Source organism: Centropristis striata, chromosome 8 (assembly GCF_030273125.1).
Source record: "Centropristis striata isolate RG_2023a ecotype Rhode Island chromosome 8, C.striata_1.0, whole genome shotgun sequence".
Classification (NCBI taxonomy): Eukaryota; Metazoa; Chordata; class Actinopteri; order Perciformes; family Serranidae; genus Centropristis; species Centropristis striata.
The window spans coordinates 5822850-5894938 of NC_081524.1; the positions used below are offsets into that span (position 1 = coordinate 5822850).

Consider the following 72089-nt stretch of genomic DNA (forward strand, 5'->3'; position numbering starts at 1 on the left):
CTATATATACACACACACACCAGATCACTCACCACAAGTGTGTTTCCCAATCAGTCATCAACAGGTGAGACACTCTTGACACAATTATTCCTACCAGGTGTGTCAGCTGTGAATAAATGATTCAGAGATAAACAACAACAATAAAACAATATAGAAAGCTTAACTTTCCGTGCAGAAGGATTGCAATAAATCCTAACCATCCCATCATTCTCATAGGTGACACTGATGAGGTGTACTGCCTGCAGTGGGTTGCCATGGGAACGGTAACATTGTAAGACTGACTCATGCTGTTGTGTGATTGTCTAGACACTTCGTGCATGACGTGACCTCGACTTGCTGCAACACTCACCGCTGCTGGTTCAAGCTTGAGTTGTTTTTTTTGTCTGATTATGTCTGTCTTGATGTTTGGCAAATGAAAAGCAGGAGGATTCATTCATTCTAAGTTGAATTTATTCTCAATTCATGGTCATGGGGACAGGGTTACATTTGGTTAGAATAGAGAATCAACACTGTAAAAACATGTCTGTAGATTTTATAGTGAAAAACTGCTAAACCATGACAGTAAAAGACCGTAAAATGATAAATGGGTTAACCCTCAGGAGTCCATCTATTTATTGAAAATACACGTTTTATTTACAGTAATAACTTTATTTATATATGATATGTAAGCCAGTTAAAGTTCAATCATAGGAGCTTTCACAGTGTGACATTTATGTTTCTAGACCATTTTTAAAATGTCAATTTTCTTTCTACAATGAAAACTACTATCATTTTTAATTTACATGCAAATAGACTGTTTTGTAGTTTTGTTATTTATTATTTTTTCTGCTGTTTTTGTGTGTATTAAATAAATAAATAAAATGGTACATTTCCATAGATACCTGTGTCTTTTGTTTGTATTCTGGGTTCCTGGCAGCTTTATACTTTGTTAATTAAAATAAAATGAAAAATCTGAGTGATAGAGAAAAAGGAGCCATGCATGTGATGTAAAGACAGACTGAAAGATGCTAAACAGAGACAGAAATTAATGCATAGGAAGTTGACAAATTTGAACCAAAATCTCCTGGACTTCAGAGGTTAAATAGACTCTTAATGAAAATCACAAATGGATCATTAAGTTGTTCTGTCCAAACAGCTTCAATACAACTTAAAGGGCAGTCGGAGTTGCAAATGAGAAAAAGTTTTGAGCTAACCTCTCAGTTTTTACTTACTTCTTCTGCCTTATAAGTGTCCCTTGGCAGTATACAGTATGCATGTATACAGTATGAATAATCACAGCTCCATATAGACTTCCACCTGGGGAGGAAGACCTGTTACCTTTCCTCCCAGCTAACACTGTAATGCATACTGTGTCACAAGTTGCTGCTTGAAATTTTCACTGTGAAAGTGACAAACCTCACCTCCTGCTGCCAAACTGCACAAACTGGATATTATCTATTTGCGGTGAATCTTGTTAAGCTGCACAGATACACATGGGGCCAGCAATTAAATGCCTCGTGTGTATTAAGCAAACTATTTTCTGACAGCTGCTTGAAAAACATTTTATTTGCCGGTTTTTATTGCTTCGCAAAGCAAGTGTTCTATTAAGCTATAAGCATAATAATATATACACTGCAAAAACATGCTTAAAGCTTATATCAGGCAATAGTATCTTAATTATATGGTTTTGAGTATAATTTACCTACTGACCATAGCTTTATGTGCTTATTTAATTATTAGTATTGTTATTATGTGCTTATGTTATTATGTTATTGTTTAAAGACTTCTTTTCAGGATTGAAATTGTGAGCTTTTTCATGCTTTTCAAGCTATCCAACTGTTGAATATGGTGGGTTTTTACCTAAAATATTGGTTTCAATTGAGGGTTTTAGTTGCATGTAGTTTGAATGCTAATTCAAAAGCATTTTCTACCAACAAAACATGCTCGTTTCAAGTATTTCTGGCTTATTTTAATGTTACTACAGTCGGGCTATTCAAGCCACAGTTGCTCAAAATAAGTATATTTGGATTTATTTCATTATATCATTGGTTTCCCAGTGCCTAGATATTTTATTTATTTAAAGAATTCTTACAAAGAAAAATGTATTACTGCACTAGCAGATTATTTTACTTGTTTCGAGCATGTATTTGCTTAATTCTAGTAATTTATTTCTTATATTTTGTCAGTTGGTTTTTGCAGTGTACCTCTTGTTACTCAAACACTCTATTCTACTCTAATGATAATAAACATGTTTACATTTAAGAATTTTAGTAGTTATTTATGAGAGGAGATAGAAATGGTTGCTGATAGATGATTGCTAACAATAATTCAATTACCTTTACACTAATGTTTGTTTAAACCTCTGAAGTCCAGGAGATTTTGGTTCAAATTTGTCAACTTCCCATTAATTTCTGTCTCTGTTTAGCAGATTTCTATGGAAATGTACCATTTTTTTAATTTACCATTTATAAACACAAAAACCGCAGAAAAATAAATAAATAAAACTACAAAACAATCTATTTGCATGTAAATTAAAAATAGTAATAGTTTTCATTGTAGGAAGAAAATTCACAATTTAAAAATGGTCTAGAAACATAAATGAAAGCTCCTATGTTTGCACTTTCAACTGGCATTCTCAGCTTGTCTACATATCATATATAAATAAAGTTATTACTGTAAATAAAACATGTATTTTCAATAAATAGATGGACTCCAGAGGGTTAACTGTACCGATAAATATCTGATCCCATCTCCTTGGATTCTGAGGATTGACTTCCCTCTGAAACTGTGATAAGTGATTCTGATTTAATGCAGAAAAGTGCTCCAACAGGGCAGAGCAGACATCTGGGATCAATATGAACTGTGGGGTCTGTGCTAATCATCCCTCGCTGCAGGTTTTATGGACCCAACTTTCTATAAACCTTTAGGATCTAAGCCTGTATTAACATGACTCTATCAGCCTCACTCTTCTCCTGATAGTAAAAATAATAATAAAATAAAAGTATCACTGAATCATCACTCATATCCTGCATGACTGAAATATGTCACTTACAAAGGCCTGGTTATTAACCCTTTGATGCACAACATGGGTCTAAAGTGACCCGACAGAGTTTTTATGTTCTATATATTTGTAATAAATTAATTTCATCATTCAGTATTCCAGGTTTTCCTCAATTAGTTTGTTTTTTTTGTTAGTTTGTTTTGGTCATCATACATCCTAATTTTATGTTTTCCTTTATTCATGTTTTTTTTTAATAAAATCCCTTTTTGTAACACTACTCTTCTAATGCACAACATGGTCAAAAATGACCCATATCCATTTTTTTTTAGCTTAGTAGCTTGTTAAGCTAACTACTTAGCTAACTTCTTGGCTAAGTATTTAGCAGAATAGCTTGCTAAGCTAACTCCTAAGCTAACTTTTCGGCTAAGTAGCTTGCTAAGCTAACTACTTAGCTAACTTCTTGGCTAATTACACAAAAAGCTTTTTTCTTCATAAAGTATGAGAGGCAAAATGGAAATAATGATCTGTTGTTACCAAAAACAAGATATTTAAAGAATACTTGGAATGTTAATTGATATTAAAAGATAGAGCACAGAAACACACAGCAAGCATTAAATAACATGGCAGGAGGGGCGACTGCCCCCCCTCATGCCTCCATGGTTAAAAAAGCGCGCTAAAGTGCCTCTAGAGTGGTGAAAACGAGAGGAAGTGCCTTATTGGCTGCCCTTTACACATGAAAAAACTTGATTGCCCTCTAGGGTGCCCCTTTATACAATAAATGATGATGATGTGCCCTCTACAGTATCACCAAACTGTGAATAATGTTATGTGAGATGTTTGCTCTCATTTAGCTCTCAAAGTGCACAAAATAGATGCATTTTACTTATAAATGTACACATTTTCTCCCGGGGGGGCATGCCCCGGACCCCCCTAGATGGCTTGGTTCGATACTTTTAATGTCTTTTTACTATTGCTTTTAATTTGCGTGGTGGTGGGGCTCCATGTTGTGCAGAATGTGCCCTTTTTAATTTTTCACCCCTGCCCTTCTAACAGTCTGAGTCCACCACTGTGTGAACTAGACTCAGCTCTCTTTGGGGTGAAATTGTAAATGACATGACTGGCTGGCAGCCTTTACATGTTATATCAACTCTAGATGTCTGACGGGTCGGGCTAGGTCTGCCTGTGTTAGTCTTGTCATGTTAAGAGCCTAAATACAAGTCACACTGCTTGTTTTTGCATTGAGGGTTGACATTTTCGTGAAATGTTACTTGAAGCCATCCTTTCTCAGATGTGTTCCTGTTTTTTAACTTGATTCTGGTGACTCAGGAAACATTAACTCTGTGGAGTCTTTTTATGTCTTTTTTTTGTCATTTTGTGTCTTTTTTGTGTCTTTTTTAGTCATTTTGTGTCTGTTGTTGTGTCTTTTTTATTTTTTTTGGTCTTTTTTGGGTTAGGGTTATGTTGTGTCTTTTTTTAGTTATTTTGTGTCTTTTTTGGTCATTTTGTGTCTGATGTGTCTTTTTAAAGTTATTTTGTGTCTTTTTTAGTCATTTTGTGTCTTTTTTTGGGTCATTTTGTGTCTGTTGTGTCTTTTTTAGTTATTTTGTGTCTTTTTTGTCATTTTGTCTTTTTGGTCATTTTGCGTCTGTTGTGTCTTTTTAAAGTTATTTTGTGTCTTTTTTTGTCATTTTGTGTCTTTTTTGGTCATTTTGTGTCTTCTGTGTCTTTTATGGTCATTTTGTGTTGCTGAATATCATAAAGACCTCAGGACAGGATGCTTTAAAACTCATAGCTGTTAAAGTTGAACCTGTTTGTAGAGTGCATGTACCACATGATACAGTTAACATCTCTGCAGCTCTTCCTCTGACCCCTCCGCTGGCCGCCACCTCCCCGCCCGGCTCCTTCTTACAATAAATCCAGAGGGGGCCGTGTGTGGAGCTGACCCCCCCAGTGAAAGTGCCATGGAGCAACTCCAGATGTGAACATCCTCCCTCCCTCTCTTTCTTTCTTTCTCCCACACTTTTTTTCTTCTCCCACTTCCACCACCAGTCAGCCCCCCTCCCTCCCCCCCTCCCTCCCCCATGCAGCTACGAGTTTTCCATTTCCTTTTTTGGTGAAAAAATCTGAAACGCAGGCAGGGAGGAGGACATTTCACCAATGTCGACAGGAGAGTGTATCTGGCGGTCTGTGTATGTGTGCTTCATCAAGGCGATGAAACAGTCGACTCAGCATAAACAACGGTGCACATTCAGACACACACACACACACACACAAACACGGATACACAGATCTACTAACTCACTCTCCCTTTTTCTCTGTCTCTCTACAGATATCTAAAACATACAGCCACACACACACACACACACACACACATATATATATATATATGTATATATATATATATATATACACACACACATACACACACACTCTTGTACTTCTATCTTTGTGAGGACCCTCATTGCAACAGTGAATTCCCTTGCAAGATTATAATAGTTTTGGATTTTTCATTAGTTTTAGTTTTAATTTTGTTGTGATTTTTTGTTTTCAAATTCAGTTAGTTTTAATTAGTTTTAGTGTTTAGTGTGTTTGCTAGTTTTAGTTTAGTTTTTATTAGTTTTAGTTTTTTGTAATGGGGTATTTGTTGAAAGAGGTCACACTAAATTTTGCCTTTATTTCCTTTGTCTTATCATCTTCATGAAGTATGAAAAAAGTTGACAAAGATGAAAACGAAGGCCATTTTCATTATAATTTTAGTTACTTTTGTAACCACGCAATACAGTTTCAGTTAATTATCATTATCGTGTAACCTTTAACCCTTAAAACAAAGTCTGAAATCTCAAAAAGGCCTTTAAATGTCCCCACTTTGCAAAAATGTCCTCACTCTGTTGGCTAAAAATGTGTTCCGGTCCTCACTATGTAGGAAGGACAAGAACACACACACACACACACACACACACACACACACACACACACACACACACACACACACACACACACAGACACACAGACACACAGACACACACACACTTTTTACTCTCTTTTATTACACACACATGGTTTCTCTCTCTAACACTTTCTCATACACTTTTATGCCCTTCCCCCGGTGCACTCGCTCTCACATCTTTCCTAGAAAGACTTTTCAAACATCAGAAGGGTTTTCTCCGGCCGAGACAGTAAACACAAGTCCACAGAAAGCTATGACCTCATAAACTAGTAATGGATGTTCCACCACAAACACACACAGAATATAAAAACTGCCCATCAAACATCAGTCAGTGTAAATTTATTTAATAAGACTTCACAAATAAAACTAACCATGTAGCATTTAGCCGGATCAATTATCTTTTTTTTGTTTTTTACAGTAAGTTCATACTGTTATCTCCTCAATGCCATATTTTCCATCTTATAAAGCATATTTGCCAACTCTGACTCACCAGCATCAAAGCTGAAATAGTGAAATATAGGTGTTGTTTTTTTAAAAACAAATTTTCACATACATGTATCAAACTAACAATGTAAAACAAAAACAGCGTTAACAGCAACAAAATAATTATCGACGCAAATCAAACATGCATACTCCTGCAATACACATTGCATTTCATTTCATTTCAGCTTCTTTTGGGTTATAAATGCTGGCTCTTTGAGCGACGGTGATACAAATAAAAAGAAAGATTCATTACAACAAATGAAAAAAAAGACAGAAATAAGATGAAACTTGTAAAAAATAAGTGTCATTGCAAAGTTCAACAAAAGCAGATACATGACAAAAAAGTGGTCTGTGTGCCATGTTTTTTTTTAAGTTGTGTTTTTATGTGCACATAACATGGTAGCAGGAGAATATCATATAAAAAGTGCAAATGACTTTATTGATCATAACTACCAGAAATTGATTACCTCACTGAAAGCATAACCAGCAAAGTTTTTATACATTTTCTTCTTGTTTTTTTTAAACTTTCTGACAATTAAAATGCTTAAAACTGCAGTTATAAGAGCATTAAAACAGTACCTCCACCATACGCTGAAATACAGACTGTAAAGTTTACATACTAGACTTTATCAGTGTTTTGTGTCTTCTCTCCAGAGCCTGACCTCTATACCTGAAGTGACAACTTTTACAACCTGGTCTCACAGGAATCCGTGAAATAGCCACGGATTCACTTAACTCAAAATCCGTGGAATAGCCATGGATTCGCTCAAATTTCCGTGAAACTGACACGGATTTCTCTATTCCAACATACAAAGTGATTATGTACATTCACTGAGTGAATATTTAGAAAATAAAACATATATTTCTCACTAGAAATGTAATCAAAATCCATTTTTATGCAGAAACTAAGTCAAAATATTGATTTTTTCACTAAAAATGAGAGAACTGTCCGGCATGTTTTTTATTCTGACCGCCGGGACCTTGAAAGTCACGTGACTTGGAACAAACCAATAGGATTAAATATCCATGGAATAGCCACGGGATATGACTGTCATTAACTTGCATTGTAGCGAAATCCGTGTCAGTTTCACGGAAATTTGAGTGATTCCGTGGCTATTCCACAGATTTTGAGTGAGGCGAATCCGTGGCTATTTCACGGATTCCTGTGAGACCAGGTTCAACTTTTTATATATATATAGATATAAAATATGATGGATTTTCTTTGCAAAGTGACTCGCATTTTGCGTTTCTTTGGTTCAATAGTACATAACATTTAAAGTAATGTTATTCTTAAGGCACTCAATAAACTTTGTTTCACAAAATCATTAACTTTTTGGTTGAAGAGGAACTCTTTGTGGTTGTTCATGGAAACATTGCAGCACTAGCTCCTGCATGAAAATGGGGCTCGGATAGGAACCACGATGGTCTGATCTCTTTATATAAAAACAACCTGAGAGGCAGCATTTGTTAGCCTGCGTTACCTTCCTCGGTAAGGACTCGGGGTTCTTGAAATGCTGTGACGGAGGGTGAAAGGTAAGTCAAAGGAAGAGTGAGAGTGTGGTAAAAGGGGCCGCTCTATAGGTTGCTGTTGCAGTCGCGGCACAGGATCCTGTCGCCGTCGGGGAAAAAGCCGGCGCCCACCAGTGAGGCAGAGCACTGGGAGCAGGTGAAGCATGGCTGGTGCCACTGGCGGTCCTCGAATGAGATGTACTTCCCTCCTCCAAAACCTAGGAGCAGAAGAGCAACGAGACAGAGATTAAACGGTGTGTTGAGCTTTGAATTCAGACTGAAATTGCAAAAAATATGTGCATCAAAACATAGCCTGGCTAACGCTAGACTAATCACAAATGAGATCTAGTGTGGAAACCAGCAATTCATTTCTCCGTAGAGGAGGTGTGGTTTACGATCCTCCAGAGCCGTTTATTGGGCGCTACAAATGTCTATCATAAGCGTCTGTACATAGCCCTAGCCAATCGTATCAGTTATACCAGATGACGTATGTAGAGTGACAGAAATTGATGTTTACATAGCCAGACTAGCCCATCGCTACTTTGAGACTAAAATGCTCAATTCTGCTTCTGCAACGTTTTTCTGCAGCATGTTCTGACTCTGGCTGCTCCGTAGTTTCAGCTCACAGTCTACCGGCAGTGTTGGTGTGTGTGTGTGTGTGTGTGTGTGTGTGTGTGTGTGTGTGAGAGAGAGAGAATGTTGCTGCTGCTTTGCTTCTCCAGTCCTCGCTTTCTGCAAGATTATTTATTTTTACGCCTTATTCCCCCTCATGTCATTCAGCCACACACATCCACTGATTTTATGGTCAATAGACGAGCTGCTGGGGGTCTCTGGGCGGCTCCGCTGTCCCCCGGCTCGTAGCCAGATCACCGTGGTTACAGCAGTGAGCGGTAGCGGGGCTAGTTGGTAGATTAGGTTTTGGCCAAATCCTGTCGGAAGCAAGGCTAAAACATCCTTTTTGGTGGTGAAACAGGAGTGTAAAGTCAAACTTTGTTCTTCTTTTAAAATAAACTTTCGTTCTAAACTATTTAAAACGCCGTCTACAGCTAAAGAGAGTTTCGCGTCTGCTTGTAGCCATGTTGGATCCGTTAGAAAACTACAAAACTACAAGCTTCCGTCTGCCGAGTAGTACGCGTCATCGTCTTGCCGTCCCTCCCGGTTCTGTGATTGGATCCCTAAAACAGGGCTAAGAAACGGCTGTAGATACCAGACCGTCATTTTGTGTCTTTTTTGTAATTTTGTGTCTTTTTTTGGTCATTTTGTGTCTTTTTTTGGTCATTTTGTTTCTTTTTTTAGTCATTTTGTGTCTTTTTTTGTTATTGTAAACGTCATTACCTAACTCCGTTATTTTTTATTTATTTATTCCAAACACTGTTGAGAGGCGTAGCTCCCCATTTTTGATGTCCACTGAAGTTACCAAATATGGTTCTTTGCCCGATAATAGTATTTTTTTAGCCTTTAACTCCAACCCAATAATAAAAAGTAGCAACTAAGGCAGAACAAATCAATGTTATCAGGCAGAGGATAGTGCTGTAATCTTGCCTGTGATTGGTTTGCTGCAGGCTTCACACTTCTTGGCGTAGAGGCTGCCGAAGCACTTGAGGCAGTACGGGTTCTCGTCTCGGGAGGTGAAGTGTTGACCCGCCAGCTGCGTCTTACAGCTGGTGCACACAAAACACTCCTTGTGCCACGGCTCGTCCCGATAGGTCACACCACCTTTAGCCAGGGTCTGAAAATGAGAGGGGTCAAAGGTCACAATGGAGATCATTCAAATCCACTTATTAGAATGCATCACCAGGATAAATCTCTCTCGTGTTTCACATGTTTGAATGATTTCTGGTGGTACTCGGGTGAGATTCATCATCATGTGCAGAACGTGTTCTCAATTGTTTCCCCCTTTTTATTTGAACCTGTGTATCTCTGTAACATAATACTAGACAGCTTTAGTCATGGAGGCAAGAAACTGCTTTATATACTCAAAATGACCACAAAAAGACACAAATTGACCAAAAAAGACACAAAATGACTAAACAAAGACACAAAATGACCAAAAAAGACACAAATTGACCACAAAATGATCAAAAAATGACAAAAAAAAAGACAAAAAAAGACCCAAAATGACCAGAAAAAGACCCAAAATGACCAAAAACACACAAATTGACCACAAAATTATCAAAAAAAGACACAAAATGACCAGAAAAGACACAAAATGACCAAAAAAAGACATTAAATGACCATCAAATTGACCTAAAAATGATCAAAAAGGGTCTGTGGTAATTCTTTCGATCGTTATATTGACCTTTTTACAGCGCGTGCAGCGCGGGGCGAACTTGTCCTCGTAGCAGGACACGCAGTAGTGTTCGTCCTTGTCGGGGATGAAGGACTTGGAGCCGATCGGCTGTTCGCAGCTGTGACAGATGAAGCAGCCCTCGTGCCACGTGGAGCCGGCATACTCCAGCTTCCTCGTACCTGGCGGAGCAGACACAGAAGGAATGAATGAATGCTCTATTTCGGTTACAAAAAAACAAAAACAAATAAAATAAAATCATGTTTTTACAAAAGAATCCATCAGACAGCAACAGAAAAAGGAATAGGCTGAAGCCCCACTAAAGGCTTATTTTTGCCTCTCCTGTACCATCAACATGTATACATTATATACATTACATTAACTGAATAATTCACATTGTTACAAAACAATGATAGCTTAAACTGAAAAATCAAATTCAATCAAATTCATTATAACCCTTGATAATTATAGACTTTAACCCTTTATCAGGCAAAGAACTATATTTGGTAACTTCAGGTAATATTTCGAGAAAAAAGTTGCAAATTTACTAGATTAAAGTGGCAAATCTGCGCGAAAAAAGTTGCAGATCCACAAGAAAAAAGTGGAAAAAAAAACAACCTTTCTCTCCGAAATTCAATTGTTTTTTTTTTTTTTACACATTCTGGCAGTATGTAATACCCTCCAATATTCTCTAGGGTGGAAATTTTCAATTAGTGCACTATTAAGGGTTAAAGTGGTGAATCTGGGAGAAAAAAGTATTTTTTTCCCACTTTTTTCTCGTAAATCTGCGACTTTCTTTGCGCAGATTTGCCACTTTAAATCTCTTAAATCTGCGACTTTTTTTCCTTGTAGATTTGCCACTTTAATCTAGTAAATTTGCAACTCTTTTCTCGAAATATTACCTGAAGTTACCAAATATAGTTCTTTGCCTGATAAAGGGTTAAAGTCTTCTTGAAAACTAACATAGAATTACACTTTATCTTTATTTCATCATTTAGTCCATTAATCCATAATTTTACACCCAAAACAGACACACATCTGTACTTGAGATTAGTTCAAACATTAGCATTAACACCCTTAAGTTAAAGAAAGAAAAAGAGTAAGTAGGATGGAAAGAATGGCAGAAAGCAGAGCAGACTTTTTTTCTGCAGACTTTTACCATCCTTCATAGGATTGTTAAGCCATTTTGGTGTCTTTTGGTGGTAATTTTATTGAACTATGACATGATACACTTCAGTTGCCTGAAGGCATATAAAACTAATTTTGTTTCACTAAGATTTATTTTATTTTCAATCATAACACCACAGGTCCCACACTTCTTCCCCGCTGCTGGAAACATGGCTGCAGGCCTCACAGAGAGGGATAATGCCATTTTTTCCCCTGCGTGTCCCCAACCAATCCATCTTCTGTTCCCTGGCTGTTGAGTTTTTTATTATGCTGCTTGGTTTATCCTATAGTGACGCAGCGGTTTGTGTGGGAACGACATTTTGCATTAACGTTTCCCTGCTGCAGGCTGTGTGCTGCGCTGTTCTCTAGTCAAAAACTGAAAATCCCCTGCAAAAACATTCCAGGTTATAAGCTTACGGGAATTACAGTGGCTCAAGGAGCACAATATGAGCAGTTAGGTTTCAGTATTTGATAAATGGAATAAAAATTATTTCACAAGCATTCCAAAGACTCAAATTGACCACAAAATGACAAAAAATGACCACAAAAAGACACAAATTGACCAAAAAAGACACAAAATGACCAAAAAAAAGACACAAAACTGTCCTGTTCTTTGTTCTGTATAAAATGTTAAAAATTCCTCAATAAAAAGTGAATAAAAAAAAAAGCCAGAATCAAATTGACCACAGAATGATCAAAAAAAGACACAAAATGGCCCAAAAAAAGAAACAAAATGACAAAAAAAGACACAAAACTGTTCCTGTTCTTTGTTCTGTATAAAATGTTTAAAAAAATCCTCAATAAAAAGTGAATAATAATAATAATAATAAAAAAGTCAGCTTCAAGTCAGAGACTCCTTGGAAAGTAATAACTTGCTACTTTGGGATTTGTCAGAAAAGACACAAATTTACCCAAAAAAGAATCAAATTGACCACAAAATGATCAAAAAAAGACACAAGATGACCAAAAAATTACATAAAATTAAGCAAAAAAGGACAAAAATTGACCACTGAATGATAAAAAATGACCACAAAGACACAAAATGACAAAAAAGACACAAAATGGCACAAAAAATAAACAAAATGACAAAAAAGACACACAATGACTAAAAAAAGGAAACAAAATGATCAAAAAAGACACAAAATGACCAGAAAAGACACAAAATGACCAAAAAACCCCACAAAATGACCAAAAAAATACATTAAATGACCATCAAATTGACCACAAAATAATCATAAAGTTTTTTTTTTATTTAATTGGGAATTAAAAATTATTTCACAAGCATTCCAAAAAGAAAAGCTTTAAAAGCAATTTGAAATGATAAAATTGGTGTAATATACTGTAGGATGCCTAAAAGGGGGAAAAATGGGTGAATTGTATTCTTACTGATTATGTATTATGTCCTGACAACCCAATAAAGATATATATGAAAAAAAAAGAAAAAACTCGAATGAAGAAGAAATCCGTTGTCATGGCAACATAGTGGAAGAGGAAGCACTGCAGAAAACTTTCTAAGCAAATGATCTTAAGAGAAATCATTTACATGGCGTTTGTGTTAAGCTTCTCTCTCCTCCTGAACCACTTCAGCCGAGCGTCCTGATATTAAACAAAGACAAGTGTGTGTGTCTGTGTTTGAGGGTGAGCATATTTTTATATGATAGCTGTTAATTCTATAGTCGGAGGAGAGGGAACACTATCTAGATTTGTAGTCACAATCTTAAATGACACGGTGAAGAGTTTGTAGCAAGGTTATAACAGTTTTGGATTTTTCATTAGTTTGAGTTTTAATTTAATTTTTGTTTTCAAATTCAGTTAGTTTTAATTCATTTTTGGAGTGAGTTTGCTAGTTTTAGTTTAGTTTTTATTTTTAAAAAAAGCTTAGCTTTAGTTTAGTTTGTATTAGTTTTAGTTTTTTGTAATTGGCTATGTGTTGGTTGCAAGATTCAAAGAGGTTATAATAAGTTTTGCCTTTATTTCCTTTGGTTTATCCACTGAATTCGTATTTCTTTGTAGAATTTATATAGATGATTGAAATAATAATTACAGGGCCAAAAAATCTCTTTTTTTCAGTGTAGTTTTCGCCAACTATAAAAACCTTGGTTTGCAGTAGGACTAAATCCCAGGAGCGTTCCTTGTTAATATGTCTTTAATCTGATCACTTTCTAGTTAGTTTTAATTTGTTTTTAGAGTGAGTTTGCTAGTTTTAGTTTAGTTTTTACTTTTTGAAAATGCTTAGCTTTTAGTTTAGTTTTGATTAGTTTTAGTTTTTTTGTAATTGGCTATGTGTTGGGTGCAAGATTCAAGATCTTTAAAAATAAAAGCTATATCGTGAGAATAAGGACATGTGTAACATCCCTCCTGCAGTATACACAGGTAACCTCACCTTGTGGTAACCTCACCTAGCGGTAACCTCACCTAGAGGTAACCTCACCTAGAGGTAACCTCACCTAGCGGTAACCTCACCTAGCGGTAACCTCACCTAGAGGTAACCTCACCTAGAGGTAACCTCACCTAGCGGTAACCTCACCTAGAGGTAACCTCACCTAGCGGTAACCTCACCTAGAGGTAACCTCACCTAGAGGTAACCTCACCTATCGGTAACCTCACCTAGAGGTAACCTCACCTAGAGGTAACCTCACCTAGCGGTAACCTCACCTAGCGGTAACCTCACCTAGAGGTAACCTCACCTAGCGGTAACCTCACCTAGCGGTAACCTCTCCTAGAGGTAACCTCACCTAGAGGTAACCTCACCTGGCAGTAATCTCTCCTAGAGGTAACCTCACCTAGCGGTAACCTCACCTAGAGGTAACCTCACCTAGCGGTAACCTCACCTAGCAGTAACCTCTCCTAGAGGTAACCTCACCTAGAGGTAACCTCACCTAGCGATAACCTCACCTAGAGGTAACCTCACCTAGAGGTAACCTCACCTGGCAGTAACCGTTCCTAGAGGTAACCTCACCTAGCGGTAACCTCACCTAGTGGTAACCTCACCTAGCGGTAACCTCACCTAGCGGTAACCTCACCTAGAGGTAACCTCACCTAGCGGTAACCTCACCTAGCAGTAACCTCTCCTAGAGGTAACCTCACCTAGAGGTAACCTCACCTGGCAGTAACCTCTCCTAGAGGTAACCTCACCTAGCGGTAACCTCACCTAGAGGTAACCTCACCTAGCGGTAACCTCTCCTAGAGGTAACCTCACCTAGCAGTAACCTCACCTAGAGGTAACCTCACCTAGCGGTAACCTCACCTAGCGGTAACCTCACCTAACAACAGAAACACAGAGCTAATGGAAAAATGGCAAAGCGTCAGGGAGACGAAAATGCTTTTATTTGTTTTTAGAGTGTGTTTGCTAGTTTTAGTTTATTTTTTATTTTTCAAAAATGCTTAGCTTTAGTTTAGTTTAGATTAGTTTCAGTTTTTTTTGTAATTGGCTATGTGTTGGGTGCAAGATTCAAGATCACTTTCTAGGAGTATTTTTCCTTCTCAAGGTGACTGACTGAGCATAACTTACACTAAAACTTGCCATGCAAATGTGTGATCTTCATAAGAAAACACCAGATTAGCTGCAGTGGAAATAAAAGGGAATGTCAAACTCTTCCTGGAAACATTTGCAGCTTTATGAGGGCTGTGTCGGCTGCAGGAATAACTTGCTTATCTCCTGTTATCATCAGTCTGCTGGCAGCCCACCAGCCCTGGGGATCTGGCTTACACACAACAAGTCAAGCAGACTGGCAATTACTGCGTTACATTCAGCACTGGCTGCTGCTCAATCGCCTCCGTCTCTTTCTTTTTTCTAAAAAGCCCTATTTCCTTTGTATATCTGCTTGATCTGTTGCTTTATACTTTTGTATTTGTCCCTGCTTCCTGGAGTCTGCCATGTCATCATTTTCCAAAGTCATTTGCCTTTCTATCTTGAAATTTGAATTTGTATACTACATGGAAAATAACATGCGGGACAACGAGACTAATGCTTAGTGGCTGAGTGAAGTGCCATAACGCTGTCAAATGCATTACACACAAGGTATTTTACATGTCGCTCCCACTTTCATTTCAATCTCAGTTGATATGACGAATTTTGGACAAGTAATGAAGCAGACAACAACTAAAACATCTCTCTGTTCGTGCAGTTATATATGTTTTTTATATTTTATTGTTACTTTTAATCTAAGTCCTTGCTATCAGTTTAAAGGTCCATTCTGACCTCCTGAGTGTGTAACAGTCAGCTTCAAGCCAGAGACTCCTTGGAAAGTAATAACTTGATACTTTGGGATTTGTCAGAAAAGACACAAAATTACCCAAAAAAGAATCAAATTGACCACAAAATAACACAAAACGATCAAAAAAAGACACAAAATGACCAAAAAATGACATAAAATTAAGCAAAAAAGGACTCATATTGACCACAAAATGACCACAAAAAGACACAAATTGACCAAAAAAGACACAAAATGACCCAAAAAGACACAAAGTGTCCAAAAAAGACACAAATTGACCACAAAATGATCAAAAAAAGACACAAAATGACTAAAAAAGGAAACAAAATGACCAAATAGACACAAATTAACCACAAAATGATCAAAAAAAGACACAAAATGACCAAAAAATTACATATAATTAAGCAAAAAAGGACTCGAATTGACCACAAAAAGACAAAAAATGACCACAAAAAGACACAAATTGACCAAAAAAGACACAAATTGACCAAAAAAGACACAAAATGACCCAAAAAGACACAAAGTGACCAAAAAAGACACAAATTGACCACAAAATGATCAAAAAAAGACACAAAATGACCCAAAAAGACACAAAGTGACCAAAAAAGACACAAATTGACCACAAAATGATCAAAAAAAGACACAAAATGTTACTAAACATTTACTAAATGAGGTCATTAATAGGGGCCTACTTTAAATTGAGCAAATATGCTAAGCAGAGCTAGTTCATGTTACAGAAAAAGCACTAAATCGTTTTAAAAGCAGTCACAAACAGAAAGAGAATAAAATCTCAACATCAGGATTCCTCGATGCACAAATGTCTTTCACCTTTACCTGGCATGACGACTTTGTCGCAGGCGACGCATTTGGAGGAGAACTCGTTACAGTAGCAGTCGTTGCAGAGCAGCGCCTCGTCCTGGCTGGTGAACGGCTCGTCGGCCAGCGAGCGGTCGCAGCGGAAACAGCGGAAGCAGTGCTCGTGGTAGTGTCGGTCCTCGTAGAAGAGCTCCTGGCAGCAGAGCAACAGGGAGGAAACGCAGGTCAGTTCAAGAGCTTCATTATAATGAGGTCATCACAATTTATGCTCACATTAGACAGTTTTAAAGGGCGTCTTGGAGGGTCATTTTTGGACATCCTGTAATATGGTGTTTTTCCACTATTTTTGGACAAAAATTATACTACTATACGTATCAACTGACCATAATTGACCAATTTTAACCTTTATTAGGGGTTTTAAAATTTGACCATCTTCGACAAAAGCGATGCTACAATATGACCTTTTTTTTTTTTTTTGGAGGGTCATTTTTGGACATCCTGCAATATGGTGTTTTTTCACTATTTTTGGACAAACTATACTACTATACGAATCAGCAGCCTATAATTGACCATTTTGAGCACATTTAGGCATTATAAAATTTGACCATTTTTGACAAAAAAACGACACAGATTTCGCTACAATACAAGTTATAGTTTGTTCCAAGTCACGTGACTTTCAAGGTCCCAGCGGTCAGAACAAAAAACATGGCAGACAGTTCTCTCATTTTTAGTGAAAAAAATCAATATTTTGACTTAGTTTCTGCATAAAAACGGATTTTGATCACATTTCTAAATCTGTATCAGTTTCACAGAAATTTGAGTGATTCCGTGGCTATACCACGGATTTTGAGTTAAGCGAATCCGTGGCTATTTCACGGATTCCTGTGAGACCATGTTGAGTTAGTCCAGATATAAAAGTCTCATTGGAAATACTCAATAATGTCGTAGTTGGAATAACTTAAAAAGATTAATGCAAATTGTTTTTTTTTAAGTTGAGCCAGTGTCATTTTTTTAGAGTGTAGTCAGCAACAAGTACACGGCTCCTCTGTGTGTACGTGACTGTGTACTGTACTTGTGAGCTTCTATTAAAAAAAAAAAAGTCTCACAATGATGTTGACTTGATTGGCTGAAGGGCACTGAGCCAAGAAAATGCTAGCTTTATTTATCACCCACTGCCCATGAGGGTGTTGATAACTCGTTGGCCTACTTAACAAAGCAAACTGCTCAGCCTGCAGCATGCCCCGCTCTGTAGCAGCAGCTAAGTAGCGTACGACTTAAATGATCCACTTCATGTTAGTGTTTTCCATTAAGGGAAGATTACATTTAACTTGATTGTGGGGAGGAGGAGGGAGACGTTCCCTCATGCTGCATTTTTACAATCTTAGACAAAATTAGCCTGTTGGCTTATGTGGACTTAGTGGAAATTGCCTGTATAATTGCATGCTAAATTAGCCTTTACTATGTCTTGCCACACAAAATATATAGAACACGCCTCATTTAGCATGAATTATGAGTGATTAACATGATATAACTTCTGTTTGGGATATCCAAGGCCATGTCAAAACATGGTAAAAAATGGCTTAAACCCTAATTAGGGCAAATGTTTGATGTGCTTTATCTTTGTTTAAACTGTTGATATGAGGCTCACAGGGTGGAAACATAAGACCATATGTACGGCTCATTCTAGTGCATTTATTCCAAAAAATCAAATGTTACCAGAAATGTTTAAGTACTGGGATTAAAGTTTTTTCTTTTCTTTTAAAGGGGCTTAAATGTTAAAAAAATACATTATATTTCTCATACTGTCTGTCTATAAAATCCTGTACTCACCATCTGTCTGAAACGCTGTTTTAGTGCCTGTCTCTTTAAGCCCCGCTTTCAAAAAAGCCTAGTCTGCTCTGATTGGTCAGTATATCTGGGTCTTCTGCATTTGCGTTCTTGGAGTCTCTGCACCATCATTGCAGCAGGGATTTACTGTAGCAGCACTTTTAGACCTATATTGTGACATCACAACCTTACAGAAATCCTGGTGGCTCATTTAAAAGCAGTTTCTTAATAAACTGTGTGTATTTCTCCAGTGTTGTAGTACTTGAAATCGGTCTCAAGACCACTTTTTGAAGGTCTTGTAAAATCGAAATCGACTGCATTTTTACTCGGTCTTGGACAAAGCGGACTCTGGATTTTATTTCAAGACCGGTCAAGACCACAACTGTGCATTTTTGGATTTTCTTGTTAATATCGTTACTGTGATTTTGCATAAATCGTATTGCTTCAAGTACAACCAATAACATGACTTGTATATCATTTTGAATTGTTTTGAAACCAGGAACGGCTGTCACCCCTCCCGGAATAAAATTTGGTTACCTGAACCACAAATATTTTTTGTGCATAACTACAAAACTAACGGAGATGGCAACAAAACATAACTAAATGTCCCATCATCCACGGGGCCAACCAAAGCGCTCTCATCAGCTTCTTCCTTCATGTTCACTGTGGTTTGCTGTTGTCTGAACTCATCAACGCTAGTTGGTGCTCCAGTATAATCGGTCCTCCTGAAACTCATCCAGTGAGAAACGTTCCGCGGTGCAAAAACAAGTGCGATTAAAATGCGTCTAGTCACGGCCCTATTTTTTATTACAATTTAATGACCTGAAATCAAATCTAAAAAGTTTTGTTGTAAATTAAATTCTGTACACATGTACTCCACTTGTTACTGTTGTGCAGCAGATAAACGATTGCATGTCCGATCATGTCAAAATGAATGCCTCACCCTTGCGTCATGCCCGATCAACTCTTTGCACTCATCGCATGTGTTTGAGAAGAGGCTGTCGTAACAGGGGATGCAGTACGGACTGTCGTCAGACTGGATGTACTTGCGGCCATACAAGGACTCCTTGCAGTTGTCACAGTCAAAACTGTCAGCCATTGTAAGTTTCTGCAATCCTGAAACACAGAAAGGAGACACTCAGGTCAGCAACATTAAAAAAAAACCCCATACAAATGCCAACAAATCCAAGAGAGGTGAGGACAAAGTGACAACAGCTGAAAAAAAAGGAGGGAAAAGGGATTCAGTCACCTATTCCGGCTCAGTAAAGGCTTTCACTGCCAGTATTTACGCTGTAAATACTTTGGCTTGTACCAACGATGGAGTTGAGCTCAAACAAAACACGCTGTGCAAGTGGGAGCAAGTGGAAAAAGAGAGAGAGAGAGAGAGAGAGAGAGAGAGAGAGAGAGAGAGCGACACAAAATGCCTATTAACTTTTATTGCTGTGTGATGAAAGTGTGGTGGATGCAGAGGGAGGGGACAAGAGAGCGAGCTGTCACTTTGCTTTCTCTCCGTAACTACCAAACTCCTTTTCCTGTCGCTGTCAACCGCGCAAAATCTGCAACATAAAGATTAATCCTTAGAAGTCGAAGCATTCACATGACTTAACCCTTTGGAGTTTGGGGCTGTTTTGTCGGTTTTTGACTCCTTTTCATTCTGCCTGTACAAACCACTTAAAAATCTTTACCATGACGTGTTGGTAGCATTATTTTCAGCACAACCTCACCTATATGACCTGATTATTTTTTCATTTTGACTTACTGGATCAACATTTTGAACACAAAAAACCCACACAAAAACACAAAAAATGTGAAAAACAAAACCAAAAACACAAACAAAATTACAAAAAAACACATACAAACACACTCAAAACAGACCAAAAACACAATAAAAATACAAAAAACACACAAAAATGACAAAAAACACATTAAAAACAAAGAAATTACAAAAAACACATGTAAAACACAACACATGAAAAACAAACCAAAAACACACACAAAATTACAAAAAACACAAAGAAATTACAAAAAAACACACATGTAAAACACATAAAATTACAAAAAACACATACAAACACACTCAAAACAGACCAAAAACACAATAAAAATACAAAAAACACACAAAAATTACAAAAAACACACATAAAAAAAATAAAGAAATTACAAAAAAAAAACCCTAACCCTAACCCTAACCCAAAAGATTGCATTACTTAATGCTAAATGCACAAAGCTAAATTAGAAAAATCTCTGCAAAAAAAAGTAAAATGTTAATACACTTTGAGGTGTTTTTTTTTACTATTGCCCAAAAATGCATTTGGTTGATGCATTAAATTGAACATGGAAACTTCTTGAAAGTTGGACTCCAGAGGGTTAAAGCACTGAGCAACCTCTCTCATGACTAAGTGGGAATACAGCAGTGTATCCTTGCATGTGAAGCCCACACATCATACACACCTGTAAATATTTATGAGGAAAGAATATATTTGCATGTACAGCGTGGACCACCAACAGATACAGAAACCCCATGAAGTTATTGTGCATGTGTCAAAAGTGCAGACACTTAAAGCTGTTTGAACATGACTCCCTAAAAAGTGGCTTCCTGTCAGCAGAAAGACACAACTGCAGTATAGAGATGCAGGGTGAATACTGTCAGAGTACATGGTTTTTACTGTGCAATAGGCCCCTTGATCATGACTGAGCACACAACAAAGTGACAGAATAATATTGTGAGAGCATTATGGCAACAATATCAGGTTGCCAAAGCATTACAGCATGGCTGGAGAAAAGCCCAGTGATAAGTGATACAGCCCTCTGGCAGGGCGCTCTGCTGGCGATTCATTCCCACCACCCAGTAATAATAATCACCTCTGATATAATAATCAATCAAACTGCAAACTGGCCCTGTGCTGCCTGTCTTACACCCACACACACAAAAATGTCCACCTAAGTGCATAAAGGCTTATACATAAAGCACGCAAACACACACACACACACACACACACACACACACACACACTTACATTCTTGTGCTTCTATCTTTGTGAGGACCCTCATTGGAATAGTGAATATACTAGCAAGGTTATAAGTGTTTTGGATTTTTCATTAGTTTTAGTTTTGATTTTGTTGTGATTTTTTGTTTTCAAATCCAGTTAGTTTTAATTAGTTTTTTTAGAGTGCTAGTTTTAGTTTAGTATTTATTTTTTGAAATGCTTCAGTTTTAGTTTAGTTTTTATTAGTTTTAGTTTTTTGTAATGGGGTATTTGTTGGGTGGGAGATTAAAAGAGGTCACAGTAAATTTTGCCTTTATTTCCTTTGTCTTATCCATCTTCATTATGTATGAAAAAAGTTGACAAAGATGAAAACAAAGGACATTTTCACTATATCTTTATACTTCTATCTTTGTGAGGGCCCTCATTGGAATAGTGAATTCCTAGCCCCTTACCCTAACCCTTAACTTAACCTTCACCATCACAACTAAATGCCCGACCCTAACCCTAATAACATAAACCTAATTGTAACCTTTAACCCTAAAACAAAGTCTAAACTCTCAAAAAAGCCTTTAAAGAAGTGAGGACCGGCCGAAATGTCCTCACTTCTCAAAAATGTCCTCACTCTGTTGGTTATTAATGTGTTCCGGTCCTCACTATGTAGGAAATACAAGAACACACACACACACACACACACACACACACACACACACACACACAGAGACTACACAGTGTGACACAGAAAAGGGAACAAAGACTAAAAGCCAAATCACACAGGATCCATCATCAAAGAAAACATTAGTCCCAGACTCTCATGTTTCATCTGTCTCAGCCGTTTGCGAGACAAAAGCTCTTAATGAGTCGGGGTGAGAAAGTCAAGATCCAACAGACTTCACCTGCTCTCAGTCTTCATATTCAGCTCAGTGACAGGCTTTCTGCTAACACTGCATCATTTCCTCAAAGTGGTGAGACACTCTCACCACCTTTCCACGACTTTAACCCTTCATCGGGCAAAGAACTATATTTGGTATCTTCAGGTAATATTTTGAGTTGCAAGTTGCAAATTTACCAGATTAAAGTGGCAGACCTACAAGAAAAAAAGTCGCAGATTTAAGAGGTTTAAAGTGGTAAATCTGGGCGAAAAAAGTCGCAGATTCACGAGAAAAAAGTGGGAAAAAAGCAACTTTTTTCTTGCAGATTCACCACTTTAACCCTCTGGAGTCCATCTATTTATTGAAAATACACTGAGCATGTTTTATTTACAGTAATAACTTTATTTATACATGATATGTAGACAAGCTGAGAAAGCCAGTTGAAAGTGCATCATATGAGCTTTAACACAGTGTGCCATTTATGTTTCTAGACCATTTTTAAAATGTGAATTTTCTTTCTACAATGAAACCTATTACTATTTTTAATTTACATGCAAATAAACTGTTTTGTAGTTTTGTTATTTATTATTATTTCTGCTGTTTTTGTGTGTATAAATGGTCAAAAAAATATCCATAGAAACCTGTGTCTTTTGCTTTGGCGGCTTTATATTTTGTTAATTAAAATAAAATGAAAAATCTGACTGAAAGCCAAGTTTGTGTGGGGTAAAAGGAGCCATGCATGTGATGTAAGGACAGACTGAAAGATGCTAAACAGAGACAGAAATGAATGCAGAGGAAGTTGACAAATTTGAACCAAAATCTCCTGAACTTCAGCGGTTTAAGTAGGAACATCTGACATTGGAACATAATATGACAGAAAATAAAAAAAAAGCCATAATAGGTCCCATTTAAGACGGAAATTAGAAAGTGAAAATGCTCGACAGCCCTGCAGCCATGTGTGTACACTGGCTCGCATCATTAGACTGCCAGATCTCTTTATCCGATGACCGAATGGATACATCTTTAGTATCTGCTGTCTCATATTATAGCATCCATCTGGAGGTTATGGCAAACTTTCAGAATAAACAGCTGTGGTTGTACTGCCTGCACTGCAAAAAAGCCAACTTGTATTTCTTGGCCTAAAACAGTGATTTAATTTGGTAAAACTTGGAAATATAAATTACTGACATTTAGGGCAATAATGTAAGTTAGCACAACAAAGGAAGCCAGTTGTCTGCTCAAAAACAAGTTTGTGAGTTGTTGTTACTTATATCTTTAAGTTGAGGTTCAAAACAAGGGACAATAGTTCTGCTAACTCTTATTTCTTTGTTGTGAAATTCGGTCATTAGCGAAAGCTAGCGGCTAACTGATGCTAGCGGCTAACTGATGCTAGCGGCTAACTGATGCTGGCCGTGCTGCTTGTTACAGCTACAAGAGTAGCCATTAGCGTATCAATGCTAACTCAAAATTGTGGTCACAACATTAGCTAACATTCATAGCGTCGCTACAATCGTGCCAGAGAAATTCAGAGTTGGGCAAACTCCAAAACAAAACTTAAAATATTTGGTTTAATTGTCCAACTTAAAATTTTATCGAAGTTTGTTGCCTTGAAATTTTGAGTTCACCCAACTTTTCTTTTTTTGTAGTGTGTGTAATGTACAGCAAGGTGCTGAACTTGCAATTCTGCGTTTTTAACATACATTTCTGTGCACGTGACGCACCATTTGTCAGACGTTGCCATCAGCCCACAGAACCACAACCTCAAGATTAGATCAACAAAGTAAAGAGCTGAAAATGAGCACTTTGACCTTAATGTTATCTGCAGTGCTAGGTAGGTATGTGCTGCCTTCGCCTGCCAGGTAAAGAGAACGAGACGAGGCATGACTCACAAAGCCGGGAGGCCAGTAGTATGACGTCTGATGTCAGATTTAATTTCCAAAGCAAATCAGACAGCTGTTTATTGCCCTCCCTGAATTTCATATGTATCATCCACATATCCGTGTACTAAAAGGCTGCAGAAAGTAGGTCATGAAACATCTCAAACACAGATGTCTAACTAGCCAACGTCCCCGTACCTGAGGTGGATCACTCAGGGTGTATTTCCCTGGGTGCATTATTATTTCAGCTGTTGTTTGCCAGCAATCAAGTTAATCCTTAGAAGTCGAAGCATTCACATGACTTTACCCTTTGGAGTTTGGGGCTATTTTGTCGGTTTTTGACTCCTTTTCATTCTGCCTGTATAAACCACTTAAAAATCTTTACCATGATGTGTTGGTATCATTGTTTTCAGCACAACCTCACCTATATGACCTGATTATTCTTTCATTTTGACTTACTGGATCAACATTTTGGACACAAAAAATCCCACACGAAAACACAAAAAAATGACAAAAAACACGTAAAACACATAAAACATGAAAAACAAACCAAAAACACACACAAAATGAAAAAAAATACACAAAAAAACACACTCAAAACAGACCAAAATACACCAAAAACACAATAAAAATACAAAAAACACAAAGAAATTACAAAAAACACACGTAAAACATGAAAAACAAACCAAAAACACACAAAAATTACAAAAAAAACCCACAAAAAAAACACAAAAGATTGCATTACAAATGCTAAATGCACAAAGCATTTTAGAAAAATCTAAAAAGTAAAATCATGTTAATACACTTCAAAGTGTTTTTTTTTTTTTTTACCTTAGCTAAAAAAGGGTTATTGCATTTAATTCGACATGGAAACTTCTGGAAAAAGCCAAAACTTTAGAGAAAAGCTGACAGCAGGGCTCCATGTTGCTTTGTTTTTATGTTGTGACGTCATGAAGGAGTCGTGCTCCAGAGGGTTAAATTAAGTAATGGAGAACTCACTAAAGCACAGATGGGAACGTTGCGCTCGATTGTAAAGATCACAAAGCCTGATACATAAATATGTATTACCTTAAAAAATCAGAAGAAAGGCTTGTTTTGACATCCAGATTTTTTAGCGTTTCTATTTCCAGAGATTCAGTTGGAGTATCAGTGTGTGAGTGGCCGATGCAGAGCCTGAAATGAACTCCTGATGGCACACACAGACTCCCACAGAGAGAGGCATGACGTCAGTGCACTGACCCCGGGGGTGATGGACTAAGACGTGACCCAAAAACCACAAATTGCAAATTGAAGAGAAGAGAAGAGAAGAGAAGAGAAGAGAAGAGAAGAGAAGAGACTGCAAGAAAGCCAACTTGTATTTTTTGGCCTAAAATAGTGATTAAAGTTGGTAAAACTTGGAAATATAAATTACTGACATTTAGGGCAATAATGTAAGTTAGCACAACAAAGGAAGCCAGTTGTCTGCTCAAAAACAAGTTTGTGAGTTGTTGTTACTTATATCTTTAAGTTGGGGTTCAAAACAAGGGACAATAGTTCTGATAACTCTTATTTCTTTGTTGTGAAATGCGGGAAAGCGGTGAAATTCGGTCATTAGCGAAAGCTAGCGGCTAACTGATGCTAGCGGCTAACTGATACTAGCGGCTAACTGATACTAGCAGCTAACTCATGCTAGCGGCTAACTGATGCTAGCGGATAACTCATGCTAGCGGCCAACTGATGCTAGCGGCGCTGCTTGTTACAGCTACAAGAGTAGCCGTTAGCATATCAATGCTAACTCAAAATTGTGGTTGCAACATTAGCTGACAATCGTGCCAATTCAGCACATTGCAGAAGTAAGGATTAAAAGTTATTACAATGTATCATCATAAGCAATCATAAGTTAGTACAACTTACAGTTGAGTTGACAAAAATCTGAATTCAGAGTTGAGCAAACTCAAAAACAAAAGTTAAAATATTTAGTTTAATTGTCCAACTTAAAATGTTATCGAAGTTTGTTGCCTTGAAATTTTGAGTTCACCCAACTTTTCTTTTTTTGCAGTATAGGGTAGAAGAGAAGAGAAGAGAAGAGAAGAGAAGAGAAGAGAAGAGAAGAGAAGAGAAAGGATCTGGGTCACAATGAACTCCGGTTCTCACAGGGCTTTGGATGTGCTACTGTATATGCCAACTTCCCAGCAGAGGTCCATCTCCTTCATGTCCAGAACCCGGTGACTAAGAACCCTAACTCTGGCTTAAGAACGTTCCCAAATACCAGAGCAGTGACTGAATTCAGCCCCCTGGGAAAAATGTGGGCTTCAAGGAAATCACCGCTGCCTCCACACAGGACAATGGTCCAGAAATATTCTACTGAGTTTAATCATAGCAGGGATCTCTGTTTAATATAGGCATACATTAAATATTTTTCATCTGAAAAAGAGAGACTGAAATGTATATTAAATGCAGCTTTTTGACTCTGCAGAAATGATTTTTGTTTTAACCCTTGCGAGGCTGTAATTGCTGCATGAAGGGACTTTCTTCATAATGACTTTCTGATGATCAGTCTGTTTGACCAAAATAAAAAATAAAAAAGTATTTCAAAAACAGATGGACAAATTTGCTGTGGTTATTCCTTTTCCCTACGGACAAACGTTATAATTTAAGCCCTTACCACTGAGGCTTAATGAAAACCAAAATCCTCAGTGTGTTGTTCACAGAAACATCTGAGGCTAAGGGAACCATCATTTGTTATTTCTTCAAAACAGAAAAGCAAGTTCAAAATGTTGTTGTATGTGTACGACTCATTTTTCTGATTACATATGGCACTTTGTTGGCATGTTGCCATGGCAGCATAAGCCGGATAATACCCTGATGTTGGCTGGTTCTTAGCCCTCCATCATCCATTACAATCATGGAACTTGTTAGGTATTATCACTTACTTAAAGCCAGAGTGCAGGACTTTTATGTAAAAATGTCCATTACAGTTAAGCCCTTGCCAAAGGAGCTCATTCAATGTAGATTAAGCCTATCGCTGCTGGAGAAAGCTTGCTGTATTTTTCAGTATACCAGAGTTGTGGCATCTGGTGTTTATAGTGACATTTCTCTGCTGGTGCAGCAGAAACACTTTATTTTGTACTCAGAACAAGTCATTTATAGGCCTGTCAAGATAATTACTATGTCGACTTATCGTTTGATATATAAAAATAGACACGATAGTTTTTTTCTGGACACAATATATTGGCTTTTTGTGTTGTGTTTAAAGCAGGGGTCTCAAACTCAAATTACCTGGGGGCTGCAGGAGGCAGTATCAAAATGACCAAAAAAAGACACAAAATGACAGGAAAAAAAAAAAAAATCTTAAAAAATACACAAAATGACCAAACAAAAAGACACAAACTTACTAAAAAAGACACAAAATGACAGAAAAGAACTTAAATTACTTAAAAAAAAGAGACAAAACGACCCCAAAAGACACAAAATTATTAAAAAAGACACAAAATTAGTAAAAAAGACACAAAATTATTAGAAAAATACTAAAAATTACCCCAAAAAGACACAAAATTACTAAAAAAAGACACAAAATTACCCCCCAAAAAAGACACAAGATTGTTAAAAAAAGACATAAAATTATAAAAAAAAAGACACAAAATTACCAAAAACAGACACAAAATTACCAAAAAATGACACAAAATTACATTACAGCAGGATTACAGCAGGATAAGAAAATAGATAAAATAATAAAAAGCACAACTCAAACATTGCGTAGTTAAAAAGTAAGGGCAGTAGAGTACAGCAGATAAGTGTTAAAGTTAAGAGTACAATAGTGTTTTAAGTCCTGATTTAAAGGAGCTGAGCGTTTGGGCAGACCTCAGATCTACAGGTAGTTTGTTCCCCAGGTGAGGATTGTTTCACACATCATTTGTTTTCACACATCCGACTGTAAGATAGCAGAGGAATGCCAAGGCTACGTCCTCTAGTCATCACAGCCCTCCCTGATTGGCATAAAGAGGAGAAGTTCAGGGCCAATAGCGAGACTCCACACAGCAACAGACCAATGCCAGCAAGCAGCCCATGCTGCATGCTGTTGCCAGGCAACATAGCCATGGTTGGTTACCGAGGGGCTAGCAGATACCCTGTCCAGTCCGGTCCCACAGACTCCGGCCTGCTAATCCCCAGCCCAAACTTTGCTTACGCTCTGGTTGACTCCAAACGAACAGACCGCACGGCATGCTGGGAACAAGCCTGCCAGCCCCCCCTCCCCCCCCCTCTCTCCCCCCGCCACCCATTAGAAGACTCTGCTTGTAAAATGTGTATTTTGCTAATGCTAGACAAAGCACTTGACATCATGTTACATCAACAGAGGAGAGGGATCGTCATGACCGCAGCAGGCAGATGGCTGCGTCCTGCACAAGAAAAATGACAACTATTTACTACTACTATTTTAAGTAATTTCGTTTTTTTTCTGTTATTTTGGGTCATTTTTTTTGTCTTTTTTTTTGTCATTTTGTTTCTTTTTTGTCATTTTGGGTCTTTTTTAAGTAGTGTTTTTTCAGTCGTTTTTGTGTCTTTCTTTAAATTTTGTGTGATTTTTTTCAGTAATTGTGTCTTTTTAAAAAAATAAATAATTTTGTGTCCTTTTTCTAAATACTTGCGTCTTTTTAAAAATCATTTTGTGTCTTTTTTGGTTATTTTTTTGTGTCTTTTTTGATCATTTTGTGTCTTTTTTGGGTAGTGTTTTTTCAGTCATTTTTGTGTCTTTTTAAAAATTTTATGTGATTTTTTGTGTCTGTGTCTTTGTGTCTTTTTAAAAAAAAATAATTTTGTGTCTTTTTGAAATAATATTGTGTCTTTTTAAAATAATTTTGTGTCCTTTTTCTAAATAATTGTGTCTTTTTAAAAATAATTTTGTGTCTTTTTTTAGTAATTTTGTGTCTTTTTTAGTAATTTTGTGTCTTTTTTGGGTCATTTTGTGTCTTTTTCAGTAATTATGTGTCTTGTTTATGTTTATGACACATTGTCAGACACAACTCTTCTTCTCTAATGTCTCTCACACCCATTATGTTTTACCTCACACTAGAGCAGCTATGCTCAACCTTTGGGTCCCGACCCCAATTGGGGTCGCAAGATGATTTCTGGGGGTCGCCAAATCATTTAGAAGTCAGCTCTGTCTCCACATGTGTTCATGTGTTTTAGTCTTTTTGGTCATTTCATGTCTTTTTTGGGTCATTTTGCAGGGTTATTTTAGTCATTTTGTGTCTTTTTTTGGTCATTTCATGTCTTTTTTGGGTCATTTTGTGGGGTTATTTTAGTCACTTTGTGTCTTTTTTTGGTAATTTTGTGTCTTTTTTGGTCATTTTGTGTCTTTTTTTTTGTCATTTTTTCCCTGCACACTCTACCCATCACTTGAACCAAACAGAGTATTCCAGAAAGTGAAAATGCATCTGAAACTGACATATTACCTACAGTATTGTGCAAAAATCTTAGGCCGGTGTGAAAAAAAGCCAAGAAGAATTGATGCTGGTTTGAAGGTAAAGGGTTGTCACACCAAATATTGACTTGATTTAGATTTTTCTTCCGTCCACTCACTTTCTACAATGTAATTTTGCATTTTGTTAATTGATAAAAAATAAACTATTAACATTTCATTTTTTCACACCTGCCTAAAAAATTGCACAGTCCTGTACATAACAACAAAAGGTAAACAGGACAACACACAACATCTAACTGTAGGCTCACAACAAAGCACAGCTATTTCCAGGACACATTGCTGTCTTTTTTAATAGTTTCAGGCCTATTTTTTTCCGTCTTGTTATATTTAGCGCGACAATAAAATGAATCAAGATTTATTTGAATCTAAATCTTGAGGATTTTCCATAAAACGTCAGCGAAGCAGCTGTTGTTGTTGTCGCTTGTTGACATCGTGTCAATAAGGGACAACAGCTCAAGTCTGTTTTTTTCCTCCTTACAAACCCAACAACAACAAAAAAAACACATTTTGTGGTTATGATATTGCAGGGAATGTCGTATCTCCAACATAAAATAAAGTGACAGAGCGGAAGTGGTGCGACTGTATCCACCCTGATAAGACAACATGACCAAACGGTGGCAGGAATAGCATCACGTTCTGCCAATGATGCCTTGGCAGACGATTTAAAAACCCTTTGGTTTATTGCCAAGTGGAAAATGTTACAAAAAGCTGCAGCTGGGTTGTAGAATGAGTCCTGCAAGCAAACGCAGTGAGAAAGAAACCCTTCAATAGCAACTGCTCTATTTGTTAGCTCTGTTTATAGGCCCATTGTGACTGCTGCTTTATGTCCAAGTGGATACTTTAACAAGTGTGGATTTTACTGTCTGATTTACTTTAAGAAAGTAGCAGCTACAAAGGGCTCTCAGTCACCTTTAACTGTTTGATCTGTTGGCAGCAAATACACACACACACACACCGGATTGTATGGCTCGTGACGATATTTTGTGGCCCCCACCTTGATATTAAAGTTTAATGTGAGTTTTATATGAATGGCACTTTACCGTGTTGTGTGTGGAAGGTCCCTTTAATTACTTTTTTTTGGTGATTTTGTGTCTTTTTTTGGTAATTATGTCTTTTTTAAAATAATTTTGTGTCTTTTTTAAATAATTTTGTGTCTTTTTTAAATAATTTTGTGTCTCTTTTGGTAATTCTGTGTCTTTTTTTTGGTAATTTTGTGTCTTTTTTAGTGATTTTGTGTCTTTTTTTGGTCAATTTATTTCTTTTTAAAGTAATTTAGTTTTTTTCAGTAATTTTGTGTCTTTTTTGGTCATTTTGTGTCTTTTTTAAGTAGTGTATTTTCAGTCATTTTGTGTCTTTTTTAGTAATTTTGTATCTTTTTTTGGTCATTTTGATACTGCCTCCAGCAGCCCCCAGGTAATTTGAGTTTGAGACCCCTGCCGGAGTGTGTTGCTGTAAAGGTTCCCTTAAAGTACACAGGACTGCTTCCTTTTATACTGGTCCCAGAGGGAGTGATGAAGGAACGGAGGAGATATCAAACACAACAGAGGGACAAGAAAAGACAGAAAGGGAGAGAAAAAAAAATGAAGAAGGTGACATTTAGAGGGAAATGAATGCTGGAGCAGGATCTTAAACCAATGACAAGTCTTAAATCAAATTAGAGGAAAAGTGAAACGGCTGCGTTTGGATAAACACATACCATCACTTTGCCTTCTGCCTGGTGCCTGGACGTCTTCCAGACACAGTAAAGCTCCTTGGCTGGCTTGGAGATGTAGAAAAAGCACAGCACTGGACACTTAAGTATATCATTTAAGGGCCTGGTTGAGCGTATCAAAAATAAAGTACAATGTCAAAAACACACTTCACAAAAGTTCATTTGTGTCTCAGTCCAGTGGCCACTTGAAAGCAGCCTGATGGAGAAGACGTCTGATCTTATTTATTCCAGCGCCTCATGACCGTGAAAGACTTTTCCATTTGGTGACTAATGTGAAAAAGCAAAGGCATGAATTACATGAGACTTTTTTAATGGTCCAGAACTTATGTTTATGACACAATGTCAGAGGGATTACATTCATGTTTCTCTTCAAGGGACTGGAAACCGAGGTCAAGTCCTCTGGGAGAGGCTTCCAGATCCACATTCTCTGTGAGACGAGTCACTCCACAAGCAAAAATCACGTCAACGTGATTAATTACGTGCATGAACAACTGTGCAGAACCACTCAGGTCACAATAAAACAACACAAAAGCTGGATATTGAATAATATTATATATTAGTATATTATACACTTATATAATCATGTCTGTTTTGGTAATTTTGTGTCTTTTTTGGTAATTTTGTGTCTTTTTAAAATTATTTTGTGTCTTTTTTAAGTAATTTTGTGTCTTTTTTGGTCATTTTGTTTCTTTTTTAAGTAATTTTAGTTTTTTTCTGTTATTTTGGGTCATTTCGTGTCTTTTTTTTTTGGTCATTTTGTTTCTTTTTTGTCATTTTGGGTCTTTTTTAAGTAGTGTTTTTTCAGTAATTTTTGTGTCTTTCTTTAAATTTTGTGTGATTTTTTTCAGTAATTGTGTCTTTTTAAAAAAATAAATAATGTTGTGTCTTTTTCAAATAATTTTGTGTCCTTTTTCTAAATACTTGTGTCTTTTTTTAAAAATCATTTTGTGTCTTTTTTGGTTATTTTTTGTGTGTCTTTTTTGGTCATTTTGTGTCTTTTTTGGGTAGTGTTTTTTCAGTCATTTTTGTGTCTTTTTTAAAATCTTGTGTGCTTTTTTTCAGTAATTGTGTCTTTTTAAAAAAAAATTTTTGTGTCTTTTTAAAATAATTTTGTGTCCTTTTTCTAAATAATTGTGTCTTTTTAAAAATAATTTTGTGTCTTTTTTATTAATTTTGTGTCTTTTTTGGTCATTTTGTGTCGTTTTTGGGTCATTTTGTGTCTTTTTTGATAATTATGTGTCTTGTTTATGTTTCTGACACAATGTCAGAGGGATTACATTCATGTTTCTCTTCAATGGACTGGAAACCGAGGTCAAGTCCTCTGCGAGAGGCTTCCAGATCCACATTCTCTGTGAGACGAGTCACTCCACAAGCAAAAAATCACGTCAACGTGACTAATTGCGTGCATGAACAACTGTGCAGAACCACTCAGGTCACAATAAAACAACACAAAAGCTGGACATTGAATAATATTTGTTATATATTAGTCAAATGTTTGGGGTGCAGTTCCTGCTGGCGTTCCTTTGCATCAGATAAATGAAGTCCAGTAATCGAAAGGACACACTGAGGCAATGAATCTTATCACAGGAAGAGGAGGAAATTGCTCATGAAGGAGAGATAATGTTGCAGCCCCCCCATTCATAAACAGATGTGCTTATTTAAACAAGCTTACAAGTACTGCTTATGGACATACAAAAAACATTTTAATTGTGATGTTGAGAAAGATTTTTGCTTACTTAAAGGTCATAAAAAACAGCAGTTTAGTAAAGGATCATGGTGTTTAGTGTAGTTGTGACACTGATTCGAAGCCAGAAAAACAAAACTGCAATGATCATTATGACATTTACGGCTCAGACCAATCTGCGGTCATCATTACACGCCGGGGGCAGCACTCAGAGAACCATCAGATGAAGGTAAACAACCAGTAGTTCTACTACCACTGTTGTCTTTTTTGTAATCTCTCTGTCTTGCAGGAGAAGCGAGGCCACCCACGTTCTCAGGACACATGACATGAGTGTAGGGCTGGGCGATATGGACCAAAAGTCACATCCCCATGTATCTAGGCTGAATAACGATACATGATATATATCCCGATATTTTTATTGCAAAGTGAGAGCAAATGTTCAGTCCAAGTCAAAGCCAAATATGACATGTCACAAGTAGTTTTATTGAAAGTTATATATAACAACAGGATTACCTTTTTTTCCCCGATAAATCGATATATCGCCCAGCCTTAACCCATTTAGGCCTAAGACGCCTGGAAAAATGCCTGGAAAACCTCTGGGTGATTTTAAAATAACCCCTTAAAACCTGAAGTTTTTCTGTGCATTCAACAGAAGTGTCAATGCTTCTACTAAATAATAGATTTTTCAGCCTCTGTAGCAGATAGAAATGAAATTCTAAAAGTATTTGAGAGCTTATAGCTGTTTTCTCTTTCTTTAGTCTTTTTTAGTCATTTGTGTCTTTTTTTGGTCATTTTGTGTCTTTTTTTGGTCATGTTGTGTCTTTCTTTGTCATTTTGTGTCTTCTTATAGTCATTTTGTGTGTTTTTTAGTCATTTTGTGTCTTTTTTTGGTCATTTTGTGTCTTTTTTTGGTCATGTTGTGTCTTTTTTTTGTCAAATTGTGTCTTTTTTTGTCATTTTGTGTCTTCTTATAGGCATTTTGTGTGTTTTTTAGTCATTTTGTGTCTTTTTTTGGTCATTTTGTGTCATTTTTTGGTGATTATTTCAAAGTTCTGGAAAAGTCCCATGTTGCATTGCGACACTCCCACATGTATTCTGGTGCATTTCATTGGCCAAGAGACTGAAAATAGGTGAAAAAAAAACTACAAATACTACAAAACGATGTATCCGCCTTCCCGGCTTTAATGGTAGAATAACGCAACAGCGCCCCGGTTTTAATGGTAGAAATGCGGTAATGCTTTCCCAGATTAAATGGGTTAATATGGTCTAATTCCATATCACATTTAAAAATATGTCGATATATTTTTTTATGTCGATATATATCGCCCAGCCCTACATGAGCGTCGAAGCAGTTTTTCTTTTTAAACACTATGAGTGCAGAAGCTGTGTCAGGACAGAGGGGGAGTCAGGGTGGGGGTTACCTGAGTAAACTGCCTCTCTGTGTGAGCTGCCTGGGTCAGACTTGACGACACAGCAAAGGCTGCAGGACCAGACACTGGAGCGCTAACCTGTTATTGTCCCTGAGCACTTAAACACCGCTTGGTGTGGAGTGGGAGGGGACGGAGGGCTCAAATGAAAGCCAACATCATAAACATAAAGGGGGAAAATGACTACCTGCAGCCGAAAATGTCACCACGGCCTTTGTAATTTGTCCCTTCGTGGCAGCTTTTAATGACCGTGCAAGTGTAGGGATACGACTCGATGTCTTTTAATATTAGCCTTTATTCTAATGTGTGGGACACACTGCAGCATTGGGAAAGCAACAAGTGAATCGAATTTAAAACCTCCTGGACTTGATTATTAAAAGGATTTGATATGGAGATTTAAATGTGTACAAAAGATAAACAAAAGCACAGCACAAGCCCACACTGACGTATGTTTAGTTATACTTAAAACAGACATTTGTCATAATCTGACAGTTACTTGGCACAAGGAGACTTGAGGACGTGCGAGCAAGGAGGACTGCATGTGCATATGGATGGTGGAACTTTTTCTGAAGAAGAGCTTCAGCAGCTGAAAATGCAATTGTCACAGCTCATCTGTCCCCGTCTCAATCCCAATGTTCCACAATACTCCACCAACACCAAACAATAACATCGCAATTATTTTAAATCATACAGTTCTGTCCCAACCACCATGAGGGGAAAGTTTGGAATGAATCTGAATTTATTTTTACATCACTGTGTGTCTGGATGACCAAAAAGCTACATTTTTGTCCTACATTTGTCTTCCTTTGAAGAAAAAAAATGCTGCCATACATTAGTACTTCACATCTGGTTTGCATTGGGGAAACTATGCAGTCAACTCCTGTGTGCCAGTGGAGGTTTTTGGAGAGTCACTGCCTGGAGAATGCAAGAAAGGTTGCCTTTTTTTTTCTTCCTCTCTTTCTTTCTTTCTTTCTTTCTTTCTTTCTGTGCTGGTATTTGCCGGTAAATGTTTAGATGACAGAAGGAAAACTGGAGCGAGAGTGAGAGAAAAGAGAAAGCAAATCTTGAAAGCAAAGCAAGAAAAAAAAAAAGAAATCTTGACAGTCTCCTAGCTGATCTTTGGATACACTTTGAGGCGGTAAACAGTGTGGTGAGAGGAGAGGAAGGTAAGGAATGCAGAAATAATGGAGTTAAAGGGAGTGTGTGATAAACAGCCAATGACCAACAAAGAGATTAAAAGCTGGTGACTGCTGTTTAAAACTGTACCATCACACAGATAAGCACACTGTATACAGTAAAAAGGAAAACAGAGAAAGGTGCTGAAAGATCTCAGGGTAACAGCTACATTTTCTGGGCCTTTGGTGTGGCTGCTGGTTTTAGAATAAATACGTTGAGTGGGGTTGTTCTGAGGCCTCTGTATGAGAGGAAGACTGTATTATTTGTCTCTGAACAAACACTGGCCATTAATCCCAGGGACCCCTTTACTCCAGAGTTTCCCAGGGCGGATTTGTGCCCAAAAATGGATATCTTAGTCATTATCCTGATATCTTCACATCCCCCCATCTTCCTCTATCCTGTGTACCATCCCTTTGAAATCTGATCACTGTTTAGGGGAAAGCCATCTCAGCTTTGACACTTGCTTTGCATTTCCCGTTGTTTAAATAAATGTATTCTACTTTAAAGCATTATTTCTTACACACATCATGGAAAAAAATATTAGACCACCCTTGTTATTTCCTTGCTTTCTTGTTCATTTAATGCCTGGTACATCTAAAGGTTTATTTGTTTGGAGAAATATAATGATAAGATGTTAACATGTTAATGTTTTGTTAATTTGTTTATTGAACTAAGTTCCATTCAGTAATAATAACAATAGTTTCTCTGTAAGTTTTCATATGTCCCACGCTCTTAAATGCACCATAGCTGTTCCGACGCTCTTGAATGCACCATACCTGTGTATGAAGTGCCATGCTGTGAATGTTATTTTTCTCTCGATACAGCGGCGGATAGATTATTCCTTTCCTTTGCTCTTTCCCAACATTCACCTGTTCCTTTCTGGTTTATTGCTCCAAGTCCTAGCTGACATCTACAGTCATGGAAAAAATGATTAGACCACCCTTGTTTTCTTAAGTTTTCTTTTTCATTTTAATGACGGGTACAACTAAACTATTATCAGCTATTTTTTTTGTTATCATTCTATTTGTCCAAACAAATGTACCTTTAGTTGTACCAGGCATTACAATGAACAAGAAACTGAAGAAAACAAAGGTGGTCTAATCATTTTTTCCATGTCCTTTTTCTTTATTTTGTTTTTCTCTGTGGAAAGTATGCCCTTCAGTGTCATCAGAAATCTCAGCTGATCGCCATAGCTTCGCCAGCAGAATCTGCCATGAGATCATCTTTAACAGGACACTTGCTGCAGCCTTTCATCTTCAGCCAAACAGAGGAACGTCTGCACTCTGTCAATTGTATGGAGCAGTTTGTGGGCTACTGTTTTTTTTTAAATCTGGGTCAAGCAAATAAAAAACAGCAGTAGCTATTTAGCAATGGCTGTTTTATGCAGGACGTAATGACGATCAGGATCACTATGAATCCGTCCCTAGTGCCATCTGCGCACATGCAAGGGTAATACGAGTGAGTCGGGTGAAATCTTGTCAATTGTCTAGTATTGTACTTATGCAATTGTGAGTTGGCAGGCTTTAGGAATGGAATTTGGACAATACATATACTGAAAGATAACAATGCATATTTGGTATATATCGATCTGAAAAATTGTCATTATCTTGAGTTGTCATTCTTCTTGTATCAGCTCAGCTTGCTTGGAACATCAGAGAGGTGGCACCAGGTACTATGCACAACTTTTGCTAAGGTAAACCAACACAGAGTGAGTGGAGCTTTGCTGCACCGTGCATTGGAAGCCACCCGTCTCCATTCATATGTGAGCAGGAGGAGAAGTATGCATAGTGAGGTCAGGGTACTTTCACTTGCAAGGTGAGTGATTCAGTTACTGGTTTGCAAGCCCCAGGAGAGGAAGTTGTTTTCACAAGACCAACCTCCAGAGGGGGAACAGAAAGAGCCCTTCTGATTCAATATCATCAGGGGCAAAATAGAAATATCAACTTCTGTCTGTGTCTTTGTGTCTTTGCTACAAACCAGGCAGACACAGCGACCGTCTCACAAGTCACCACAATGGAAAGTTACCTCTGCACTGCTTCTATAAATAAAACAAACTGCTTTAAACTGTCAGAGCCAAGAGATGTAGTGGCCAATTTGGCCTCATTTGATTTACACATGTCCTAATATGGATTTGAAGAACGTGCCTTTGCTGTTGGGAGTTTTGGACCATAAAATCTGCTCATAGAGGATACTGAGGATGCTTTGACTTTGTCCTTTCTACGCTGGTCTGATAGAAAATCTGTCATGGATTTTTTTTTTTTTTGTCTTTCTGCTGTGGCTATGTCTGTACTGTTGTTCAGCTTAGTGGCCTTGATATAAGACTAAATACTGCCAGATGTTTTTATCTGTTGTTCCTGTGCTTCATCAGAGGAAAATGGGGAATTTCACACCTGTTTCATGGTAAAGCAGCATCTCAAAAACTAAATAAAGATTGTTATTATTATATATATTAAATGGTAAATCGACTGCACTTGTATATCGCTTTTCACTACGGACTGCGCTGATTCATCTGTTCACACACACATTCATACTGGTGGCAGAGGCTAACCTAAATGGTACCACCTGCCACCATTGGGAATTCATTCACACATCGATAAACAGCATCGGGAGCCATTTGGGGTTCAGTATCTTGCTACTTGATACTTGGACATGTAGGCTGCCATGGTCAGGGATTGAACCACCAACCGTCCAATCAGTAGGTGACCACTCTACCAACTGAGCCACAGCCTCCTCAATGACTAACCCTCTGGAGTCCATCTATTTATTGAAAAAACACATGTTTTATTTTCAGTAACAACTTTATTTATATATGATATGTAGACAAGCTGAGAAAGCCATTTGAAAGTTCAATCATAGGAGCTTTCACAGTGTGCCATTTATGTTTCTAGACCATTTTTAAAATGAGAATTTTCTTTCTACAATGAAAACTATTACTATTTCTGCTGTTTTTGTGTGTATGAATGGTAAAAAAAAAAAAGGTACATTTCCATAGAAACCTGTGTCTTTTGTTTGTATTTTCGGTTCCTGGCAGCTTTATACTTTATTTAAAATAAATTTAAAAATCTGACTGATAGCCAAGTTCGTGTGGAGAAAAAGGAGCCATGCATGTGATGTAAGGACAGACTGAAAGATGCTAAACAGAGACAGAAACGAATGCATAAGAAGTTGAACCAAAATCTCCTGGACTCCAGAGGTTTGATATGAGCAAAGTATATCAGGATGGAAAGAAAGAAAAGAAAAAAACTCTTATTCATCCCTATTAGCCTTTCAGCTGATAACCTCTTGGAATGCAAGTTCAATTAATCCTGGTTTTATGTGATCCAGCACTTTTTCACTGTTTGCTAATGAACTAATTATAAGGTTGTAAAGCATGTCTGTATTATTTAAATCGGCTAGTTAAACATAACTAAACAGCTGAGAAAGCCCAGTAAGCACGATGATAATGACTGCATCATCACTCTTTACTAAAACGTGACCACTCGCTCCGTGGCTATTAGTAACCCACAGGGACTGGAGACCAAGGCTAACGGTGAACCAAGAGACACAAAATGGCGCTCCAGCAGACTGGTCATTCCCAGGTGGTCTCCCAATGTTGCTGAGTCAGCACAACTAGCCACGACATCAAGGAGCTGGGGTAGGGTTTCACAGGCCGCACACTCAGCAATCTAAGCATGCCACACACACACACAACTGCTCAGTACACACCCACAACTGCTAGCAATTATTTATAACTCATTCAGACTTGTGGCTCGTGGCTGCAGTGATGGCACCTGACCCTGAGGTTAATGCCCAGACAAGACGGGTATTATTTTAAAAGCATACATCCCAACATCCCCAGACATGAATATTCAGCATGTTTTTATAAGCAGGTGGATGTTTCCGTGGGCTTTCATGTCTATTATACATTATAAGCAGTAAGAACAATCACTTTTTTTTTTTTTTTTAAACTGTTGCACAACTGATCCCCCACAACTGCAGAAATACTTAACCCTAAGAAGATGGGTTCATACGAAGAAGAAAAGCATTACGTTTGCTTAGAAAATCGAGAGGGGCCTGCCAAAATGTGAAATGACTGTGATGGATATCTCAGAGGTCATTTCCAGTATATACAGCCATTTTTTCCTTTCTCAGACACATCTCCGTGGCAACGTGTAAACAGTGCCCTCATTCCCCTGGACCATAAACCTCTTGGCAGTGATGTTTAGCTCTCGTTTCATCCTGCGCAGCCCTGACTGAGGATACAACCCTGCATTTTATCAGGGATGCTGTGGCAAAGTGAAAAGTGTTGTGCCATGAAAAACATCAAACCCATCAGGGAATATCATATTAATACATCCCAAACTTCATCATTCATTCAGGGAGATTTTAGACTTCCTGGCTATTTTTAAAGAGGAGCAGCTGTAAGAAAATCAGGTCAAACGTACCAAAAATAAACTAGACAATCCCAAATCCCACCAGTGCATACAGTTAAATGCATACTATTATATGTGTATTTTAAATCGCCACGCAGTAAAATCCCACAGCATAAAACCAAAGATCTAAAAATAGACGTGATAATGTGAGTTGACCTCTGAAACATCCCTGTGCACCATTTTCCTGTCATAAAAACATAATGTCTTCTTCCTTTTCTCTGGTATGCACTGTGAGGAAGCAAATGCGGGGTTCATTTCCTACTGGGCAACAACCCCTGTAGAACCTGATAATGTAATAAATTCCCGATAATGTAATAAAAATCTGCACTTGAGTCCCGTGAAAATGTAATAAAACCTGATAATGTAATAATTTCCCGATAATTTAATAAAGTGCATTTCCCAATAATGTAATACACTTTTTACCAATAATGTAATAAAGTATAACACCAAGCTCCTTTAGATTTCAAGAAGCTGTTGAATGCATTTGTTGTGATGGATACCTCGTTTGTGAAAAACGGATGAATGGGTCAAAAGTTAATAAACATTGACCTTTGACCTGTTGGTGCCGCTAGAGCTCTTGAGCTAGAGTTGATACACAGTATCACCACTTGAACCCAAGTAATTAGTGGTCTGCTGTTAAATTATTACAATATTGGGGAATTATTACATTATCAGGACTTGTGAAATGAAGGCTAACCTGATAATGTAATAACCTCCCATTAATGTTATACTTTATTACATTATTGGTAAAAAAGTGTATTACATTATTGGGAAATGCACTTTATTACATTATCAGGTTCTACAGGGGTTGTAGAACCTGATAATGTAATGAATTCTCGATAATGTAATAACCCCGATAATGTAATAAAAATCTTCACCTGAGTCCATTGAAAATGTAATAAAACGTGATAATGTAATAACTTCCCGATAATGTAATAAAGTGCATTTACCAATAATGTAATACACTTTTCTTTTTTTTTTTTTTACCAATAATGCAATAAAGTATAACATTATTGGGAGGTTATTACATTGTCAGGTTAGCCTTCATTTCGCAAGTCCTGATAATGTAATAATTCCCCAATATTGTAATAATTTAACAGCAGACCACCCATTACTTGAAATCTAAAGGTGCTTGGTGTTATACTTTATTACATTATTGGTAAAAAGTGTATTACATTATTGGGAAATGCACTTTATTACATTATCGGGAAGTTATTACATTATCAGGTTTTATTACATTTTCAATGGACTCAAGTGCAGATTTTTATTACATTATCGGGTTTATTACATTATCGGAATTTTTTTTTACATTATCAGGTTCTACAACCCCTTTCACCAGTGTGCGGTCCGTAACAATGAGGATGTCCAAGTCAGTATATGCACACACACACACACACACACACACACACACACACACACACACACACTCTGTGCTTCTTCCTGTTGCCCCAAACAGAGACATCTCTGGGACTTCTCAGGGAGACGGTCACACACATTTGCAAACATGCAGTCATAATGAAAAAGCATTATGTCTAAACACACTCACACAGAAATACTGCAGAGGCGCAGACACACCTGCAGCCCCGTGCACGAGCAGTCACACAACTATGTGCCTTTGCATGCACACACACACATAGTGAACACACAAAGCTGAGGGTAGATAGGGGGATCAAACAAAAAATAAACACAGCAGCCAAACTGGGAGACAATGGGCGACTTGTGCAGGAAGAGCAGACACAGTGAGCAGCTGCATACACACACCACCAGTTTGTTCAAGTCCCTTTGTGGGGACTTCCCCTCGGGTGTAATTACTGCTCATATTCACAATCCCCGGCTTTTCTGCTCGCATAAATGAAGCTGATAAGATCAAACAATTTGATGTATTTAGGAAATGAGTTTCAAACAAAGTGGGAAGATCTTGGTTATGACAATCCAAACACACTGAATAGACGATGAATTCAAACCAGACTGAAGCTCCGGGGCCGACTACTGCCAAGCCACCCCCTTTAGTCCTCCAGCCTCACCAGCAGAACAGAAGATGGAAGCTTTACTTATTCAAACAATGATGTCATCATTGGGGAGACTACTGGTGGTGAGAGAGATTTAAGTGCAAAGGATGATAAAATCAGTTTCCATTCAGACTCTACTGGAGATACTATAAATTTCCCCTGATAATTCTGCAAACTGCAGCGAAAAAAGAGCTGGACGCTGTAGGAACATATCTCTCTTGACCTAATTTTTATGATCCCAGAGAGGGACAACCTCCTTTTCCTTTCTGTCACTCTCCCTGTTTGCTTTGACCTCTATATAGGTTACTGAGGAAGGAGTGCATTGGATGCCCTGGCAGCTCATTTTTGCACATTGGAAACCAAACTAGGGGTGTGCCATATCGTATCATTCACGGTTATACCGGTATATTCTTTTTACGAGTAAAAAAAAATGCATATCATGATATTGGCAACATTCATCTTCTTGACATACTGGCATAAGGGTTTCCCCTTAAGAACCTTTATTCTCCTTTACAATATTTCATTAAAATATACACTGATCTTAATCATTGCATATTTTATTGAAATATTGTAAAGGAGAATAAAGTTTCTTAAGGGGAAAGCGTTATGCCACTATCAGTGTATATGATGGAATAGTGGCATTGGAATCTGTGAGAGGCACCAAATTTGGGCTTTTATGAAAAAATATTCTCCAGGGTGCATGCCCTGGACCCCCCTAGTTGTTGTTTTTTAATTTTATTATTATTTGCTAATACTCAAGAGTATTTTTTTTGTATTTGGCAACTGTTTGATGATTTGCACGTAATATTTAAGATTTAATTATTTTTATTAATCCCAATGCCCACTTTACACTACATTTTAGATTTATGATTGATTTTTATTTTGTTGAATGTTTTTTATTCATTTATATGGACTAAAAAAAAAATCACATTTTCGATATATTTCTCAGTGTTTTGTAATATCGTCAAGAATATCGTTACCGCAAAAATACCCTGAAATATCATAATAATCTTTTAGGGCCTGTAGAACCTGATAATGTAATAAATTCCTGATAATGTAATAAAAATCTGCACTTGAGTCCATTGAAAATGTAATAAAACCTATATAATGTAATATACATTATTGGGGTTATTACATTATCAGGAATTTATTACATTATCAGGCTCTACAGGGTGGTCTGCTGTTAAATTATTACAATATTGGGGAATTATTACATTATCAGGACTTGCGAAACACATTATTTACATTATTGGTAAAAAGTGTATTACATTATTGGGAAATGCACTTTATTACATTATCGGGAAGTTATTACATTATCAGGTTTTCTTACATTCTCAATGGATTCAAGTGCAGATTTTTCTTACACTATCGGGGTTATTACATTATCGGAAATTTATTACATTATCAGGTTCTACAGGGCCATATCGCCCAGCCCTAAACCAAACACACACTGATGAATTGCCACATAATCAGGAAGTGCATGTGTGAGTGGTCCACTATTGGAGGTGGGTGACCCGAGGGTCATTTATCCCCCCTCGTGGTGCCGCCACCAGAAGGTCCCTGCTCTGAAATGCAGCAGGCAGGCCGTGTGGCTGGAATGAGCTCACTTCAAAAGGCGTCCATAAATCATGCTGCCATGCATCCTGCAGGACCGACTCCACCCTCCAGCCTCCCCTTTCCTTTTTTCTCTGCTGCTGTCTCTCCAGTCTTCAGGTTCAACTAGTCCTTGAGTCTTTGTGCTGATTCTTACTTGGGGTTTTTCTTCCGCCCACACCACCAGGATGGTCTTATTTGATTGTGTGGTAACCTAGCAGTGAGCAGGTCATGTAGGAATCAATCAAAGCAGAGGAACAAGGGAGCGGCGGAGTGGTTGTGGTATAGATGTAAACATGTTCTCACATAAAACCGATTAGCACTGGCATCAAAAGCAATACTCCCTTTGCTACACTGTAAAAAATGTCCCGTTGTTTTTACAGAAAAAAAACTGGCAGCTGTGGTTACCAGAATATTTCCGTAAAAAATACAGTACATGTCAACATCTTTACAGAACAACCGGTAACGCTTTATAATAAGGTCCTTTATAACCATTAATTAACAAGTAATAAGGCATTGTTCTCGCTTTAGATCCCTTTAGCTGCAAAAAGCATAGTTAACTTATAGTTAACTTATAATAGATGAGTAATAAAATATATTTTAATATCAATAAGCAAACAAAATAAGATTAATAAAGGCATGGCAAAGACATAATGGGTGGCTCATGGGTGTTTGTAATGCCATTATTAACACTTATATAAGCTTATAAACACACAATAATGTTAATAGGCATCTTGTAAGGACTTACAAGGGCCTCATTACTTGTTAATTAATGGTTATTACAAGGACCTTAAGATAAAGCGTTACCGAGCAACTTGTAAATTTTACATCCTATAACTGTAGTAATTTAAAAAAAAAAATTCAAAGTTGTAGAATATACCGCCCTTTACTGCTAATTTAACAGAATGATGCTGCTTTTATAATTATTTATGCAAAATGTACATGCATGCATGATTTTGCTTATTGTGCATTGAATACCAATAAATTAACATTCAAATATTATTTATTGTACACTGAATACCAGTAAAATGTACAAGTTGTTCTGTAAAGTTGTTAACATTTGTACTTTATTTTTTGCAGAATTATTCTGGCAACCACAGCAACCATTTTTTTTCTGTAAAAGCAACAGCGTTTTTTTAACAGTGTACACAAGGGAACGGATCTCTGTGGATTTATCGGAGGTTCACTTAAGTCTCGAGAAGAGCTGCAAGTTCAGAAATCCTATAGCTAGTTTCTCGACTTTGCCAGAACAAAGCTGCAATCCGTCAGGTCCTTATCTCCCAGTGTCACACACTGGGATCTCTTTATCATGCAGCCATGCAAAACACCATTCATCTTCCCCGCCTAATTCATTATCAGCGATAAAATGCAAAGTCCCAGCTGCAGTTGTTAAATGGAGAGACGACGTGAAAACAGGTGCTTTGGTAAACACTGATAGCGTGGTTGAATTATGTTGCATCCCGAGCAGACCTGTCTATCTCTTTCAATCTATTAACCACAAGGCTCGCCCGACTCTTGTCCGACCTCATTCTGCTTTTATCCTGCTTCTCTTTCCTATACTGGAGTATTCTTGGCTTCCAGGGATGTGGGAACGTTGCTGAACACAAAACAGACACAAACAAAGTTAGAAGCTAGTTGAAGAAGGCTCTCGCAATGGCCCTGTAGAACCTGATAATGTAATAAATTCCTGATAATGTAATAACCCCGATAATGTAATAAAAATCTGCACTTGAGCCCATTGAAAATGTAATAAAACCTGATAATGTAATAACTTCCCAATAATGTATTAAAGTGCATTTCCCAATAATATTATACACTTTTTACCAATAATGTAATAAAGTATAACACCAAGCACCTTTAGATTTCAAGAAGCTGTTGAATGCATTCGTTGTCATGGATACCTCGTTTGTGAAAAACAGATGAACGGGTGAAAAGTTATTAAACATTCAACTTTGACCTGTTGGTGGCGCTAGAGCTCTTGAGCTAGAGTTGATACACAGTATCACCACTTGAACCCAAGTAATGGGTGGTCTGCTGTTAAATTATTACAATATTGGGGAATTATTACATTATCAGGACTTGCGAAATGAAGGCTAACCTGATAATGTAATAACCTCCCATTAATGTAATACTTTATTACATTATTGGTTAAAAAAAAAAGTGTATTGCATTATTGGTAAATGCACTTTATTACATTATTAGGAAGTTATTACATTATCAGGTTTTATTACATTTTCAATGGACTCAAGTGCAGATTTGTATTACATTATCGGGAATTTATTACATTATCAGGTTCTACAGGCGTCTTCATCCATTAAGTGAAGTCTAAATGTATGTTAGACATCATGTAAATGTACAGGATATATGGCTCTGCAGAATCCAGTGGCGCTGGTATATGAAGGATAAAAGCTGCATGGCACTAACTTACACGCTGTGTGCAGCAGAACTGTAATACTCCCTGACAGATCACCACAAGCATGACGTGGTGTGACCAATGACCATCATCATGCACGATTTCTCATACTATGGGACACTTTCTGTCTCCAGCAATCATTAAACCTTAAACAGTTTCCACTCACCAGTGTTGAGAAAGCGTGCGATGGGGATGAGGGATGGGGTTTTTTTTAAAGGGGGGTTGAATACTTCCACGGTGAAGTCATGGTGCTTGTGTCATTGGCCCTGTGCTGTGCTTTGCTCACCGTCTGGCCCCCATTTTACCCATTGATCTCATTTCCATTGCCAACATTGGATGTGGTTCTGTTTGAAGCGAAATGTTTAGGCCTATTAAAGCACTGACAGAATTGCAAACGTATGGTGGACCTTAGGAAAAGTAAAGAAGAAAACAACTTAGTGATGTTTGCCAGATTCCTGAGAGGCTCGGAGTAAACACAATGTACAGTTTTTTGCAGCGCTCAGTGAGATGGGAAAACCTAAATACACCTGGTGTTAACGAGCTCTGAGCTGGTTTTATCTAATGTTAATTAAACCTCTGAAGTCCAGTAGATTTTGGTTCAAATTTGTCAACTTCCTATGCATTCATTTTTGGAACCTGGTCTCACAGGAATCCGTGAAATAGCCACGGAGTCAGAGATATGAACACAGTTGAGATTTATTGGGATTTTTGTATGCAAACTCTCAAAAGCCAAAGAGCTAAAGCAAATAATGCAAACTGTGATTTTTTTTTTTTTTTTACTTTTGCACTGAAGTTGTGACTCTTCCAAATCTTCTCAACCCTAAAACTAAACCCTTCTTTTTTTTTATACCTAAAGGTAAATTGAGGGAAATGGTTCAATTAAAAAAAAAGGTAAAGTATGATCATGCAGTAAACACATCCAAAAAATCCAAAGAATCCATACTGGTTTTTAAGAAAGACATTGTGAACAGAACATTTAAGTTGCTTCCATACTTTTGGCCTCTAGTGTACATTCAGATTGGAGGCAGAGATGTGTTACATTTGCTCTTCGCTGCTGCTAATGCGGTCAAGCACCATCCTTGTAGGTGGTTTGGCTGAATGCCCAACACATATACACTACATCAAGCTGTGAGTTGTAATGGGGGTCTGTATCTGTCACATAATTCCTCCAACATCACAGGGATGACTTCATTTCCAAGCATAACTGCAAAGAGCTATACCGGAACTCTTAACACTCAGATAAGACAAAATACACCACGCTATCATTAACTTCAAGAAGAGAAATCTACACCTGACTGAAGACTTTATTAAGGGCAGATTGTCTGTTGTTTCTTTAGTGATTCTCCGAAGGATAAAGGGTTTTGAATGGCAGGATGAAAGACTTTTCCAGAGACACAAAAATACATTTATTTTAGGGCTGAAGATACCACTGACGACAACGAGGTCCAGAGATCTGTAATTTTTGCCTTTCAAATTAAATTAAATTGCTACAAAAGTACATTAAGTCACTGTTCTTCTACTTCACTGTACCATCTGTATTGCTGTACCACATGTGCAGCAGCGAGTGCTCTTATGTGTACCCATCTATGCTTTTCCAGCTGTGGAAGAGACACAGAGACAGCGTTTTTTTTCATATGTAATAAAATGTATTTATGATTATACATATGTGTTTTTGTAATCTTTAACTATGGTGAAAGCTAAACCAAAGCATGGCAGCAGGAGAAGACTGCATTTCTTAAATATGTAGCTAAAACACATAATACAGTTAAAAATGATTTTTTAAAATGGATTGAGAAATGGAAAAAGTCTTTTGGTCCATACATCTCAGATGCATGCACATAGTAGAAATATCAGGGGAAAAAATGCATGCAAGGAACTCTGGAACTGGGTAAAAACAATTGTCTAACTACAGCCCAAATGGCTTTATTTTGTGGAACATGGATGTGTAGGCAAAACTGGATAAAGTGTTGGAGGTTGGGCCCCATTCATTCCTATGAAAGTTGCACAATGGCGCACGAAAAAGCTGCATAGAAATCAATGAATCTTCTGCCGCCCTGCTAACTTGAATGGGGATAAATGGACTAAAGGAATACAATTCTGATGGTGAAATGAGTCATTTTGTGAGGATTTTGTGATTTTGTGGGGGTTGTGAGGTTCAAAAAAACAAATCCACTGATGAGAATGTAGATTCTGAGAATATGTCTAGATTCTGAAAATATGTTTAGATTCTGAGAATATGTCTAGATTCTGAGAATATGTCTTTTTGGTGCCCTGGTTTCACTTGATCCAATAGTTGTAATTCCACCATTTGGCAGCTAGGAAAATTGGCTTCAAAGCCTGGAGCTCTTCCTGGGGGCTTGATCTTGATCTGGAGGGTCTTTCAACACTAGATGATTACACTAACAGTCAAAGCAAAACAACAACAACAACAACGTCAGTATGTCCTGGTCCTGGAGGTCTGTGAATCATTTGGATCTCCCTCTGGACTGAGTTATGTCCGATTACTTCAAACATCCTGAGCTCCATATGATCTGTTGGTTGTAAATACCCTGTCAAACAAAGCACTACTTCACCATTGTGTTCTCATTGCACCACTTTCAAGAACTCCAATTACACGAGGTGAATGAGAGCTGACGCCGAATGCTCGAGGAGTCACAACATGTTCCTTCTCTTGTGTACATTTGTTGTGATAAGGGTAAATAGTTTCTGCACACTAATAGAAACTTTTCCAAGATGGAGAGGTGCTGCACACAGAGTAAACTATACACAGTAGGGACTTGCATTTGTCTTCAATTACGCTTTTCTGTGACAGCCCGTTGACAGATGCGCCCACAGGCAATAATAGTGTACTCAGGCCACTCCTCTCTTCATCCCATCCTTTCATTCTTTTTCTCCCAACTTCACCTGAAGAAGCCAAGAAATCCCTCCCCAGCTCTCCGTCTCTGTCGTAAATCACCGCCATCGTCTCATCGAGGAGCTGACGTCCTTTTATAGCCACACCAAGGACACTTTCTGCCATTTATGGCTCCTTCAAGGCACCGAACGAGGGCCGTTTAGTATCCCGTGAAGGTGAGGGAACACAGGGAAGCAAAGGAGGCCAAGAAACATCCTGCCCGCTTCCTACTCGCATTCAATGCAACTTTGACAGCTTGACAAATTAGTGCCAAAGTGTGCCCGAGCTGTGCCAAGTCCACTCTTTTTTGTGTATTATGAAAAAGGTGCACTTGTCATATACAGTTCAATTTACGGACTAGTGACTGACATAAATCCACACCACAGTGTACGTAGCACGTCTGGCTTGTCTAAGCCTGTCTCCTCTGCAGAGACTATTGTCTCTCCACCAGAGCCATAGAGACGAAAATGAGAGGGTGAGACAAAGTGTGCGAGTGTGTGTGCCTGTTCCTGTAAATACTAGTGAGCAAAAGCCATAGTGGGAAAGAACGTTGATGAGAGAAGGATGGTGTAAGACATTCTGGATAAGGAGTCGCATTCTTGATCGCTCGCTAGTTTCATCATGCAGAGCAGGCATTTTAACAGTGTTTACTTACAGCGAGGGGAATGCTCTCGCTCACAGCTGCACTCCAAATAAACACTCTTGTATTTATCAGAGACAAGATAATACACATCTAATCAGGACGAGTAACTGCTCCTCATGCACTCCAACAAGTCAGGTCCTTCTGGTTCAGCCCTGATTGTGCAACACAGAGAGCATAAGTGCACATTTGAATAAAAATGTGCACATGTTAAACGCCAACACTTTGCCAAACACCCACACTCTCATGACTACACTTCCTCTGCCATGATGTCACAGTCTGGGTTCATTCTTTGCAGATGTGGGAGCCTGCCCTATTAAGTGTCTGGGAAGCAATCAACACTAATGCAGTTGGCATTGTGGCAAACTGAAGTTACAAGCCATATAAAGACACAACTACCACAGCAGCGGGGGGTGGACGTGTGGATACAGAAGTGGCATGGTGGAACAAACAAAGCACGTTTACAGTGCCAAGGCTTAATTACCTCTCCGAGACATCTGCTATGAGAACAGAGTCCTGCTAGCATGTTGTTGTGGGGAAATACTTTGCTAAGAGCCCAGTCTCTCAGGACTTTACAGTGTTTTGAAAGGTGACATTTTGAGCCCGGAGCGTTGTTGCCTTGTTGAAGGCCTGCTGTGTATCACTGCGTGGTTAAGGACTGCATGCCACATGCTCTCAAATTATTGCCCAATTAAGCCAGTGTACAAGAACATCCAATGGGAAGGATGACGACATTGCTGCTCCCACAGAAATAAAACCACTCTGTCAGTGCTATGTAGGCTGACGGTTGTTGTTAAATTACTGTAGACTTAGTCATGCTATAGCTTATTTCTATTAGAAGTAGGGCTGGGCAATATATTGATATTACATTGAGATTGTGATATCAGACTATGAGCAATACTTTTTCTGAAAATGGAAACAAACAACTATAGTTTCAGTGCTTGAGACTATGAAGTCACCCCACCAATTGTACATTGGACGTACAAGAAAGACTTGCAGGAGTTTCGGAAATTTGGTTGGGTTTAGATTGGACGCCATGAGAAACTTCAATATCTACTCCTCATTTTGTAATAATCTCCACATATTTGTCTGTTCATTTGCTTTAATAATACATTTTTTAAGTTCTAAAGAGACTTTATGGACACCCTGTATATCAAAATCTCATTGTGTAAATATTTTGTGAGAACACCAATAGTCAACCACACAATATCATTATTGAGGTATTTGGAAAAAAAAAATATTGTGACACTTGATTTTCTCCATATCACCCAGCCCTAATTCAAAGTTTCAATTTAAAGATACTATGGAGGACATGTGGTGTCAGTCAGTAAATCCTGTAAATTATGTTTCAAATCAAGAACAATTTGTTTATGTTAATGGTTGTACTTCTTCCAGAGCCCAGTTAACATATGGTGTCCCTCAGGGTTCCATACTTGGTCCGTTACTGTTCCTTGTTTACATTAATGACCTTGCAACTGTTTAGAAGTTACAATTTAAAGATACTATGGGGGACATGTGGTGTCAGTCAGTAAATCCTTGGTTTGAGTCTAGAAAAAGTGGTTGAGATCTACCCATTTTGCATATCACAATGTGTATGTTGGGTATAAATTATTTTTTTATTTGTTTGTACCTTTGAGGCCCTTCCCCGCCCATCTTCACCTACTCTGCCAGTCTCTCCTTGGGTTATACCTCCTCAAACCTTCATGAGAGCCAACCCGCAAAAACGTGCATTAATCAGCCACCAGACCCAAACTGTAAACCGCCAACTTTCTGCATGGAAGCACATTGTCAGGACTGAGACATTGGGCTTTTAAATCACAATGTTGGGCTCAGCGGTCGATGACTGTCAGCCACCGGCGATGGATGTTAGCATCGTGTATCAGCCCAACCCTAGTCAATAAAGCAAACAGCAATTTAATGGTGCTCCACTTGTGACAGAAGCCTAGATAATTGTAGGTCAGTGGACCAGTGATTCCCTCAATGACAATATTATCCAGGGGAAGATCACTCTCTTATCCCTGATATAAAGATGTGGTGTTACAGTATGAAGTGTAAGCCTTGGCTCGTTACTGTGTCATCTCTCTGAGCAGAGATCTATCAGGATGAAATAACATCTTATTACCTCGCGTACTGGAGAAATTCTCCTCACCCAACATTCTTCTCCTCAAGTGCCTCCATTAACCATAGGTTATCCTATGATTTAGCCATTAGCCACAGCCCAACATAACCATTACTTATATGAATTCATAATACACATCACATTACCAGTTGTATAAAAACCACTGCAATTTGTCTGCAGACTTCAAATTTGTGCTTCCCTCTCTCTCTCTCCTTCTCCATGCTGCTTGATGTGACTTTCTTAGTTGGTTTTGGAGGGCAGTTTGCTGACAAAATATATCCAGCTGTCATGCTTATTTATGGACTTTCGCGACATTTATTTCCTGTGTAGAAATGTACTGTTTTCTCAGGTCTTTCATGGTTGCCAATGTATTGAGCAAGCTGTAAGATTGTGCAATTCCAGATAGATTTTCACACGTATTGAGAGTTGAGGGAGTTCTGAGGAAAAAACCAAGACTGGTTTGTCTGGGATCGTGTTCCCAGGAACAAATTAAGTCGGGACAGGCACATGATGGAGGACGTACGTTTTGCATCATAGCATTCCTTTCATCAACGCCTGTGAATTTGTACATGCCATGCTCTTCTGTTGGAGCGTGACCCGGCCCTCCTCCCTTCAGGCGAGGGTGCAGGGTAACAGTCACGCCTGACTCACACCTTTCCTCTGCACAACTTCATAACATGAGCGAATGTGATGATGCAGCAGTGAATCGACAGAATTTCTGCACCCAAACAACATCTGTTTCATGTGAGACAGAGCGAGGGAAACACTGATAAGTACCGGGGGGGCACCATTTACCCTTAATAGGACACTCATTGAAATACTTGCAAATTCCAAATTTCAACCCTAGAGAATATTGGAGGACATTACATACTGACAGACTGTGTAAAAAAAACAAAAACATACAGACCCGGGGGAGGGGGGTAATATTTTGAGAAAAAAGTTTACGAGATTAATGTGGTGAATCTATGAGAAAAAAATGTGCAGATTTATGAGATTTAAAGTGGTGAATCTGCGAGAAAAAAGTTGTTTTTCCCCCCATTTTTTTCTCTTAAATCTGTGACTTTTTTTCTTGTAGATTTGCCACTTTAATCTAGTAAATTTGCAACTTTTTGCTCTAAATATTACACCCCCCGTCATAGTCAAGTTCTCCTGGTACAAGTCACTGAAGAATAACTCTGTTTGTACGACTGTTTCTTGCATATTTTTTTTCTAAATTTTTCATTTTCACATTGGAGATCGAGGTCAATAAAGTTAATATTATTATATTATCATCATACTGATTGGTCAGCTGTCATGGTGTCATCGTCTGTGACGTAGTCTGATCTTTCCTGATTAGCTGGAAGAAATCCATGTGGTTCTACGACCAAACAGAGAGACATGGGGACCCAGTTGGATATCCCCTGAAGTTACCAAATATAGAGTTCTTCGCCCGATAAAGGGTGAATTAAATGTGTAATAAATATAAGAGACAGGCGAGGCCAATATCAAGTGAAAGGTGGAACGAGGCAAAGCCCATTCTTTCATAACATATAATCAGTTTGTATTAAACTAGTAAGCTTGTGGTTATGAGGCATGTGCAATTCTGTGCTTACAATTTGGCATTTCCTTTGAAAACAGCACTTCCTTTGAGAGGAGCAGGTAAGTGCTAGGTATAGGCCTGTAATTGTATCACTAAAGGAATGTAATTACCCCATTAGCACAGAGTCAGTTACCTTTTACACACCATAGCTGCCTATATAAAGTTTATGTTCTCTTTGCGTAAAATCTCGCATGGAGTGTAGAGGGAAAGAGAGAAAGAAGAGAGGGAAGGAGAGAGAAGCAGGATGAGTGGATTGTGAAGGGGGTATATTACCTCCCACAGGGGCCCGGGCTCAACGGATCAAGTTTCAGACGTTTACCAACAAAGCATCCATGGAGGAAGTCTTGTGCCCCTCACAATAACACCACAGCACCTGGCCATCCCCACACAGGAAACCTGAGGTCACTTCCTCCCTTTCAGGGAATTCAGACACACTCCTGCTGCCAGCCACGCGCCCACACAGCCCATTGAAGAGGACGCTGACTAACAGGGGGAGAGACACGGAAACACACATACAACAAACTGAAGAGTACATGTGGATTTAGGAACCTGTTCTCACAGGAATCCGTGAAATAGCCACGGATTCGCTTAACTCAAAATCTGTGGAATAGCCACGGAATCACTCAAATTTCCGTGAAACTGACACGGATTTCGCTACAATGCAAGTTAATGACAGTCATATCCCGTGGCAAAAAAAACATGGCGGACAGTTCTCTCATTTTTAGTGAAAAAAATCAATATTTTGACTTAGTTTCTGCATAAAAATGGATTTTGATTACATTTCTAGCGAGAAATATATGTTTTATTTTCTAAATATTCACTCAGTGAATGTACATAATCACTTTGTATGTTGGAATAGCCACGGGATATGACTGTCAAATAAATAAATAAATGAAATAAATTTTGGGGTCTTTGTTTTTATCCTGGTGGTATCTCGAGTATCGGTATCGAGTTGAACATTTTAGTATCGTGACAACCCTACATACAAAAAACTGAAAAGTACATGTGGATAATGAGAAAATAACCAAGTGCTTTTTTGAAACAGTTCACACAAGTGCGAGAGAATTGTGTGCCAGACAGGTTCTGTTAACACCAAAGCAGAAAGTGTTCTAATTTCCCCTTTTTTGGACTCACATGTAGCACAGATGTGATGTTTTTTTAATCAGTCTGCAAGCTAAAAGCTGGATTGGGTTGCATTGTTTAATAGTGGTTGGAACCACATGAATAAGAAGGTTGAAAACAAGGTATGCACGCTAATAGCTTTGCTGGAATGTTCAGATTGTCAAAATTTGAGCAGAAATTAGGACACCAAGACATAAACACCTCCCTGTGGATCAGCAGATCATGACTAGAGAGACAAACATGCGTTGACCAAATGTGTTTGAAACGAGCAGATGATGAATTGTAGTCTGAAGTAAAAATCATCAGATATTATATTACAATTTAACTTGATTTTCAGTCAGTAAATCGTGTAAATTATGTTTCAAATCGAGAACAATTTGTTTATGTTAATGGTTGTACTTCTTCCAGAGTCCAGTTAACATATGGTGTCCCTCAGGGTTCCATACTTGGTCCGTTATTGTTCCTTGTTTACATTAATAACTTTGCAACCGTTTCTTCCACTATCTACCAATATTTTTTGCTTGTGAGACTTGATTTTCTCCATATCGCCCAGCCTTAATTAGAAGTTTTAATTTAAAGATACTATGGAGGACAAGTGGTATCATATTATATCATAATTGAACGCAGCTACACACAGAATGTGACAGAAAACAGTGGAAACAATACAAAGTGTCCTCAACAGACAGCTGCAAAAGAGAAGTGCTTCAACACAAATCTAAATTCTGCTCCCTAACCACCTGCAACCACTTGACCGCCGATTCTCCATCATTATCGTTGGCCTGGTTTCAAACGATGCCAACCCATAAAACCAGCCACAACCAGTCCGAGTCATTTAGTTACAGTCCCACTGCAGTTTGGAGCTGGCCGGGGTCCAACCACCACGCGGGGCTAACCTTTGAAAAACACTGAGACCTCCGAAGAATGTGACCATGGTCAATGAAACAGAGAGAGGGAGAGAGAGGGAGAGAGAGGAAGAGGAAGAAAGCAAACAAATACATTATACAGCCCGTGGGCTCTGTCGAGGCAAGCTTCCCAGATGCTAAATGGGACAGAATGACTGGCTTTTGGCTGCTGGGGGATTATTCCTGCTCGTTACTGTGACAAACAGTTTGTGTAAAAATAACCTGTCAGCGGCGAAAGCACAGCAGGATGCCTGAGAGACCAAATTCCTCCAAGGTGCAATTTCTGTAGTAACAGACAGAAAAGAGATCTGCAACATTAAAAGCAGGATTGTATCAATTGATTTGATTGACAGTTTAAAGAACAAAGCTGTTTTATACTTAAAAAATGTTCTATTCAAGTCCAACCTGCTTGAATTTCTGCATGTTCATTTCTTGACTCCATCCAGACTAGAAAACAAAGCAGCGTGGAGCCCTACTGTAAATTTACCTCTAAAGTTCTGGCTGTAAACTCCATGAGGCCAGTTTCAGTTTGATGATGATATACCAAGTAAAACTGGAGACAAGCTCAAATATATTTAGTATAAAATGATAGAACTGGATGCAACCCTCTTGTATGTTAGATTTGACACCCTTGTGTACATTTGCAAGATTTAAAATTCTTTATTGAGCATGATAGTGTTTTGAAAGTAAAAAAAGATTCAAAATCACATTTTATGTTGGACTAAAGGACTAAAAAAAAAGACACAAAATGACTAAAAAAAGACACAAAATTACCAAAAAAGACACAAAATGACTAAAAAATACACAAAATGACAAAAAATTACTAAAAAAAGACATAAAAAGACACAAAATGACCAAAAAAGAAACAATATGACTTACAAAGACACGAAAAGTATTCAAACATGGACAAAATTGCCCAAGACTCCAGAGGGTTAAGATCAATCTAAGCTTCCCAAATCAATATATTATGTTAACACTGAATCAGGTGACAAGATGAAATGTGAAACAGTTACAAAAATTCTGCTTTTTCCCTCATCTCCATAGAGCATTTTAGCATTTTTTTCTCTGACTGTTTTGGTTTTCTGGCCTGCAACTTTTTGTTCAGCCTCACTGCTCTTGTCAACCTCATTTCCAGCAGCTGCAGCAGCAAAAAAGTTTCGAATAATTCTCCTATGAACTGCTTGCAGAGCACAGGACATATGGCAGTTAGGAACAGTAAACCTAGTGGAGCATTTATGAGTAAAAAAGCCAGTTATTTCCATCAGGAGTTAATAGAGACTACAACAAAGTCACTACTGGACTTCCAGGTGCCCAGAAACACGACTAAACACGACAAGATATAGATATCATAAAATCAAATGTTCTTCCAATTGGAGCCAAGATAAAACTGTATGTAGTGAACTGTATCAGGCAAAAGAGCAACATTGACGTCTCTACTACAAACATGTAAAATCTTGATCAAATGTTCTCTTTTGGCAACACTTTGCCTCCCAGCCGTGCCCACGCTGCGCCCACATGACGCAACAGGTGGAAGAGCACAAAATCACCACGAGGATGACACTATACTACTATACGCTGTGATGTGATGATGCACACCCAAAACAAAACTAGGAGCTGCAGCACAGACACACCCTTCCCAGATGCACGCTGCCATATCCCACTTCCCGCTGCGCACAAATAAGACAAGTTTAGCCTGAGGGATTGTGCACTCCGAGGCCTTCACACATGCACCGCTCAGCTGGGAGCTTCTGAGACACAACAGTTGTTCTTTAATCCTTCCTCCGCACAGTTCAGTGGGTCACACGCTCCAATACAGTCCCCCTCTACACTGCAAAAAAAGCCAACTTGTATTTTTTGGCCTAAAACAGTGATTTAATTTGGTAAAACTTGGAAATATAAATTACTGACATTTAGGGCAATAATGTAAGTTAGCACAACAAAGGAATCCAGTTGTCTGCTCAAAAACAAGTTGGTGAGTTGTTGTTACTTATATCTTTAAGTTGGGGTTCAAAACAAGGGACAATAGTTCTGCTAACTCTTATTTCTTTGTTGTGAAATTTGGTCATTAGCGAAAGCTAGCGGCTAACTGACGCTAGTGGCGCTGCTTGTTACAGCTACAAGAGTAGCCATTGGCGTATCAATGCTAACTCAAAATTGTGGTCGCAACATTAGCTGACATTTCATAGCGGTGTTACAATCGTGCCAGAGAAATTCAGAGTTGAGCAAACTCAAAAACAAAACTTAAAATATTAAGTTTAATTGTCCAACTCAAAATTTTATCGAAGTTTGTTGCCTTGAAATTTTGAGTTCACCCAAACTTTTTTTTTTTTTGCAGTGTACACTCAATGGATGTTGTTTATTTGGTTTTTGTTGCCTCATTTGTGTGTGTGCATTATATTACAGAGAGGCATGAGTGCAGGTGTGAGGCTGAGTGGAGAGAAAGGCATAAACAAGGAAAACAGGAGAACACACAGGCAGACAGAAAAGGTCCAGACCCCTTCACTTGTCACAGGAAGTGGTTCCTCTTTCGTCAGGGTTTTACTTTGCAGGCTTCTCCGTAGGCAACGTGTTTGACTAAGGTGTGAAATATCAGGGCTTGTCATCAAGTCAAGCCCACGCCTGCTTTAATCACAACTCTGACAGATTTCTACTAAAATCTCTCAAAAATAAAAGTAGAGTGTAAACTTGATCTTACAGTGTTGAATGAAATGTCAACAGATCATAATTACTGTGCAACTAACCCTAGTTTAACTACTTATATCTACTACTATGACTAATATAACACTTAAATGGTTAAAAAAAAAAAGTTATTTTCATGTATTATAGATTCAAATAGTTGTTTACAAACTTCTTCATGCCAATCAGGACTCTGATTTTTTCTAAAAACTCTCAAAAATAAAAGCAGAGAGTGTCAAATGAAATGTTTACAGATCATAATTACTGTGCAACTAACCACAATTTAACTACTTATATCTACTATGACAAATACCACACTTTATTTATTTAAAAAAAAGTTATTTCCATGAATTATAGATTCAAATAGTTGTTTACAAACTTCTTTATGCCAATCACGACTCCATTTTTTACTAAAAACTTTCAAAATAAAAGTAGAGTGTAAACTTGATCTTACAGTGTTGAATGAAATGTTTACAGATCATAATTACTGTGCAACTAACCATACTACTATGACTAATATTACACTTTATTTATTAAAAAAAGTTATTTTCATGAATTATAGATTCAAATAGTTGTTTAAAAACTTATTTATGCCATCGATTTCATTATAAAATTCTTATAATGACGCTTTCAATGACATTTGGGACACATTCGTTTATTTCCCAACACAATTAAAACACTTTTCTAAGTAATTTTCCGAATATTTGACGTCAAATTAATCGCTTCGTGAAGGAGGTGGAAGAAGAGGTGGATAGTGCAATCGTAAAAGACAAAAAAAAAAAAAAAAAAAACCCATAGGTGTTAATGAAAAGTGGAGTCCTACCAGGAGTAATGTCTCAAGTCTGGAGGCACCTTCTGTAAGTTGGGAGTGAAAGCCGCTCAGATCAGATCAGGACTGAGAGCAGGTCCAGGTCCAGGTCCAGGTCCGGGTCCAGGTCTCTACTCCGGTGGCTCGGCAGCGTCGCTCGTCAGCTGTAAAACTTTTTGGGTTTCTTGTGACAGTAGTCAAATCTCTGCGGCGAAGAGTGATGCAGCTTGCCGGCTACATTTGTTCTACTACTGAGGAAGTTACTGGTGAGTCACTGGTCCCGCCCCCTAAAGCCCGGTCCCCCCTCCTCCTCCTGAGGCTTCACACAGAGGGGAGGATGATGGGAGCTCCAGCAGGGCCCTCCGGGTCTGGGGTGGCGTTTTTATTATTAGTTTAAACTTTGAAAATAGTAATTAGTTTAAACTTATGCTTGAAATCCTTGAAAATGCTTGAATTTAAATGTTGTATTTTCAAGGTTTAAAAAGTGCTTGGATTTTGGATAAAGTGCTTGTAAATGCTTGAAATTCTTACTGTATTTCTCTTGCAATCTGACTGTATCCATCTATAGACTATAGATAATCACATGTTCAATGTAAAAATAATAAGTAACCTATCTGAAATGAAGAGCGTTCCTCCTGACCAAAAATATATTTAAAAATGACCAAAAAAGACACAAACTGACCAAAAATAGATGTAAAAATGTCAAAAAAGACACAAACTGGCCAAAAATAGATGTAAAAATGACCAAAAAAAGACACAAAATGACCAAAAATAGATGTATAAATGACTAAGAAAGACACAAAATTACAAATATAGATGTAAAAATGACCGAAAAATGACACAACATTGTCAAAATAGAAACAAACTGACCAAAATAGATGTAAAAATGACCAAAAATACAGTCATAGAAAAAAGTATTAGACCATTCCTCCTAAAAGTGTAATACCATCACTGTTGGTATGGTTCAGTGAAATCTCCCCCTTTTAGTATGTAAGTACTCATCTAAAACATTGTTGGTGTATTGTCTTGTATTGCACCATGTTAAAAAATAAGAATAAAAAAAAAGTCTGGTCAGTGGAGTGTGTGATGGGAGCTCCCAGCAGGGCCCTCCGGGTCTGGGGTGGCGTTTTTATTATTTATTACTGAAATTGCCTTCTGTTGCACTATTGTTTTGTTTGTTTTATCTTTAGATATACACTACCGGTCAAAAGTTTTAGAACACCCTAATTTTTTTAGTTTTTTATTGAAATTCAAGCAGTTCAAGTTAAATGAACAGCTTGAAAGGGTACAAAGGTAAGTGGTGAACTGCCAGAGGTAAATAAAAAAAGGTAAGCTTAACCAAAACTGAAAAATAATGTACATTTCAGAATTATACAAGTAGGCCTTTTTCAGGGAACAAGAAATGGGTTAACAACTTAACTCTATGGAGTCTTGGACTATTTTGTCCATTTTTGAATTCTTTTCATGTCTTTGTAAGTCATTTTGTGTCTTTTTTAAGTCATTTTGTGTCTTTTGGTGTCTTTTTTGGTCATTTTGTGTCTTTTTTTGGTCATTTTGTGTCTTTTTTTAGTCCTTTAGTCCAACATAAAATGTGATTTTGAATCTTTTTTTTACTTTCAAAACACTATCATGCTCAATCAAGAATTTTAAAAGTTGCAAATATGCATTAATTTCAGAGTACACTGAGACATTAAACTGCATCATTTTCAATTAAATTCTGGAAAAGTTGGTGTGTTCTAAAACTTTTGACCAGTAGTGTATATATAATGAGGCTGTGATCTATTGTATGTATGTGTGTTGGAATGTATTGTTTTTTTATGTATTTTATACACCTTGACTGCAAACAAATTGCCCAAGTTGGGACGAATAAACTATACTTGACTAGTATGTATGTATTCGTATATTGGGAGATTATGGCCAAATGAGGTTGTGTGTGAAAGTGGGATGTACAATGAGGTGTAATACTCTTAATGCGTAGTGTTAATATTTAAAGTGTATATTGGGTAATACATGGATATACATTGAGATATAAAGAGACACAGAAATAGTTTATTTTAACTGACTCATTGAAATGCAAATTAAAACATTTCAACCCAACCAAGTGTTTTTGGTGGATAATACAGGACTTTTGTGACTTTTTTTCAAAATGCTTCATTTTGATGTTGCAAATCAAGTTATTATCATTATTTTATTCTTATACTACGACTTTACAGACTTTACGTCCTATTTTTTTGTTTTGTTTTCTTGCTTTTTGAATGAAAACCCTTTTTGTAGAACTAAGTTTCTTATGCACAAGGTCATGTAAACTTGTAATAATATAAAAACTATTTTTCATCATAAACTATGAAAGGACAAATTGATATAATGATCTGTTGTAATAGAAATAAGATATTCAAATACACAGCCAGCATGAAGTAACATGGGAAGTCCTATGATACAACAAAGAGATTTAGGAAACTGATATCTAGACATTTTCCATGTTTTGTTTTTTTTGGGGTTTTTTTTTTTTTTGGTTATTATCAATAAAACCATGGAAAATAGCTAGATATCGGCATTTAAATTAAACTTTTTGTTGTTATCATTATATTTGTCCAAACAAATATACCTTTAGTTGTACCAGGCATTAAAATGAACAAAAAATAAGAAAAAAGTTTGTCTAATAATTTTAAATACCTGAGTTTGTAGATAAGCAACAAACTAGATTTCCAAAAAAAATATATATATTTTAATGTAGTGCCTTCACAGTCACTGCTTTTTGCTCAGTCTATTGACCTGGTTTTAATGTTTTTGCTCAGACATTTACAATAAAATAAGAGTTATATTCTTACAATTCCAAAAATGGCATAATAATTAGTGTCTGTTTGATTCAGGGTCTGTCCAGTCTCTTTTGTGTGTGTGTGTGTGTGTGTGTGTGTGTGTGTGTGTGTATTCTCAACCCGACTCGTCAGATGCTGACGTACTTTGTCACGGCCCTCTGCATGTTGTATTGACACACAAGTCATCCTTTTGCATCAAATTTGAATGTGTCAAACATGACTTTCCATTACACATTGTGGCTTTTCCAAATAAACTTCTGTATTCATAGGAAACAGCTGACCTTAGGCAATAAAATATTTGACTAAAGTTAGAATAAAGGAACAGGATTGGGCTTAAAAACAACTACTTCCCCACTTAACCCTTTGGCGTTTGGGGCTATTTTGTCGGTTTTTGACTCCTTTTCATTCTGCCTGTATAAACCTCTTAAACATCTTTACCATGATGTGTTGCTATCATTGTTTTCAGCACAACCTCACCTATATGACCTGATTATTATTTTTTATTATTTTGACTTACTGGATCAATATTTTGAACACACTAAAAATACACAAAAATATAAAAAACACACATAAAAACACACAAAATAACAAAATACACACAAAGACACACCAAAAACATTTTTTTTTTTTTTTACAAAAAACACTCACAAAAACACATAGAAACACTCACAAAAACACATAGAAACACACAAAGAAATTACAAAAAAAACACAAAACACACCAAGCACACACACACACACATATATATATATATATATATATATATATATATATATATATATATATATATATATATATATATATATATATATATATATATATATATTTATTTATTTATTTATTTTTTTTACAAAAAGACACAAAGAAATTACAAAAAACACACAAAAAATAGTTAACACAAAAGATTGCATTAAAAATGCTGAATGCACACTGCAAAATTAGAACAATATCTGCAAAAAAAAGTAAAATCATGTTACTACACTTGGTTGAGGTGCTTTTTTTTTTTTTTTTACCTTTTGCATTAAATTGGACATGGAAACGTCTGGAAAAGCCAAAACTTTAGAGAAAAGCTGACATCGCTTTCGTGGACTCCAGAGGGTTAACTACTGGACGCTGTTTCACAAGTTAAATCAAAATAACTACACTGACTCTCGGATTCACATGTGACACAAACAAACTCTGGTCTCCTGGTCAAAGTCCAGCTGGTTCCTTTGACCCATTGACTTCCATTCCTGTCATTCCTTTCAACATGCACAACAACTGGTTTTGGTCACACATCGCTTGGAAAGTCTGAACATTTACTATCAAGTGTAGCAGTAGAAAGTGAAAATAGAATAAATCGTGGATCTACTTTATGATTATTCATATCAGGGTCAGGGTTATGTACAGGTACATCTCAAAAAATTAGAATATTGTGAAAAAAGTTCAATATTTTTTGTCAGTTATTTCAGAAAGTGAAACTCATACATTATATAGATTTATTATGCGTAGAGTGAAATATTTCAAGCCTGTTTTTCTTGTAATGCATGAGTTTCACTTTCTGAAACGATTGACAAAAAATATTCAACTTTTTCATGATATTCTATTTTTTTGAGATGTTCCTGTAATCTATAAAATGACTCAGTGTAAATGGATTTATCATCCTTTGTTACCAAGAAAATATATAAAATTACCAAAAAGAGACACAAAATACCAAGGAAATACATAAAATTGCCAAAAAAAGATGTAAAATCTAAAATGACCAAAAAAAGACATAGAATTACCAAAAGAGACAAAATACCAAGGAAATACATAAAATTACCAAAAAGACACAAAAATACCAAAAAGAGACATACAATTACTAAAATGAGACATAAAATTACCAAAAGAGACACAACATTCCAAGGAAATGCATAAAAATTACCAAAGAAGGATGTAAAATCACCAAAAAAAGATACAAAATTACCAAAAGAGACACAACATAACCAAGACAATACATAAAATGGCCAAAAAGACACAAAAAAAGTAACCAAAAGTACCAAAAAGAGACATAAAATTACAAAAAGAGACACAAAATTACTGAAAGAATTGGGCCGCTTTTGCATAAATTACTGAATTAATACAGCATTGACTTCAGAAAACACAGTGGACCAACACCAGCAGAGGATATGGACCCAAACCACCACTGACCCAGGACCAGCATATTCAACTTCTTCACAATATTCTAATTTTCTGAGACACTGAGTTTTGCATTATCTCTAATCCAGAATCATCAAAATCAGGTTCAGAATAAGCTGAAAGAGTTAAGGTCACGGTCATGGTTAAATATTTTGTCACTCATCATTTTAAATATGCATATCAAGGGTTCTAATAGAGTGTGACATAATCCAGGAGAAACATTAAATATCCGAGCATAAATTGGTGAAACTGAACAACAAAAATCAACATCCATATCTCTGTTCTGTCTAGCCTGTTTCTCTTTATTCTTTTCTTTTACTGTAAGTGACCTTTGTAGACGTAGCCTTTGTACGCCCTGTCTGACATTAGCAACCAGGGTTAGACAGCCCAGCTGTTAGATTTCACTTCCCCATGTTTCAGAGTGAGTCCTTTCTCTGCTCCTGATGTGTCACTTCTGTCATGACTCAACAGGAGGAGTGACGTTCAGCCTGGATGCAGCTGGTTACTGTTTTACTGTACCCATTATAACATTTTATCATTTGAGTCATCACTGTTAATCTGTCTGTGCCCACAGCGCTGCTGGCAGAGGCACCACCCTATATTACAAATAGCATTGTTCTACCCCATGGGTCTCAAACTCGTGGCCCGCGGGCCAATTGCGGCCCTCGTGACCATATTTTGTGGCCCCCACCTTGATATGAAAGTTTAATGTGGGTTTTATATGAATGGCACTTTACCGTGTTGTGTGTGGAAGGTCCCTTTAATTACTTTTTTGGGGTAATTTTGTGTCTTTTTTTGGCAATTTTGTGTCTTTTTTAAATAATTTTGTGTCTTTTTTGGTAATTCAGTGTCTTTTGGGTAATATTGTGTCTTTTTGGTAATTGTGTGTCTTTTTTAATAATTTTGTGTATTTTTTAGTAATTGTGTGTCTTTTTTAATAATTGTGTGTCTTTTTTAGTAATTTTGTGTATTTTTTGTTAATTTTGTGTCTTTTTTAAAATAATTTTGTGTCTTTTTTGGTAATTCAGTGTCTTTTTTAATAATTGTGTGTCTTTTTTTTGTAATTTTGTGTATCTTTTGGTAATTTTGTGTATTTTTTTGTAATTTTGTGTCTTTTTGGTAATTTTGTGTCTTTTGGGTCATTTTGTGTCGTTTTTTGGTCAGTTTTTGTCTTTTTTTAAGTAATTTTTTTTTACCTTTTTTTTGGTCATTTTGATACTGCCTCCAGTGGCCCCCAGGTAATTTGAGTTTGAGACCCGTGTTCTACAGCTTTTACATTATTTCAGAAATGTTCTATTGAGCCCTTATATTAACACTGTGTAATGTTAAATACTCATGATAGCAAACCCACAGAGAATAATCACCAAACTCCACAGAAGCCCCCCTCTTTATGGAGCATTTTACTCTCCTTCAACTCTTTTCATTATTTTTGGTTTTCCAGACTGCAACTTTACTGCTTCCTTTTTATTTTCTGACTCACTGTTCTCATCAACCTCATTTCCAACAGCAGCAGCAAAAAAAAAAAAAAGCTCTGATCAGTACACTGTGCACGACTTGCCAATCACTAAACACAGGGCATTAGTGGTCGAACATAGTGGAGCATTTAGGAGTTAAAGAGCCAAATATTTCTTTGAGGAGGTGGTTGAAACCAGAACAAAGCTAAAAGCAGTGACTGTTGACTTCCATTTGACCAGAAACACAACACAAATGAAGGAATATTAGCTCAACTTCTAGGATTAAGAGGTTTCTTTTAGTTCATCAGACCTTAAATGTCATATGTATCATATTCTTAAGAGTAAACTGTGAAGCCTAATAAAATCTTAAAAGCTTAATAATTCAATTTTATGATGACATACTGACATCAACAAGTTATTATGTATTAATGGAACTTTATGCCCTCAGTCAGTACCGGACAACCTTTCAATAAAAACACTATTTTAACCCTCTGGAGTCACTAAAAGCACCAAAGCATGACTTCTTCATCACATCCAGACTAGAAAACAAAGCAGCGTGGAGCCCTACTGTAAATTTACTCCTATATTTAGAATTATAGAACTGGATGTAACCTTTGTATATGTTATATTTGCAACCTTTGTTCACATTTGCAACATTTAAAATTCTTAATTGAGCATGATAGTGTTTTGAAAGTAAAAAAAAAGATTCAAAATCACATTTTATGTTGGACTAAAGGACTAAAAAAGATACAAAATTACTAAAAAAAAAGACACAAAATGACTAAAAAAAGACAGAAAAATGACCAAAAAAAGATACAAAATGACTAAAAAAAGATACAAAATGACTAAAAAAAGTCACAAAATGACTAAAAAAAAGACAAAAATGACTTAAAAAGACACAAAATGACCAAAAAAGATACACAATGACTAAAAAAAGACACAAAATGACTAAAAAACGACACAAAATGACTAGCAGAAGGCCTCAGTGCCCCCGCACCCTGCAGGACCCAGTGAAGGAGCTGAAAGATTTGTTGGGGCAGGAGCTTGCCAAAAAACTCCTGGGAGCATAATATGAGGCTGCAGCTCAGCTAAGAACTGGACGAGACTTAAGAGCAGCTGGCTCATGAGAAGAGCCTGAAAGAAATGTTCTCAGCAGAGCTCCAGGTTGGAAAAAAAATACAGATGGCAAGCTTCAGATGAGATCAACCAGAGCTATGAAACTTAGCTCGAAGAGAAAAGAGCGACAGCCTTCAGGAGCAGCTGGAGGAGGAGATTCAGTCACTAGGGCTGCCAGTTAATCAAATTTTAATCGTGATCACGATTTTGGCCGCCACGATTAAATTAACCTGATCGTCTGCAATATTTCCATTTTAAAATGCGTCTCTCCTGCATATCTAATGAAGCACTTTCTACACCAGTAGTCCACCAACCACCAGGGGGCGGGGCCGCTTTTCTCCCCTGAAAAAAGCCTGGTTGCTGATTGGATAGAACGCTAAGCAGGATGTGACGTAGTACTCAACCCACAACAACACGCGCCATTTGTAAAAGCCGGCGAAGCAGTGTTGCCAACTTAGCAACTTTGTTGTTAACGAGCCGCAGGGGCCGGTGGCTCTTTAAGAAGAGTAAGAAGGAGTCGAAGCCGCACGGTCCTCCTGCAGCAGTCTTTCCCAACTGCAGAGCCGGAGGGGATGTTCACCCCTTAGTGTCCAGTCTGCAAATTGCTAACAGACTAACAGTTAGCTCTGTAGCAGTACAGTGTGTATGTGCTAACAGGCTAACAGTTAGCTCTGTAGCAGTACAGTGTGTATGTGCTAACAGGCTAACAGTTAGCTCTGTAGTAGCACAGTGTGTATGTGCTAACAGGCTAACAGTTAGCTCTGTAGCAGTACAGTGTGTATGTGCCAACAGGCTAACAGTTAGCTCTGTAGCAGTACAGTGTGTATGTGCTAACAGGCTAACAGTTAGCTCTGTAGCAGTACAGTGTGTATGTGCTGCTGCTGCTGGAGGAGGTGTTCACTTACTTACTCACTCTGTGCACACTAAAAAGTTTTCCTATTGTTTGTTACGTAATGCAATAAAAATGCAGATTGATCAAAAATAATCGTGATTATCATTTTGGCCATAATTGTGCAGCCCTAATCCAGACCCTGAAGAAAAATGACTCTGAGAAAGACCATTCGGGGACCTGAAATCAACAAGCCTAAACCAACCAGGGGCTGGTTGCTAAGCTCCAGACTGAGGAGGAAGAAGAGCAGCAGGAGAAGACCAGGGAGAAGGAGAAGGAGAAGGAGAGCAGATGAAGGAGCTGCAACCCTCAGCAGCTGTCAGGAGGAAAAGGTGACGCAGCTTAAACCCGAACTGGAGAGACAGAAGATCCAAACAGAATCTCTCCAGGAACAAGAGGAGAAAAATGAGAGAGAAGAGAAACACAGCACCCTGCAGGATGAAGTGATGGAGCTTGAAGCGGCTCAGATAATCAACCAAGAAGAGTTCCAGGTTGAGAAGGAGAAATATAAAACTCTTCAACGAGATCTGGAGCAGCTGAAAGCCAAGGACACATTTATTCTAGTGGATCATCATTTTTGACCAAATATGGTCCGTGACTTGGTCCTTGAAATTGTAGAGGGCTTTTTATATGGGTTCATGTTTTCTCATTTTATTTATGATGCAGCAGGAAAAGTTAACACATGATTAGAAAGATACAAAAACATGTCAACAGTTAAACAAAATATATGGGATGTTGTTGTTTTTTTCAAAATAAATAATATCCATTTCATCCAGTCACATTCAACTCACGAAGTCAAGCCATTCTGTGCTGTTACTGAGATCTTTCACATTTCTGAACCGTTCTCCTTCACACTTTTTCTAAGACAGATAGCTGTGACCCCGGAACAAAACAACAACCAAGTAAGCCGGTCACATTAGCAGGTCGCACATTAGCCGTTCACGTTAGCCATTCACGTTAGCCGTTCAAGTTAGCTGATCGCACATTGGCCGGTCACATTAGCAGGTCACGTTAGCCGGTCACATTAGCAGGTCACACGTTAGCCGGTCACATTAGCAGGTCACACGTTAGCCGGTCACATTAGCAGGTCGCACGTTACGCCTGGATTCCACTGGATGCGTAACGGCTGCAGATCCGTCGTCGGAGCCGTTACGCACCCTTTATAATCAATGTGTGAGATTCCACCGACTGCAGATCCGCTGCGTAATGAGTCCGACAACGCAGGGCCATCCGACAGCCCTCCAACACTTGCGCAGAGCTTCTATTTTTGTCGGACGACGGAGCACTACGCATAAATTCAGCACAGAGGAGATCGTTCGGGACAGGAAGTCTTGCACAGACACAAAATAAAACCCCGGTATATTTTCAAAATAAAATACCTCGGGTTCGCTAACGAGGTCGGCCGGCTCGTTAACAAGCCGGCCGACCTCGTTAGCGCTCGTTAAGACGGAGTCGCTGGATTTGTCTCCAGTCATTAACGAGGAGATGTTGATTATCTTCCAGTTATATCAATTGATTAGGCGTGAATTTGCGAGATCTCGTGCGTCCTCGGGACTCTGCTGTCCGCAACAGCTCCGACACAGACGGATCCGGTGGGTGTTGACGGACTGCGTAGATACGCAGCCGTTGCGGACAGACCCCTGTCGGAGTCGTTACGCATCCAGTGGAATCCAGGCGTTAGCCGGTCACATTAGCCGTTCGCACATTAGCCGGTCGCATGTTAGCAGGTCGCACGTTAGCCGGTCAGTAGCGACAGCACAAAGTGTCAAACTGAGATCAACAGAAAGGGCGCCACATTAACCTGCTGAAACGACGCATATCGCCACCCAGTGTTGAGGAGGAGGACACGTTCCCATCAGTTATTCAGTTTTCTCAGTTGCATGTAAACTGGGACAAGGACAGAAGTCTTATTAGACGCCTAAATCGATTTTTAAGCATAGCTTGATTAAACTGTGCATGTAAACGCACTGATGACAACAACAAGTATCTCACTGACCGCTCTTGCGACCTAAAAGCACTTGTGTCCTAATGGACTCAAACTTAACCCACGGCTCTTACTCTGGCTATGATTCTTGACTTCATCCTTGCTTATGTTGTATTAACTCTCATTTGTATGTCGCTTTGGATAAAAGTGTCTGCTAAATGACATTGTTTCAGAAAATTCTACCTTACAACTCTACAGAAACCTAAAATGAATATATTGTTTTTTTATTCAATGACCATCTGCAGCAATTTTCTTTTTAATTTTTTTGCAGGAAGATAAATGACAAGCACTATCATATCCATCTGATAAATATGTCACTGAAGCCAGCAGCCAGTTAGCTTAGCTTGACATAAAGCCTGGAATTAATTAAGAAAAATAATATTCACTGCACATTTTATAATCCATTATTGGATTCTGTGTTTTAGCTAAAACTGTAAATCATTTAAAATGTGTTTAATTTATGTGTACACACTGGGCACACTTAATTAAGCATTAAAACACATTAAGAGCATTTTTTGTTATGTCTTTGGAAAAGTAAAAGCAGCTGCAAGATATTACACATAAAATATCTCATTAAACAGCTGTAAAAACATGTGACTCTTGTTGTTCATGGTCTGTGACAACTGAAAGAGTGGTCTGACCCCTGTTTCCCCCACAACCCCTTAATTATGAATTCTAATTTTACACTCTGAGGCGTGGTCCTGTAAGACTGGGTGTAACAAATTAGAGGACAGACGGCTGTCAATTCATCATGGGACAAATGGGCTGATGACTCCCTCACTATTTCTCTCTGTTTAAAAAGGCTTAGGGGTATCTCTTTTTACCTTTTTACTATAGAACATGTCTGTGTTTTAGTTTTGAAAAACAAGTTAAAAGGTTAAAGGGGTTAACTGGTTCAGTAATCAGTTTGAAGTGTGAAAATGTACGCACTTTGAACACTATATTTTGCTAAACAAATGTAACTTAATTTAATCCTTAGAAGTCTAAGCATTCACTTTACTTAACCCTTTGGAGTTTGGGGCAATTTTGACGCCTTTTCATCCTGCCTGTATAAACCACTTAAAAATCTTTACCATGCCATGTTGGTATCATTTTCAGCACAACCTCACCTATATGACCTGATTATTTTTTCATTTTGACTTACTGGATCAACATTTTGAACACAAAAAAACACACAAAAACATTTTTTTTTGTTTACAAAAAACACGTAAAACACATAAAACATGAAACACAAATCAAAAACGCACACAAAAACACCCACAAAAAACACATACAAACACACTCAAAACACACCAAAAACACAATAAAAATACAAAACACACACATAAAAAAACACAAAGAAATTACAAAAAAACAGATAAAAACCACAAAGAAATTACAAAAAACAAACAAACAGTAAACACAAAAGATTGCATTACAAATGCTAAATGTGTTTTTTATGTGTGTTTTGGGTGTATGTATGTGCTTTTGGTAATTTTGTGTGTTTTTGGTTTGTTTTTCATGTTTTATGTGTTTTTTGTGTGTTTTTTTGTGTTCAAAATGTTGATCCAGTAAGTCAAAATGAAAAAAATAACCAGAATGAAAAGGAGTCAAAAACCGACAAAATAGCCCCAAACTCCAAAGGGTTAAGTAATGTGAATGCTTAGACTTCTAAGGATTAAGATAAGTTTCTGCCCTAAGTGAAAAATACAATACAATTCAATTCATGCTTCACCGTGATGATGATGTCTCAGCTGACTGTCATGCTGCTAAATGAAAATCAAATTAAATTGTAAACCTCAAACTCTTTTCGTGGTTGAGTGGTTTTGGGACACCTGAGAGGAATTAACTCTAATGAGCATCTTAGCCCTGAGCAGCAGACTATAATGAGCTTATTAAACTGTTAAAATTCCTACTTAAGTAAGAGGTAGCTATGACTTGTAACAGTATCTGTTTCCATCAGTGGAAAATCATGGATTTGATGCAGAGGGAGATGGTTTGCTGGCTTTGAAAGAAAACAAAATAATGAAGGACAATCAAGTGAAAGAGTCTTTTGATGATGTTCGGTACTTGAAGTAGCTTTGCCTCGTCTGAAAGACGTCCACTTGTTGCCACTTCACTGCTGTGATTATCTGGAGTATAAAACAAGTCATGCTACAATATACACTTCAAAACTCAAGCAGGGGGAATAAGCACTGTATTGGCACTTAATTGGAGACAACTTTTGTTTTACAAGAGTTGTGGTTATGATGAAAATCCCACCCAAGAGCTCACCTTATTGTATAGCTCGGCCGCCGAGAAGTAGAAGGGAATATCTGGAATAAGATAGAAATGTCCAGAGGTGGAAGAAGTATTCAGATTCTTTACTTCAGTAAAAGTACTATTACCACACTGTGAAATGACTCCTCTACAAGTAAAAGTCCTGCATTCAAAACTTATTGAAGTAAAAGTACAAAAGTATCAGAACCAACATGTACTTAAAGTATCAAAAGTAAAAGCATTCGTTATGCAGAATGAACCCACTCAGACTGTTTTATATATTCTAAATATATTATAGGATTATTATTATTATTGATGCAGTTATGTAAGCAGTGTTTTAATTTCCTCAAGGTAGGGCTCATTTTAACTACTTAATATACTGTTATGAGGTTTAATTTAAAAAAAAATGTTTAATCACTTTAAATTTATCATGTTTTAAGTTAAATCTCGACCTGAAAAGTAACTAAAGCTGTCAGCTAAATGTAGTGGAGTAAAAAGTACAAAATTTGCCTCAAAATGTAGTGAAGTAATAGTATAAAGTTACATAAAATGGAAATACTCAAGTAAAGTACAAGTACCTCAAAATTGTACTTAAGTACAGTACTTGAGTTAATGTACTTAGTTACATTCCACCTCTGGAAATGTCTAATAACTGGTGGGAAAAAAGCAGTTTTCTGATCCTGTACTTAAGTAAATAACAAGATAATTAATCAAAGTATCTGCAGAAAAAAGGCCCCTGTTTGATAGTATAAGTATAACTGTTGTAGTTGGTCGAGGTGGAACAAGTTTTAAGTTCTGTTTATACAGTTTTGTTTAATGCAGTTCCTCAAAATCTGCAGGTTTCACT

The 72089-nt window shown here is 37.5% G+C and overlaps 1 protein-coding gene across 2 annotated transcripts; it reads right to left on the reverse strand.

Moving 5' to 3' along the window:
- Nucleotides 1–6255: 6255 nt before the first annotated feature.
- fhl3a (four and a half LIM domains 3a) lies at nucleotides 6256–58940 on the reverse strand. 2 transcript variants are annotated; one of them, XM_059339546.1, is made up of 6 exons: nucleotides 58633–58940; nucleotides 19174–19346; nucleotides 16422–16596; nucleotides 10219–10388; nucleotides 9462–9648; nucleotides 6256–8137 (listed from the first exon to the last, which is right to left on the reverse strand). In XM_059339546.1, the coding sequence occupies exons 2-6, from the start codon at nucleotides 19327–19329 to the stop codon at nucleotides 7986–7988; spliced, it is 840 nt and encodes a 279-aa protein (XP_059195529.1). In that variant the 5' UTR covers nucleotides 19330–19346; nucleotides 58633–58940; the 3' UTR covers nucleotides 6256–7985. The 2 variants fall into 2 exon arrangements, with proteins under 2 accessions (XP_059195529.1, XP_059195528.1); XM_059339545.1 differs by having other exon boundaries at nucleotides 58604–58940.
- Nucleotides 58941–72089: the final 13149 nt, after the last annotated feature.

Excerpts from the sequence above, each read along its gene's own strand:
- fhl3a (XM_059339546.1), bottom strand. The coding sequence starts at position 19,329 with ATGGCTGACAGTTTTGACTGTGACAACTGCAAGGAGTCCTTGTATGGC. Across the intron at positions 10,389-16,421 it reads CGACAAAGTCGTCATGCCAG|GTACGAGGAAGCTGGAGTAT; the intron begins GTAAAGGTGAAA and ends CTGCTCCGCCAG. Across the intron at positions 8,138-9,461 it reads CTGCAGCAAACCAATCACAG|GTTTTGGAGGAGGGAAGTAC; the intron begins GCAAGATTACAG and ends TTCTGCTCCTAG.